General features: G+C 40.0%; 1 protein-coding gene and 2 long non-coding RNA genes across 3 annotated transcripts in view; 1 reads left to right on the top strand and 2 right to left on the bottom strand.

Moving 5' to 3' along the window:
- Positions 1-1,410: 1,410 nt before the first annotated feature.
- LOC138755674 (uncharacterized) lies at positions 1,411-11,312 on the bottom strand. Its single transcript, XR_011352464.1, has 2 exons — positions 11,009-11,312; positions 1,411-2,221 (listed from the first exon to the last, which is right to left on the bottom strand). It is a non-coding gene; the product is annotated as an uncharacterized lncRNA (long non-coding RNA).
- LOC138755673 (myosin light chain 1, cardiac muscle-like) lies at positions 10,718-34,761 on the top strand. The gene is made up of 7 exons (XM_069922083.1): positions 10,718-10,899; positions 16,614-16,641; positions 20,637-20,786; positions 23,198-23,371; positions 31,573-31,650; positions 32,491-32,553; positions 34,538-34,761. The coding sequence occupies exons 1-6, from the start codon at positions 10,792-10,794 to the stop codon at positions 32,517-32,519; spliced, it is 567 nt and encodes a 188-aa protein (XP_069778184.1). The 5' UTR covers positions 10,718-10,791; the 3' UTR covers positions 32,520-32,553; positions 34,538-34,761.
- A 22,326-nt stretch (positions 34,762-57,087) lies between these two features.
- The window catches only part of LOC138752778 (uncharacterized), a 51,710-nt gene continuing 46,700 nt past the window's right edge, over positions 57,088-62,097 (bottom strand). Inside the window, exon 3 of the long non-coding RNA XR_011350926.1 lies at positions 57,088-57,236. This is a non-coding gene — a long non-coding RNA (uncharacterized lncRNA). The remainder of the gene's footprint in view (positions 57,237-62,097) is intronic.

The following is a 62,097-nucleotide window of genomic DNA, read 5'->3' as shown; positions in this document are numbered from 1 at the left end:
GTCTGCTCCTATATATTATGATCTTATGGTTTAACTGAGCCAAAGGCCTTCTCCATCATCCTGTGTACCTCCATCACCACTATGTGCCTATATCTCCAAGTTTCTCAATTCTCTATCCTAAAACACTCCTCAGGACCCAACCATTCTCTATGTAAGCCCTGCCCTGGTTTATCCTGCTAAAGTATGACACTTTGCACATGTATGTTCAAGTTAAATTCTGTCTGACAATGCTTAGCCCACTTTCCAAGTTCATCTAGATCCTGTTGTCATCTTAGATAACCTTCTTCTTTACTACCATTTTCAGTGCTGATACCCTCCCTTGTTGGAGATGGCCTCTGTTTTTCTGTATGATTGTTATTTGAAACTTATCACAGAAAGATTTTTTTCAATGTTTTAGTCCATTCTTTGCTCCTGTGTTTTGAGACGGGACTGTCAAACACTTAGTCACTGTAAATCTACAGATTTCCCATAGGTCACATGTTTTTCACTACTTTTTTAATTTATTGGCTTCCAAAATCAAGTCAGCTCATGAAAAGAAGTGATAGGTTGACATACAGTGGCAATAGTGTTCTGCAGTACAAACAAATACTCTGTAGACAACAAATTATCTGGGCACTAGATGAGTAAAGGCACTAGATGGGTAAAGGCATATTCCAACTTGTAGAGAATAACTTGGGGAGTGAGATTCTGAATCCTGGGGGAAATAAAGCTCAAATAAGAAACCATTTGGTTTCAAGAAACTGCAGATTGCAGAACAAACTGGCAAGTTTCACAGCTCATCACTCAGGTGAGAATAAGCCAGATTCATTGCAGTGAACCCAGAGAGTAACTTCAGTAATCGTATATTCCCAATGGAATTTGCACTGAAAGGAGACATGGATTAGTTAACATTGGGACAATGCCTCTCACCCCTGTCAGTATCCCACTGATGTTTTTCTTTGATGGCTATCATGCAATCAGTCTTCACTCCATCAAAGATATCTACAAGAGGTGGTGTCTTAAGAAAGTAGTCTCTATCCTCGAGGACCCTCACCACCCAGGCCATTTCTCTCTTCACAGTGCTACCATCAAGAAGGAGGTACAGGAGACTGAAGACAAACACCCAATGGTATAAAAACAGCTTCTTCCCCTCCGCCATCAAATTTCTGAATGGACAAGGAACCAGACACTACTTCACTTTCTATTCTTTTGCACATTTATTTATTTTAAAAAATGCAATTTATTGCAATATTTGCACTTCTAATGTTGTCACAAAACAATGAATTTCATGAGATGTTCGTGACAATAAATTCTGATTCTGATTTCAACAGAGGATATTAAAGAGAGGATTGTATCACCTAGTTCAGTAGAAATAAAATAGTTAACAAAATTTTGTACAAGAGATCAAAAGAGTTACAAAATTGGGAAGAATTTGTTGGAATTTGAGTTCCAAACCTTTATTATCTTTCTATTCAATACATTAGACAATACAGAATCTATCTGCACAGAGAGTTCAGAATATTTTACTAAAAATAAAAAGTAATTTGCTGTGGGGGTAGGGTGACAACAACTGTTGTCGTTAATCTTGATGCCTTTGAGAGGACAAATGCCAGGTGCCTCCCAGGGGAGAGTCCAGAATTGGATTAAAGATGTGGAATAAGCTATTTAAACAGCTTTCATCAGGCATGTCGCAGGCACGAAGGGAAGGGAGATAGAGAGAGAGAGAGAGAAGCAGCATTTTGTGCCAACATTTTGATGATTCCAGCAGAACTGGATGACTTTGCTGCAACACCATTTTGAGCTGAAAGGGACTGAACACATTTTAGGTTTCTTGTTCAGTTCTTCTGTGAGGTGTTAACTATTGCAGGGATCGGCAGTTCAAACACTGAAGCATATCTTCATCCACAGGATTTACCAAGACATTCTCCCAATTTTATGAATATTTTTATAGCTTTGAACATTTTAATATTTGAGAAAACCCATTCTTCAGCTGAGACATTTTAGAGACTGAATGACTCTGGGATTCAATTCTCCTTGGCAATGTTATGATTTTATGTACCTTTTCAATCTTCACAATCTTCAATCTTTTCTTAATGTCCCTTCTCTATGTTATAGAGTCTTGCAGAATGGAAACAGGTGCTTCGGCCCAACTTGTCCATGCCGATCAAACTGTGAGTCTGGTCAAATGCTTGCTGGTTATCCAGACGTGGAGGACATTGGAGCTGACAATCCCCTGTTCTTCCTGTGATCAGGAATGTGAGAGATGGGAAAATTGATCTAAAATTATGAACATGGAAGAAACTAAAGTTCATCAGTAAAATGGCTGAAACCAGTTCAAACAGGATAAGTTTGGGGCTTAGGATGCAGGAAAGCAGAGTCAGCACGATTAACATAAGAATCTTCTATCCTTTGTGACAAGACCATAGGACTAAGATAAGGAATGGTAAGGTACAATAGAATGTAGGAAGTTGAGGTAGTCTGGATCAGATAAGGGTCTCCTAGCCCTGGACAGAAGTACCAAGTCATACATTTCTAATTAGCTAACCATACACAGATTTATACATATGAAATTAGCCAACCCTAGATAGAATGAGTCAACTCTGCATATTAAGAGACTGTAGCCCAGAGAATCAGGAAGGTGTGAATAAGGACAATGACATGATGGGGCACCCACAGGATACCCCCTGGTCCTCCAAGTGTACTGAAACTGCACGTAGGCAGGAAGAATTACCTATGCCAAACCCATCCAGGGGGCAGAAGAATGTAAGGGGGAGGGCATTCTGATACTGAAATTGACTGTATAAAAGTTTGGTGAGCCCCAGTATGTGTGTGTATTCCCAGGGTAAGGGGAAGCACCCAACTTTGCATTGTTGTAGTAATAAATGTTCTTTGTTCTCAATTTTTGTCTCGAGCAATTTCTTTAAAGGTACTTTAATTCCTAACAAATGGGGGCTCGTCCGGGATCACACTCCCTCCACTGACAGAGTACCCCGACGACGAGAGTAGGTGCACCCCGGCTGATTCAGCTGGACTCACGGGCGACGGGTGGCTGGTCAGTGGAAGAAGCGAGTGATATCCGAGAAGAGGCATTGAGAACAAACGGCGGAAGGACGTGCGCTAGAGCAGTACTGCCAGAACTCGGTAAGAGTATTTTACTTGTTCCTAAGTATGGGAATAGCGGGCAGTAGAGATGAGAGTCCTGATACAGGACGTGACCACCAGATAGCTACGTACAGCCCGCTTGGGATGATGTTATCTGAGTGGGGCACAGGAAAGACCCGCGGTAAAGACAAACTGACGACGGTCAGGTATTGTTGTAATGAATGGGTGGGATACCCGGTTAAAGGGAGCTCCGTGTACTGGCCAAAATTCGGATCCGAAGATGAATGGATGTGTGAAGCTTTGAACTTATGGCTCTATCAAAACCAGCCAGACAATGTTGAGAGCAGGGAATATGCAGCCTGCTGGCTCAAGGGATCCATTGAACAGCTGGTTTTGAATGAGAAAGAATCCAGGGATAAGAGAGAGGAGGAACCTCTTGTCCCTGAATCACAGGGTTGGGATGTGTTACATTCCCTCCCTCCACCCTATGTTCCTCCTATGCCAGCTCCTATCTTTCCTTCCCCTCCTATGACCTACCCTTCTGCACCTTCCCCACCTCCCCCACCACTAGAGAAGAGAGAAGAGAGCAGGAGTGGTATGATAACTTGCTCACAAAGCACTCGATTACCACCTCTGGTGGCAGGAGAGAGAGGTAACTTTAATTCAGAACAGCGTGAGACTCTTCAGGAAGAAAGGGCAGAACCCTTTGATTCATTTCCCAGGGAGCAGGAACCCAGACCTAATAAGCCAGAAACCAATTGGATGAGACCACTGCGGGAAGTTCCCATGGGAGAGGGTCTCGGTTTCGTAAATGTGCCCCTGACCAGTACTGAAGTGTGTAACTTTAAGAAAGAACTGACCTCCCTGATAGAAGATCCCCAGGGATGTGCTGAACAGTTAGACCAATTTTTGGGACCATATATATATACAATATGGGGGTCTCGACATAGAATCCCCAGCAGGGGAACAATTGGTACTAACAGGTTTTGTTACCAACTCAGCCCCAGACATTAAGAGAAAATTACAAAAGACAGAAAATTGGCATGAGCAGGGAATAACCCAGCTTCTACAGATCACACAAAAAGCATTTGTCCAGACATCTGAGGATAAGCAGAAAGCAAAGGCTAACATTTTGATGCAAGCAGTTAAAGGAATAGTAGATGAGTAACATGAAAAAAGGCAGGGACTGTGTGCCAGCTCCTGAATGTTGGGAGAAGTGCAGGGAGTGGGAGAGTAGAGACCAGAGATAATTTCATAAATCACGACTTCCCACTTCAGTCACTGACCAATATTGATTAAAATTCATGCTAAAAATTAAATGTCATAAATGATCGTTTTTCAATACTGTAGAATTAGCGAATTTAACTACCAGTTAATTCCAATTTATGAAATAAATTGTATTTAAATGTGATTTTGCACAGGGAGTACCTGAGAGTTGAGTGATGTTATAACATTTGCAGGGAGAAATGTTTGCGCAAATAGGGTGAGTTCTATACATCTTAACTTTAAGTGTATGTGAGATAAAGAAAGGATCTGATGTGTAAAGTGGCTGGATCAGCCAGTTGAAGGGGGAGTGTGCATGTCCCTTTAAGTGCACTGTGGCACTTGAAATTGAGGCTTCAGGCTCTTGTCTTGCAGTTAGAGGTATGGAGCCCTATCAACACATTTAATACATTTCTTCTACACATTCAGCAGTCAAGGTCCGTGAGTTTAAAGATCACCCACCTCTGGAGAATAAAGATACCTCTGGGGATTCCTATGGGGATTCCTATAAGTTTAATCATTCATTTCTCTGGTGCATTTTCCTCTGGAGTGAAATTAATGCCTCAGCACAATTTCTCTGTATTGCCGCTGTTATTTAATTCATGATAACTTTCCCCCATTCATCAGGTTTATATTTAAATCCGGTAGTGCGGAAGTTACATTGTAAATAATCACGGAGGTAAACCCTGCGCAACTGGATTCAGCTTAATGGAGAAATAAACCTGCGAACTGGTCTATGGTGCTGTGTGAGTACTGCAATAGGTGGAATATGATTTAAATTGGTGGCATAGTTCAGAACAATTGGGTGCATAAGAATAATAATATCATTAAGAACTCACAGATCTTGTACCGGATGCTATTCAGTACATCTTGACTTAAGGACTGGAGAAATTGGCATGTTAGAATGAGATTGGCATGGTACCAATATTTCTTGATTCAATAATGACTCCACAAGCTCCAGGATTCATGCAGCAGAACTTTTAAGTGGAATATAATAGAAACTAGCCTGTACTTAAATTATTGTGTGTGCAATCTTCATAAGAACATCTTTAACTTTTTTTTGGTGCCTGTTTTACAGACTGTTTTAAATAAGGCCAGCTCCTGTGAGCTGTGGCACAAGGCATTTTACTTAAGGCAGAACTAAAGGTTGAATATGTTTCAAGTTCTCTTGCAGGGGCTCTTGTGCTGCAATGTCTGTTATGTACTCACTCTAACAAATTGGAGGGTTGTGCCCCATACAGACAAGCAGCTCCAACTGCATTTTAATAAGGTCTAACATATTCAAAACCCATGCAAATATGGTTTGTGTTTCATTTTACAATTTTTACACTAACACAAAGGAAAGTCAGATTGTTACAAAGTGCCGTAATTTAACATTTTTTTTCGTTTCTTTAATGGTTTATTCAGTTATTGTTGTATTTTACTTGTCTTTTGATTATTCAGTTATTGTTGTATTTTATTGCAGTTTTCAATGAGCTTGACATTTATTGTGGTTTTATTCAGTTCTTATTGTATTTTATTGCAGTTTTCAATGAGCTTTACATTTATTGTGTTTTATTCAGTTCTTATTGTATTTTATTGCAGTTTTCAATGAGCTTTACATTTATTGTGTTTTATTCAGTTCTTATTGTATTTTATTGCAGTTTTCAATGAGCTTTACATTTATTGTGCTTTATTCAGTTCTTATTGTATTTTAATGCTGTTTTTAATGAGCTTTACATGTATTGTTCATTGTTGTTTACTAATTTCTTTGGAATATTGTTTGTTAATGTTTTAAGCCCCCCTGGAATAGGGGCAGCAGAGGTTACAATTCAGCTCCTTTAGAATGTAGACAGGGCATAGATTTAATGTATAATCATAATGGGATATAAGGGATCCCAATACGGACCAGGGGAATTAAACAGCTTTAGTGGAGTACATCTAATTTGTATCATAGCCTACACAGGTATTAAAGACAGGAGTTTTGAAGCGATAGCACAAAGGACATGGTGGGACAAAGACAGACAGAATGGTAGTCAGGATTGTACATGTAACAGAGAGAGAGAGAGTTAATACATATGCTAATGTACACAGACAGGCTGCAACTCACAAGTTCAATGATATATATGCTAATGTTAGCAGACAAGCTGCAACACACAGTTAAATCACAAGAAACAATCCCCCCCCCTGCTTGGTCACTTTTCATCACCCCATGAAAGGGAGCACCAGTTTCCAACAACGTGAGCTGCTTGACACTTTAATATCAGGCTCCAAACAGCCTTCGGAGATCGGTGGCCCTAGGGTTTGGGGCTGAAGAGGACATCAGATACTAGCCACAATTCAACGGAACCGCCTGACTACTCGTTCGCTGCTGAAGGCAGCGTTTCTCAGAGACTGCTACTTGTTCGCTGCTGAAGGCAGCGTCTCTCACAGACTTCGTCAGGACAATGCTTACAAAAGTCGGGTGGTTAAAAGACACTGCTTCAATGTTTCAACGTGAATCTGCCCATGCCCATGTTCAGACGTGGCAACTTCGGACTGATGTGGGATGGACTAGACTCTTTACTGAGAACTGGAGCCTGATACTCACAACCCTAATAAGCAGCTGGACTCGCTACTCTGACCTTCATGGTGCTCCCCTACCTAAAGACTTTACACAGACATTACAATTCGGTTATTGACCAGCTGGGTAAAACTACACCTTACAATTGAAAGATCAGTATTACTGATCTAAAATAAAAGTGAGGAAGGGGGGGGGGGGGGGGGGATCAGTCACACTGACACTAGTAACCAAAGATCAGTAACACTGATCATGGTGAAAGATCAGTATTACTGATCTAAAAGAAAAGTGAGGATTGTGAGAGATGGGAAAATTGATCTAAAATTATGAACATGGAAGAAACTAAAGTTCATCAGTAAAATGGCTGAAACCAGTTCAAACAGGATAAGTTTGGGGCTTAGGATGCAGGAAAGCAGAGTCAGCACGATTAACATAAGAATCTTCTATCCTTTGTGACAAGACCATAGGACTAAGATAAGGAATGGTAAGGTACAATAGAATGTAGGAAGTTGAGGTAGTCTGGATCAGATAAGGGTCTCCTAGCCCTGGACAGAAGTACCAAGTCATACATTTCTAATTAGCTAACCATACACAGATTTATACATATGAAATTAGCCAACCCTAGATAGAATGAGTCAACTCTGCATATTAAGAGACTGTAGCCCAGAGAATCAGGAAGGTGTGAATAAGGACAATGACATGATGGGGCACCCACAGGATACCCCCTGGTCCTCCAAGTGTACTGAAACTGCACGTAGGCAGGAAGAATTACCTATGCCAAACCCATCCAGGGGGCAGAAGAATGTAAGGGGGAGGGCATTCTGATACTGAAATTGACTGTATAAAAGTTTGGTGAGCCCCAGTATGTGTGTGTATTCCCAGGGTAAGGGGAAGCACCCAACTTTGCATTGTTGTAGTAATAAATGTTCTTTGTTCTCAATTTTTGTCTCGAGCAATTTCTTTAAAGGTACTTTAATTCCTAACAGGAAGAACCATTCAATAATAATAATAAAATATTTGCAATAATCATATCAAAGGATTGTTCCCCCCCCCCCCCCCCCCCCATTCAGAAACTTTGACTTTGTCTGTTCAGGTGTACTTTACTTCAATATATGTTAAACCAGCTATTACTTTGTTAATCATATCTTTCAAAGGGATAATCCCATGCCACATTAACATAGCAAGTAACCATGGGTTATTTGACCCAATAACTGGAGACAAGGAAAATTAATTTGATCTTGCAGTAACTGTTCATGTCCATTGTTGTCCCTATTTCTATTCATTTGACTTCAGCTGCAATCATTTCCACATTAAGGCAGACAGACTCTCCAATGAAGGAGATGAACGGTCGGTTAGAAGGGTAAAAGACTCATTTGACTCATGGTTAACATTAATGACAGGTTCTCAGAAAGCCAGACTGACCTTTGGGCAGTATTTAAGAAGACAGATCCCAAGAAAAGACACAGGAACATGGCAAAGAGCGAGCAGTAGGAGCCTATCTGGTTGTTCAGGCCTGCCCTGCCCTTGTCTGATCATGGTCGATCTCACTCCAGGCCTCAATCCCTCCTCCCTGCCAGATCCCCAAAGCCCTCAATTCTCCAATCTTTCAAAAATGCATCCTCCTCCACTTTAAATAACTACATTGATCTAGCCTCTACAACTTTCTGCAGTCAAGGATTTCAGAGATTTACCACTTTCTGCAAGAGGAAATTTCTGTACACCTTGGTTTTTAAAAAATTGAAATTTTGTCCGCTCATTTGAGATTCTCCCACTTGTGAAAACATGTCAACATCTGCCCTCTCATGCCCCCTTAGGATCTTATACATTTCACTAAGATTCATTCTTCTAAACTCCAAATAAGTGGAACCCTCTTGGGAATAAAAGATAGAATGTTAGATGGTAAATCTGCATGAAGATGTACTAATTGAAACTACATGACTCTGATCACATCCTATTTCTGTTTGGTCAATATTTAGAATAGATTCTCTATCGAGAACCTTAATGTTAATTAATTTAATTTAGATTGAAACTAGATGCTTCAGATTCATCCAGAATAATTCATCACTGTTATTTTCTGCACTGGATAAATTAATCCGTAAATTAATTGATTAAAAAGATTACTATGATTAATCAATTTCTCCATAATCATTGTATTATGCAAATAACCTAAATATAGGAGCTGAAGCAGATAGGCCCTAACGTTTTTTCTCACCCCTGTCAGGTTATTGTAAGAATAAAATTACCTTTGTTTCAAACATCTTATCCTTTAATCCACCATAAAAGTTTGTAAAAACTCAGTATCCAAACAAGATTGCAAGGTTCCTGCTACATTACTGATTAGAGGGAGGGCAGTGTGAAATGATTTCTACAAAAATTGACCTCATTTAAGGAAACAGCTGGTGCCACAGAAACCAAGACAGTGTTAACAGAACTAAATAGAAAGCAGATTTAAACAGGCGCAGCACACAGTCAGATCCAACAAATTGCATGAAATTGCAGTTTCTCTGAGATAATATAAAGAAGAAACATTAATCAGTGCATCAGCAGAACTTCCATGCTCTTCAAAATTGCCTTGGACTCTTCACTCAGAAGGAATGGAATGAACAAGTTTGAATTGAAAGCAATAAAAACATGGAGCCTCCATATTGATGCAATCACAAAGAAGGCTCACAGCGGCTCTACGTTGTGAGGTGACTGAGGAGATTCGTTATGTCACTGAAGACTCTTGTAAACTTCTACAGGTGTACAGTGGAGAGCATTCTGGCTGGCTGCATCACTGCCTAGTATGGAGGCATTGACTCTCAGGACAAGAATAAACTCCAGAGGGTTGTTAACCTGGCCTGCGACATCACAGAAACTAGACTTCACTCCATTGAGGACATCTATATGAGGCAGTGTCTTAAAAAAGCAGCCTCTGTCCTCAAAGACCCCCACCTCCCAGGCCACGCCCTCTTCACTCTGTACCATTGGGAAAAAGGTACAGGAACCTAAAGACAAGCACTCAATGTCACAAGGACAGCTTCTTCCCCGCTCCCATCAGATTCCTGAATAATCAATGAATCAAAGACACTGCCTTCCTTTTCGTGCACTATTATTTTAATTTTACTTTTTATTTATAGTAATGTTGTAAGATAGTTAGAATATGAATGTTTGCTCTACGATGCTGCCACAAAACACCGAATTTCGTGGCTTGTTGATTATTCTGATTCTGTATTTCTGACAGGGCAACATACTGGAATGTTGATCTGGATTGCATACTCAACTCTTGGAGTGCATCTTCAGTATAATCTATTAGATAGAGGATCTCTCCACACATTCTTTACAGGTTAGTCTAGAAGGTTAATGTTAGCATGTTAGTAATGTTGACCCTCTGAATAAAAGGTTGCAAAAGGACAACGTGTGGAAAATAAAATGGGAATGTAGGCAGAATAAAACTAGTGTAAATGGGCACTTAATATTTGGCAAGACATGGTAGGCTGACATTTTCACGCTGGATCTCTCTATGATACTAAAACCCAGAATAAATTAACAAAGAAAACACATTTTGAAAAGAATTGCTGCTAACTGAGTGCCACCAAATCTAAAAGGATCTAAAGTAGTTGCTGTTGACAGGAGAATCTGGACTATGACTTTATCACCTTTGTCATTTGTTGACTTAAAGCCTTTTCTACCTCAGACTGATTGGTAACAATAGTAAGTTCAGCTGCTCTTAAATAGCAACAGATGCTTTTTCCATTTATAGTGATGGCTGTATTGTCAGGCCTGGAATGCAACGAGAAATGATACGGCATGCTTGAGAGAACTGACTGGAGATAAAAGGCCTCTGTCCCAGACTTCGTGTCCCCATTCTCTCTTCAGCCTCTGTCCCTTCCCTTTGCTGTCCTGACATCTCTTTCTGACATCTAAACATGCCACCCAAGAAACCTGACCCCAAGAAGGAAGAGCCAAAGAAGGAGGTGAAGCCTCCTGAGCCGGAGGTTCCCAAGGAGCCTGAGTTCGACCCCAAGACAGTAGCTGTGAGTACATCTCCCCTATCAGATACAGATTTCAGTGTAAATCTAAAAAGTGAGTTCTGAAAATAAAGCAAAGTTTTCCATGGGAAAAGCTGTACAAAATGGAACTCACCATGTTTGAGCATCCAGGAATAAATATATTTGAAGTTTTACTTGGTCATTTTTCTTCTCGTTTAAGATGTTTCTTTTCAGAGGTTGCGTAGGCAGAATGGGGCAAGATTGAACAGAAGCTTGTCAATGAGGACAAAGATTTTGGTGTCAAAGTCAGGAGCAGGAGGAAAATGGAGCTGTGAATCAGACAGCTTGTATCTAACAGCATATTTTAGTATAGTAGTTATGGCGCAGGTCTCACAGCTTAGAAATCTTGGCAAGATGTGAAACTGAATTCAATAAGCCTGGATAAAAGACTCTTGGACTCTCCTCATTTAGCTAAACACATACTGTGAAATGGCACCAGAAAAATAACTCTAAAAGCGTATGGTGAAAGTTGAACCACATCACCAATTTAAGGAAAGTATTTGATCATTCCTGCTCAACCTGATCTACATGTCATTCCAGTCTGATGTTATTCACTGAATCTGACTGACCTCTCAGCTGCCTTCTTGCAAACATTGAACAAGAATGACCAGTTTAACAAGTTCAAGGCATAAATGTTACTTCATTGCCTTTGTGCTAATAACCAGGAATCAATTTATTAGACATAATTTATAATTGCAATCAGATACAAGAATAAAAAATATTGAATGTAGATGAGAAGCTATCAAGTAGTGGTTAAACTGCAAGAGGAATAAAGAAACTTCAGATTTGGAAAGAGGGAATGGCTGGTTAAAATGTGGGGCTTGAGGTGAAGCTAAGCTGAGCTTGGAACAGGACATTGAGAAGGTAGAAGGTTAATGCATGCTTTAACGGGGCAGTCTCTCAGGGTGGAGAGTATGTTGTTTCCACTCTGGGAGGTGTTGATGGAGTGGTATGGCAAATGGTATGCTCTTTCCACCATTTTTGCTGGACTTGGTGCTCTTGACAAGTGGTTTCAAGGTCTTGGTAGCTTCCTGCATGCTTCTTCTCAATTTTGATCAGTCACTGGCCACAGATTCCACAAGTCTGTGAGGATGGTCAAAACCCAAGGCTGGGGTATGGGCGATGAGAAGAGAGGGAAGATCGGTGTGTTAATTTGTTTCTATTATCTGCTCAGGGATTTTGATATTGACATTGTATATCTGAAGTGGATGTATAACATGTTCAGTCTTCTGCCTGAGAAGCAGGGAATCATAAAGATTGAGAGCCCTACTTTTATTTTATCCACAAGCCTCAGTTTCACTGCACAAGTGCCACCTAATGCAGAAGAATTAAATGATCAAATTTGCTTCATTCTTGCAAAAAGAACCTTTAACATAACCAAACCTCTAAATTCTTGTAGATGAGCATTTTCAAACAATCTTTGATAATGAGCCATGAAAATAGTAAGTGATCAAAGGTTCAGCCAAAAGTGTTTGGGCTAAAGCCATCTCAAGGGAAGGCGAAATATGGAGGGTTAGGGAGTGAATTGAAAGGTTTATGACCTTTCTCTAGTCTCCATAGATAGCCTGATTTATTAACTATTTCCAGCATTATATTTTTATTTCTGATTTCTAGCAAGTTACAATATTCGTGTTTGTCCAGTTTTGATCCTTTTCTTGTGGCATTTACATCCATTGTCACCTTGCATTGTTAACCTTTTTGTCATCTAATTTCTCTTGCTTCCTCTTTAATTTCCCTCTGTTATGTCTCTGAGTTACTTGGGAGGCTTCTTAAATAACTTAGAGATGCAAGATTCAAATAACAAAAGAGGCTTTACTTACTAATGCCTTCTACTATCTCAGGAAACTGTTCACACTCACACTCCTATACATATACATTAGCCCCACAGTGATGCACTACAGTTAATACAGTGAGAAGGGTGTATTCTTCAATGGTTACAAAATAATTATCCTGACTATATAACATCCCTCCTTTCCCTTTTCATACTTTTATATTTTAAAACAATCTGTTACTTATTGAAAAGTCATTGACCTGAATTTTTACTGTTTTTCTCTCTCAAATGATATCTAACCAGTCAAGTATTATCAGCATTTTATGTTTTATTCCAAATCTCTTCTGCATTCACAATATTTTGATATTGTACAGATACAAAATTGCTGGCAGAAAGGAAGGGCTTTGCCATCAGTCTTAAAGTTGAATTCAAGCTCTTGGCAATGAAGGATCAACCAATCAATTATTTCAATTAAAAGTCTCATCTATTTTACTTACACACACACACACACTACACAAACATAAATAAATTCATCATTTTGCTCACAGAAAGTGAAAGATCTGCATATTGATCATCTTTCTGATGCATTTCCTATTATGTTTTAAAGTAACCCATTAGAGGTTTTATTATGAGCTCCCATTTCATTTTAGTGTAACTGTCACTTTAAGGGTTAACAAATCAAGCTGCAAACATGCACAGCTTTGGAGAGACAGAGGGTGGGAACAACTCATACAGCAAGTACCAACTTCACTACTTTTGAAGAGAAGGAAATCTGTTGCTTTTCCAAGGACTCAGGTGGAGAGAGTCGTGTGAGTGAAAAGCATTAAAAGAACAGCACACCTTGTGAGGAGCAGCCATCTGAAGGAAAAGTGTGCTGGAGTGGCTCTGTGCAGTGATGGACAATTTGTTTAATTCTCCCTGTTAGGGGAATTATTGAACCACACCATGATGAAAGGAAAGGTCACTTTGACCTGTGCCTGGGATTTAGAAACTTTGCGGAAGTCACACATTTCAGTTCCGCTATGAAAGAAAAAGGGGAGTTGTGACAACCTCTTGTCCGAAAGGACATTAGCTCTGAAAGCAACTCAACAAGGATTTGAGTTTTCAGCAATCTGATCATTCAGTCTCTTCCACTTCCTTTGTGATTACTTTGCATCATTTTAAGCGTCTTTGTTTCAACACTGGATTTCTAAGACTGACCTTGAAATGACTTTCCAGAATTGTGCCTAAGATGTCATTGTTTTGGGTATCACACACACACACACACACACACACACACACACACACACACACACACACACACACAAGTATATTTGCGCATAGTGGGGGTTAAGTTACTTAGTAGTTAGTAATTAAAAAGTGTTTTTAAAATAACATTGTCTTGGCAAATTTCTATTGCCTGCTGATCTGAGATGTAACAGTTTGAATTGATGACTCCCGTCTTCAATGAAGTGATAAAGCTTTGTTGATAGTCAACTTGTTTGACAATTTCAAGTTCAAGTTCAATTTTATTGTCAGATGTACTAAGATGCAATGATATAGTTGGCTTTGCGAGCAATCCAGATGGAAATTAATGCACACAGTACAGAAGTGTAGAGTAACAGAGAGAGATCAGATAGTACAGAGAAAAGGGAATATAATTTTATTATTGTGAGATTCATAAGGAGTCTGATAACAGCAGGAAAGAAACGGTCCATGAACCAGTTGGTGGATGATGTCACACTTGTGTATCTTCTTCCTGAGGGAATGAGGGGTAAAGAGAGTGTGCCTGGAATGGGAGGTGGGGGGGGGGGGGGGGTTGTTGTGTGATGGATTGAGCTGCATTCACTCTATGCAGTTTCTTGCAGTCTTGGGCAGAGCAGTTTGCATACCAGACAGTAATTAATCCTGATAAGATACTTTCAATGGTGCTCCTATAGAAGTGTTAAGGCATGCAGGGAGTAGAGATGCTGGGGTACTTTCTTGGCCATTGTGTCAACATAGGGAGACCAGGACAAGTCATTGGAATGTTTGAACATAGCAACTAAATTTCTCATACTTCTATAATAAAACTTCCATTCTAGGCTAGGGGTCAGATCTGTGTACATCTTGATTTTGCTGTTTTTTGTTGACTCTGCTTTCATGAAACATAAAGGATTAAAGGCACCATAGAACACATTATTACAAGTTATGGAGAATGAATCATGGCTCACAGAAGACATTACCTTTTTCATATATTCTCAGTATATGGGAAGCCGTTAAGCCCTTTTAGAAAGTGCCAGATTTCAGAGCAATCCCATCAATTCTATTTCCACATTTTATCTCTACATCCTATTCTGTCCTCACTACCACCCTCATTCTCCTTCCACCCACCTATATTGGAATGACTTCCCACTAATCAGCACTTTTTAGGAAGTGGAGGGAAATCGGAGCACTCAGTAGGGACACATATAGTCAAAGTGAGAACTTGTAAACTCCACTAATGTAGTGATTGAGGTGAGGTCTGAACCATAGTTGCTCAATCTGCCGCCAAATAATTATACTTTCCTATGTTAACATTAACTGCAGTTATAAGACTTTTTTCACCTGCATAGGGTATTGTGATGTTTCATAAGTTATTTTTATGACTTTAATTTTTTCACTATTGGCAATATGTCTTTTAGCTACCTGAGTCCTAATCGCTCATTGCCTCCATTTTCCTAGCTCTCCTCCTTTTTTGATCTAATGCTAATAGGAGAACTACAATGTTCATGGGAGGAGTTTGAGCAATGTGGACAAACTGAGAGATTTTGGGGTCCGAGTCCATAGGACACTCAAAGCTGCTGCACAGGTTGATAGTTTTGATCACGTTCAAGAGCTACGAGGTAATGTCACAATTATATCAGACCTTGGTTAGACCCCACTTGGAATATTGTGTTCAGTTCTCGTCACCTCGTTACAGGAAATATGCAGCTGCTATAGAGAAGGTGCAGAGATTGAAAAGGTTGTTGCCTGGATTGGAGAGCATGCCTTATTAGGATAGTTTGAGCGAACTTGAGCAATGGAGGATAGGGGGTGTCCTGATAGAAGAGTTCAAGATGATGAGAACTATTGATGGTGTGGATGGCCAGAACCTTTTACCCAAGGCTGAAATGGCTTACACAAGGGGCCATAGATTCAAGGTGCTTAGGAGTAAGTACAGGGGGATATATAAGAGATTAGTCGGTGCATGGAATACACTGCCGGCAATGGTGTGGGGGCAGGATCTTTGAAGGGGCTATTAGATAGATACATGGAACTTAGAAAAATGGAGGGTTACTTTGATGTTAACAGGCCTTTTGGCCCATGAGCCCATGCTGCCCAATTACACCCAATTGATCTACAATCCCGGTACATTTTGAATGGTGGGAGGAAACTGGAGCACCCAGGGAAACTGGAGCATAGGGAGAAGGTACAAATTCTTTACAGAGAGCACGGAATTTGAACCCCAGTCTCGATCACTTGTGCTGTAAGAGTTGCGCTAACCTCTCTGCTAACTGTGGTGCTCCTATTTTTTTTAAAGTAGGAAATAACCATATCACCATCGACGGCACGGAAACAGACCATGTCGGCCTTTCGAGTCCGCACCGGTTGACCAAATGCAGTAGGAAATTCTAGGCAGGGCCTGAACTGTACTGTAGATTTCTATGTTCTATGTAATGATGACCTCCCCACCATCAGAAAGAAACCCATGTCTCTGAACAAACCTTTGGTTCTTTGCATGATACAGACATTTGATGATACCTGCATCATGCCCTTTAAGTTACCTTATTTTATTTAAAGTATTATAAAAATTCAGATGGATATTTTGAATTAGAGACATAAATACTTCTGCACTGTTGTATAATTGTTATCATATTTAATGTAATTAATTATTTTTATAAAAAAATCTTAAAACTTTAACCTAACATGAGTATTCATTATTTTCCAGGTTGAATTCACTCCTGATCAGATTGAAGGTGAGGTCCTGATATTCATTGACACAACATAAGTATTTTTATAGAGGGGAAAGATAATAAAAAATGCTTTTCATGGCATCATCAAATATTGAAAGAAAGATAAATGTCAAACCTGTGCTGCCCATCATATTCTTTCTGGATAGATTGACAATCCTGTTATATCTGGGTCTTCTGGTTATAGATTTGCAGAGTACCTAAGAACATAGAACAGCACTGGCTAGGATCAGGCCCTTCAGCCCACTATGTCAGCCTCGACCACATGGTTCATCAAAACTCACAGAAGTATGGAAGAAGCCAACTAAACTTGACTGCTTTACAGGGAAGGGGGCCCATAAACTGTGAGCAGAGTCCTAAGGGTGACATAGCCAAAATAAAAGGTTGAGAATGGCTGGTCTAAATACTTCTTAAGGGTGAGGGCTAGGATTAGTGTTCAGGTTAGGGGCAGGGTTAAACATTACAATTGTATCTGCTCTCATCAGCTCCCCTGGCAGAGTGTTCCAGGCACCCGGTGTAAAACAAAACTTGCCTTACATGTTTCTTTTAAACTTTTGCCTTCCCACCATAAAACTATGCTTCCTAGTATATGACCTTTCCATCCTGGGATTTAAAAAAAAGACTCTGACTCTCTGCAATGTCTCTGATCATTTTAGAAACCTCTTCCAGGTCTCCCAACACTCCAGTGGAACAATCCACTTTGGTCCAAATTCTCCTCCTTGTCAATACACTCCAATCCAGACAGCAATGTAGTAAATCTCTTTTGCACCATCTCCAAACCATCAGCATCCTTCCTATAGTGTGGCTGAACCTTCATAGTGATTGCTCCTTTCATATTCCTGATGGCCGTGGGCTGTTCAATTAGATACTGTATATACTTTTGGTAATAAAAGGAAATGAGAAATTAAGGCTGATTTTCTTTCACCAGAAATGAGTGGATAGCTGGTGAAACCATTTTTAAAGTTCATCCCCCAAAAGATCTGAAAAGAAAGTGTGTGAGCACTGCCGTGCGAAGAATTCAGACACAAAGTTCACAGACTGCTCAACAGGCTTTAATCAGCTTAAACTCGTACACACCAGGTCTCTGCACCTTCCTGGCTCCACGTGCCCGACTGACTCCCATTGGGCCGGCTCGACTCTTTATACGGCTGGTGATTGACTGCCGGCAGATGGGGCCAGCCTCCCAGGTTGCCTACCTGCAGGTACAGTGTTTACCCCCTGCAGTAGGCCGGTAGGAATGCAGCCCATGTAATGGTTGTATCACCACAATGTGGTATTTCTTGAACTAACCTAGTCTATTTTGCTAGGCTTGGTGGATCATTTCCAGTGACTAGGTGGAGTGAGCAAGATTCTAAAGACACAGATAATGCATCAGGTTTTTGTTGATTTAGATGGCTCCCTTTGAAACATCAGACCATCCCAGAGCACGTCACCAGTATTCAATCACTTTCAGAATTGTAATCATTGTTATAGAGATCCAAGGCACAAACAACAATAAGACAAATGGCGTGTTAAATTAAGGATAGATAACGGTGAGACAATGAATGAATTCCTTTGTCTTTGAATAAAGATATGCCTGCGAGGCTCTGGGTTTAAAATCTCATTTGAAAGATAGTAACTTCAACAGTGCAGCATCTAGATTATGCCATTCAGTTCTAAAACTGAACATATTCACAACACGACAAAAAGAAAAACATTAAAATTCTGAAAAGGAGAACCAAGAAACTGGCAAGGGAAGAAAAAGTAAAATACAAGATTAATTTAACAAGAAACATTAAAACAGAAAGTTAAAGCTCTGTAAATATATGAGAGAGGAAGATTACCAACCTTTACAGACTAAGTCAGGAGAAATTGTACTGGAGAAGAAGGGAATGGCAGAGAAATTAAACAAATTACTGGGACCTAATGATTTGTGTACCTATAGGTTGATATAGAGATAGTGGTAGCTTTAGCTGTCGAAGCTCAGTAACTGGGTAAATTCAAAGGAGACGAATCTTTGAATGTGAAGTGAGTCGAGAGATATTAATTTAGGTGCAGGAAACCGGCTCTGAGGTATATAATGAGAAATTAACTTTTTGAATTTCAGAGCAAATTCAAGTGCCTACATCTCCTTCTGCTTCTAATGTTTTTTTTTGGCTCAAAAACAAGTGCTAACACAGAACTATAAACAACTCTCTTGTTAGTTGATCACAGCTGTGGCAATAGTTGATTATATTGAGAATATAACGAAGAGATTACATGTAATCCCTGAATCCAGAAGCATCACTTTAAATGAGATAAAAGGAGCAAGATGCTTTGCATCAATTCATTAAATGTAACCTCCCTACATTCCTATAATCTTTGTGTGGTTGTCATCATTACTGTCGAGAAAACTCTGAAAGGAGTTTTAACCAGAGAGTCTACTTCTAAACATTATGGAATTGTTGCATTTGTATTCTCAGGTGACAGAGAAGGGGAGCAATCAGCCCAAACTGTGAAACCTTGCTCTGTCAAAAAAAAGTATCTTGCACCATTTTTCAGAACCACACATTGGTCGCTTGAGTGCATTGCTGAACACTTTAGACCAGGATCAACCAGCTTTAAGGCAGCAACTTAAGTGGGAGAAGAGGGAACAAAAAAAAGTCAATTGCAAGAGAAAAGATGTTGTTCACTTTTATTGCCATTGGCCATTGACAACTATTTTCTGCAACAAAATGGTGGAAGCAAGAAGAGGTGATGGAGGGTGGTGAAGAGATGGAGTGTAAAAAAATTCTAAACTCACTCAGGCACTACCCTAATGAGCAAAAGCATCGTCATTGGAAAGTCCCCTGCCCAGAATGTCTCACTGCTTAGTTTGGAAAGGTTACCTGAGATAGCAGGAGTACATTTTAATTGCCAGCAGCATCTAAACCATACCCCCATAAATGTTTAATTTTAAGAGAAGCAAACAGCTGGCTACCAATAATGCTTGTAGAACATTGACTGCAATTTTCAGATACAATTGCACATGTTCTTTCCCCAATGGTAATCATGTGGAAGTGAGATTGTAGCAGGGAAGCCACATGTATAACTGTGCCTTTTATCTTTGCTGCAAATTCTTCCACAAGTGCAGACTGGGGCTTTTTCCTCTGGAGCGTAGAAGATTGAGAGGGGACTTGATAGAGGTGTTTAAAATTTTAAAAGGGACAGACAGAGTAAATGTGGATAGGCTTTTTCAATTAAGGGGGAGATTCAAATTAGAGGATATGGTTTAAGATCGAAGGGGGAAAATTATAAGGGGAACATGAGGGGAAATTTCTTTACGCAGAGGGTGGTGGAGATGTGGAATGAGCTTCTGGCAGATGTGGTCGAGGCGGGATCATTGGTTACATTTAAGGAAAGACTGGATCGTTACATGGATAGGAGGGGACTAGAGGGGTATGGACCGGGTGCTGGTCAGTGGGACTAGGAGGGTGGGGATTTGCTACGGCATGGACTAGTAGGGCCGAACTGGCCTGTTCTGTGCTGTAAGTGGTTATATGGTTATATGGTTAAGTATTAATGCTCCACTTATACAAAATGCAGAGCCAAGCACAGTTAATGTCTGATTCATTTGCTGTGAGACTCACTCCCCTTGTATTTAGTACTTTCCCACTTTGACATATCTCTGAAAGTAAATGCAAACAAGTCAACTCTTTATTGAAATGGATCACTAGTCTACATCAGTCAAGAATCACTGACCTTGAAGAACATCAATTTTATATTTTACTCCTATGGTCGCTATGAGACCCGTTGAGTTCCTCCAGCATTTCTGTGTTTTAACTACCATCATAGCATCTGCAGACTTTCATGTTTCAAACCCTATATCAGTCAAAGAGAGGCATATAGATTAGCAATGAGTACAATTTAGACAGTGATATGCCCTGTGGTCACTGTAAAGAGCAAAAAGAACTTGAAATCTGCAGCATCTAACATCAGTCTGATTATGGTGGCAAAAAACTTTCAAAAGCCCTTGCGCTCCTCAACCAGTTTTCTTCTTTCAGATTTCAAGGAAGCATTCACCCTATTTGACAGGACTCCCAACTCAGAGATGAAGATTACTTATGCCCAATGTGGTGATGTCATGCGTGCCCTGGGTCAGAATCCAACCAATTCAGAGGTCATGAAGGTCTTAGGACGACCCAAACAAGAAGGTAAGTGTTTGAAAGGACGATACGGACAAATGTAAAGAGTAAATCCATGAGGAGGCCGTTAGGTACACCCTGTAGTTTTTAAAAAAAAAGTATTCTTTACTTGGGTGTGAAAGGTACAAGATCAGTGTTCATCAGCTAAGAAAAGGCAAAAGCAGTGGAGGGCCTTTTTTATTCAATTATGGTGGTCTGTATCATGAATGCATTCAAAAATCTGTATACAGATATGTTTCAGCACCCTTCTCAAAGTTATGAAATTCTTTACTGCATTAAATCCCATAACTAAATGCTTTCAAATCTATTTAAACTATGATTGAGGAAGTATGAGGACATCACAATAGTTACATGTCAAAATAAGTAGATTTATAAACATCCCTTTCATGCATTGAATGTCAGTGTTATAAGCATGAAGTAGGTTTCGCAGTTAATGTTATTATACAGTATATGCATTTTATATAGTCTTCTAGATTAGCTAAATATCAGCGATCTAGTTTGAGCAATTATAGATATTGTGGATTCTCAGATGAATGTATGACATTTATAAATATTATCCTACCTCAGTTAAATGTCCATGATATAACTGAGTATTTATAGCCAAGCTGGTTCCTCAGTGTAATGTTAATGGTATACTGTGAACCTTTATAGAAAGATATTTTGCTTCCTAGGTTAAATGTCATGATGCATAGAAATTATTCTTTCCTTTTTAGTCAAGGGAGAGAATACTTAGGCGGCACGGTTGGCACAGTGATTAGCGCAATGCCTTTACAGCGCCTGCAATTGGGACCTGGGTTCAAATCCCATGCTATCTGCAAAGAGTTTGTACATTCTCCTCTGGTCTGCAAAGGTTTTCCCCGGGGGCTCCGGTTTCCTCCCACTGTTCGAAATGTACTGGGGGTGTAGGTTAATTGGGGAACAATTTAAAATTTTTTTTAATCAAATATAAATCAAAGCAAAATTTTAATGTAAATCTAAAAACAAAGAAAAATTTATTATTCACAGTTTCAGTACTGTGTAGAGTTCTGATCACAGGGATCACTTCTATTACACTGGAGTCAGTGTAGAGATTTGCAGTGAGTCTGGAATGCAAAATTGTGGCTATGAAAAATAGATTGGATTAACTGGGATTGTTAGAGGGAGAGATATTTAAAATTGTGATGGCCTTGCTTGAGTAAATAGGAACAATATTTTTTGCAGAGTGTTCAAAAGCCAAAAGCATAGATTTAAAGTTAATCATAGAAAAGTGAGAGGGGAGCAACAGGAATATTTTTTTCACCCAGAGATGGTGGGTGTCTGGACCTCATTGATAGAAAGGGCAGTAAAGCCAGAAACCCTTGTACAGAAGCCTGAAATAGGTTCAAAAAAAGTTTCTTTCCAGTCACTTTCAGAGTCTTGAAACGCCCTTTGGGCCCAATTGCAAGCTACTTTTTTGCACTAGGATTACTGTGAATTTTATCTATCTACCTTATGTATTTATTATATCTTTATATTTAATTTAATTAGTTTACTATTATAGTTTTTCTTTACAACTTTACAAATACCTGTTTGGGTGCAACAAGTAAGATTTTCGGGCACATGTACATTGTACAATTTTTAGGTGTAAACTCATTATCATGTTTACTTGAAGAGTCATGACTTGTATAGACCATGTGTTGGGAAGCAGGATTCAGCTGATCTAAAAAGACAAAACAAAGAACTAGTCTGGAGAAGAGAACAATTTGATTCAAGTGGAGACCTGTGAACCTTTGGAATTCTCAACCCAAGAGACATGCGAGGAATCAGTCAGTGAGAATATTCAAGCGAAGATTAATTGATGGATTTTTTCATTTTAAGGGAATTAAGGGGTATGAGTTAGTAAAGGCAAGTGGTGATGAAGAATTTTATTGAATGACAAAGCAAGGAGGGAGAGCTAAATGATACACTCCATCTTCTATTTAAGTTATTTACATTGGATATGAAAAACAAAAAACTTCAGATACTTCAAATTTCAAATACTCACCAGGTCAGATCCATTGGAGGAAAAAAATACAATTAACATTTCAGGTCAATGATCTTTTAATCAAAATTGGGAAAACTTAGAAAACAGATTTTAAACTGCAGACAAAGGAAGGGGTGGAAAAACAAAGAGGATAAATCTGATGGGGTGGATACCAAAAAAAAATGGATGAGACAGGCCAGTATTGGTTTAAGAGAGAGCAGTGAAGACTTGTTCATGACAGCTAATCCATTTGAAGGACATACGAATAAAGGAAGAATGGAGAAGAAACAAAACAAAAACATGCTGCAAAAGGACATTGATCCATTTCTCTCTCTAGAGATGCTGCCTGATCAGCTGTATATTCATGATATTTTCATGCAAATGTTGCATCAGGTTATAGGGTTTGTCATATGTTAAATTTTAACATTTATTTTTTCAGAAATGAACAACAAGATGTTGGACTTTGACACCTTTCTGCCTATGCATCAACATATCTGTAAGGTTAAGGACCAAGGAACATTTGAAGATTTTGTTGAAGGTCTAAGAGTATTTGATAAGGAAGGGAATGGCACAGTAATGGGAGCTGAACTTCGCCATGTCTTAGCCACATTAGGTATGTATTTTATGACTAACTACTAAATGATATGGATTGAATAATTTCAAAGCCATTGGATCACTAAGATTAGGAGGCAGAAAGTTAACATGGCTTGTTACCTCCCTGAAGCCTAACTGGCCTAAAGCCTGTTGTCCATTTTAAAATTTCACTTTGTTTTCTTTCGCTTCCTTAAAAAAATGAATAAACTTGTCCTCTTCATTTTTTAGAAAGAGAGATATAGCGCAATTGCAAGCCCTTTCAGCCCAAAAGCCTGGGCTTATTCTCCCTCATCTGCCCATCAACTCCTGCTTGGCACTTCTTGCTCTTTAATTAGATTGAGGGATAATTTTATCAGCAAATGTTTAGAAAATGGAAGGAAGCAAAAAAAAATGCAGAATCTGTGTGAAGAGAGAAGCTAACAGGAAGAACAATCATGCAAAGTAGAGGCAGTCCACTAAGTGAACCAGCTCTACTGTAACTGAGTGGTAGCACCAACTGCTGCGCTATAGTGATGTCCCTGAGCTGTGGTTCTGGTTGAACAGCTGTTGCTAGTTGATGAAGGAGTTATTGGCTAATTGAGGTTGTTGTGCCAAATTCCTATGCCAGTGAGAATCGGTGAAAGATTTTCTTAGGTTTCCTGAAATACTCCATTCTAACGGCAACATCTACGCATTCACACCCTGCACCAACATAACACACATTGAAACACAGGGTAATCGGCCTCCATCAGACTTGTCCTTTCATTTTCCAAGTCCTAGAGTCAGGGCTTGTCCTTAAAGGTTCTTGTACTCAGATTTGTTAAGGAATTAAATCTTGTTTCAGGTCCCATTCTCCACCTATTCTATCTGGCCTCTTCAATGAAATGGCATACCATCAAGAGGGCAGTCCAAGTCTGATGCATTTCATGCATCCCTGTTCTGCTGTGGATGAATTATTGGCTGCTGCAGGATCAGTAGCATTTTCCACACCACTGTTGATTAGTACTGAGCCAATCAGTGAGAGGAGCATGAAATTGATGGCTCCTGATGATTTGTACAAAGACTGCATTCCCCACTTGGGTCCCCATGATAGAGTCTCAACACTTGGGTATTTTGCTGCTTTCTCTTAGGCCTTTGATTATCTCTTATTACCAAGCTAACTTCTAGTCCTTCTGCCTGCAATTAAAACTTTGGATGCCGTCGGAGTGAACATGCTGTTTCTTGTCTCACTACAATCAGATGACCACTTTCCTCTTGAGTCTTGGTAAAAAGAGCTGTTCTTCTATTTTGGGAAGACTGCTTATCTTCTCCTTATCACAGGTTGGTGTTCTTGATTGGTTGATGCATCTGGTTCATGAAGTTGATTGTGCCAATTTCAATTCACACTGATATACTATCCCCAATTCCTTTGTATTCTAACCTTCTGCATGAGATTTCATCAGACACTTTCCATTGGTGCATTCTCCTCAGATTTATGCATATTCAATGAACAATAAACTGGTCAAGCATAATTTATTTTTCCCAACCTATCACTATTGATTGTTGGCCCATCAATACCAACTTTTCCAATTTCTAGTAACCCCCTCCCCTTGTTCTCGCTTCCCTTCATCTTTCTCCTCATCCCTCTGACTCTTTTCCCTGCCCTTCATCTGCATCCTCCTGCCAGCTTCTCTTCCCTTCCTCCTATTAGAGAGCATCTTTCTCAGCCCTCTCTCTGCTCCCTTCCCCAGCATTCACCTATTACTTACCAGCCTGTGCTCTTTCCCCCTTACACTTCCCCCACCTTTTTATCCAGATGTCTGCCTGATGTTTGAATTTTCTTGATGTAGGTCTCAGACTCAAAACGTTGACTGCTCATTGTTTTCCCAGAGTTCCTCCAGCATGTTTATGTATTGATCCAATTGGTCTATTGCCCCAGTTACTATTGAAGTCGTTATCTAGTTTCCTTTGGAAACCTATCATTGAATGTGTTCTGAGGCAGTGCTTTCCAGACCACAACTAGTGCTATGTAATAAAAATCTTATTTCACTAATAGTTTATTTGCCCATCATCTAAATACTGCCCATTCCAAACAATTTCTTCTTATTTAAGCTATTACAGTGGTTCATGATATTAAGCACTCATGTCAAGTCACCTCTTCATCTCTGCTCTAAGTAGAACACCATCTCCAATTATTCTAACAAATTTAAGGCCTTTGTCCCTGACATCATTTTTGTACACATCCTCTGTTAAATCTTTAGCATTCATCCTAAAATATGTTGTGCAAAAATGAATACAATACTGCAATGAAGGCTTATCAGGTGTTTTAGAGGTTTAGATTTATAGAGCCAGCATGTCTATTTTGTTTTTGTACTTCATGTCTGTTAATAAAGGCAGTTGATTACCTTCTTTATTTGTCCAAGCATGATCAAAGTTTTCTATTGATCTCTCCATGTTCCTACATCTCTTTTAAAATTGCACCATGTTGTACTCCTCTACCTTATTATCCCTGCACTAAATTTCATCAATCACATTTTGGCCCATTTTATCATTCTCAAAATAATTCTATATACAGAATTTTCAAACTCTTTTTGCACACCACATGTACATTAATGTGCAGAAGGAAGAGCAGTGGTCCGAACTGCAGGGAAACACCATTGCATACTTTCTTCATGTTGGAAAATCAATTGTTCACAACTACTCTCTTCCCTTTGTCTTTTTCTATCCATTGTACCACTGCTCTTTTAATCCATGGGCTTGGCAACATCTCCAAAGATCTGTCCTGGAGCCTCCACATTGATTCAATCACAAAGAAGGCTCACCAGCAACTATACTTTGTGAGGTGTCGGAGGAGATTTGGTATGTCACCCAAGACCCTCATAAAATTCTATAAGTATACCATGGAGAGCATTCTGGCTGGTTGAATCACTGCCTGGTATGGAGGCACCAACTCTCAGGACAAGAATAATCTCCAGAGGGTTGTTAACTCGGCCTGTGACATCACGAGCACCAAAATTCACTCCATCGAGGACATCTACATGAGGCAGTGTCTTAAAAAAAGCAACCTCTATCCTCAAAGACCCCAACTCTGCTACAATCGGGAAGAAGGTACTGGAACCAAAAGATGAGCACTCAGTGACACAAGGACAGCTTCTTCCCTGCTGCCATCAGATTCCTGAATAATCAATGAACCAAAGACCTTGCCTTACTTTTCGTGCAATACTTTTTAAAATATTTATTGTTGTAAGATGGTTTATAATATGAATGTTTGCATGATGCCGCAAAACATCAAATTTCGTGACTTGTTCATGATAATAAATTCTGATTCTGGCTGGTTGCAGTAATGGTTTACAAGAGTCTTCAGTGACACTCCGAATCTCCTCAAACACCTCACAAAGTATAGCCACTGGCGAGCTGCCTTCGTGATTGCATCAACATGGAGACTCCAGGACAGATCCTCGGAGATGTTGACACCCAAGAATTTAAAATTCTTGTTTAAAAGCCTATTATGTGAAAATTTTTCAAACTAGTAAATGCACAATCAGAATCGTAATTCATTGCTTCAACAAAACACTTAATGAAGCTGGTAGAGATAATTTGCCTTTATCCAAATTTATACCAAATTTGCTCTTAATTTTTCTGAGTTTCTACAGTAATCATAAAAGTTATTGCAATCATCAGCTCATTTCACTAGTGCCAGAACTGAATCCATTTTACCTCTTCCTACAGGTCTTTTTATTTTGCTCCTTTATAATCATTGTTGAATGAACTGGAATGGCTATCAGTGGTTAAACTCCACTTGACAATTATTTAAGAAAAGGTTATGTAGCTTTTTTGTGAATAGATGAGCTGAGACAAGCTAAACATCCCTTTTCATTGTTTACAGTAAAATAGGAGTAGACACCCGTCCATATGTTATCTCCTGAGGATAATCATGTAATTACGGGGCTAAGTCACTTGGAAGGCATCCAACAGAAGGTCTGGTAAAAATCAGATCTTTTTGGACCGTCTCATTCTTTTGAATAAACCAGAGGTCAGTTGGCTGAGAGCTTTTTATCCCTACTTTTGGAGGTTGGTCACATAGAAAAGTCATTATACATCTTTCTAGAGTTTATAAAAGGAGTTGGGACAAGATAAAAATCATTCAGAAGTTGGCATTTTTACTTAAAGTATTCCCCACCTCTGTTTTCCATCTTGCTTAACTGCTAAATTTCAAGATGGATTTGAAATCAATAATAGTTTCTGGAAACAAGTATGCTAACTACTTGCCTGTGTGAGTTAAAACCAGCCATATTGCTATGTTCTATGCAATATCCTGAATGCCATTATAAGAGGATAAAGGTAGAAAATATATTTAGAATTGATGCAGAATGAGCTCTTCATGGAAAGGTTGACAAATGTTTGGAATATCATGGCAAGGAATGTAATGAGATGAACAGTATAGAGTTCACAAAGAAAAAATGTTGGCATGGTTGGAATGGATTTCAGTGGACTCTATTGCTTTTCTTATCCTTGGCCTTTCGTCTAAAAGAGATCCTGTTGAAAATAAGATCACAGTAAAGAGTTAGCATTGTGATAGGGTCATGCTTTGCCAAAATGAGAGATTAACCCAAGATGGACTGTTCCAGGCTTAGAAGGATAGATCTATTTTTGGTTGATCTGAGAATTTAGCTCATTCAGAAAATTTCCCAGCACTCGACAAAGAGCATTACTGTAACAACTTGCCCTTGAATCAATTAAAAGAATTGTCCCTCTACTTGAACTTGCCTGGGGCATTTACCAATTTAATGATGGTTGAGGGTGGGTGAAAAAGGGGAGTCTGTTTCTGAATTAAGTGAGAGTATCTAAAAAGAACAAATATGAAGACAAGATATCGTCCAGCATCATCGACAATAACATGATGATATATTAATGACTGGTTTGACCTTTGCAAATATATTGTGAACCATGATGAGCCTAGTTGCTAGAAATGGTGGTTGCAATTATAACCACTTTTCACCTCTATTTTGCATAATTATTGGATCATTTATGAAAATATCCATACTTTTAGGAATGATGAAATGGCATTAGGCTCAACAAGCAAATGGGAATGGGGTTGAGAGGAAAAATATATCAGCCATGATTTGAATGGTAGAGCAAATGATCTTACAAGCCTGCATCTTTTTCTTCATTCATTCTCACCATACTGCTTCTTGCCATGAGCCCACATTCATCTTATTACAGGAACACATTCAGAAGCCTTTCAAGGCAATGAATTACTGTACCTCAACATTATTTTCAACAATTCTTACCACTTTTTAATTGGAAGAAATGCACGAATTTTATGTAGCAACCTGGTTAACATTCCTCCAATGTTTACTAAACTGGTCATTCATCTCATATTTGCTGGTGGCTTCTTCCACTATTAAACGTTGCCACTGTAACTGCTCTCCAAAAGTAGTTCATAGTATATTTTTTCATTAATTCTCAAGATGTGGGTATTTCCTGGGAAGCTGCATTTATTGCCCATCCTTTCACCCTTTAGAATATGTTGGGAGGGTCCTTGCTGCTATTGTTATGATGAACATGGAACCTTCAGGACTTTAACCAAGTGGAAACATCCAAGTTCAAGTCAGGATGGATTGACCTTAGGTCAACATGGAGGTGATGGTATCACCCTATACTAGAAGGCCTGATTATAGAATGCCAGCTATACGAGCCTGCTCCACCATTCAATTAGCTCAACTTATCACTAATTTCCCATAATCTCCAATTCCCTAAAATTCAAAAATCTATCTGTATCTTAAATCAATTTAATGAGGCAGCCTCCACTGTTTCATTGGGCGGAGAATTCCACAGACTCACAACTCTCCTTGAAGAAGCACTTCTTCCTTATTTGTCTTAAATCCACTCTCCAAAATCTTGAGCCTATGTCTCACTTGCCATGGAAACAACCTCCCTACTTCTACATTAACCACTCCAGTTCACTGAAAAACAAGTTTTAGGAAACACTATCTCCTAATGTTTAACTGATAGATTCCAACATTTAAAACCTTTTTTATTTGCAAGAGTCATTGCAGCTAAAATGGGAAGTAATAATATAGCAAACATTTAAATACATCCCATTATCTCTTGAAGCAGTCATTGATTTTAACTTTAGTTTCACAGGCCTTAGAAATATTTAAATTACTTTAGGATGAGGCAATGTCCCATGTCACATAAAAATAATTTATTTCTTAGATATCGAAGGGGAATTTTAGCTTGATGTGCTTTCTACATTTAGGCCAAAGTTAAATGATATCTTTGGACACTGCTATGCAGGTATAAAGGGGCTTCAGGGAGATATTTGTTACCTGCTCAAGAAAGTAGTTTTCATAAAATGGAAGCCATTAGAAATGCGGTTGGCTGAGTAACCCAGTTTTATCTATATATTTGCCCCTTAAGTTTCAGCACAGAGGACATCACAGCAGAATCTTCTCATTAACAGATGTTCACATATACACGTATTCTAGTAAGGCTCATGAGTCACCAACATAAGAACATTTCTCTCCCTAGTGAAACGCTGCAGTGAGTTACAGTAACCTATCTCCTGCTAAAAAAGCTAGCTCAGCACAAACAATTTCAACTGCGAACTCTTGAAATGTTCAGAAGATTAATAATGCATGTTAACATTGCGGGAGCAAAGATATTTACGTGCCTGGTCTCCAGCCTCACACTCAGCAATATAAATCTGCTGATGGATCATGTGTCAGCTCATTCAGCCAGTGCAAACAATATACATTAAACTCAATGAAACTGTTCTGCTACCATCTGCCTAAAACAAATAAGTGAGTTGTCAAGGCGACGCAAGAGACTGCAGACGCTAGAGCAAAGAAACCTACTGGAGTAATTCAGCAGGCCCGGCAGCATTGTTTTGGGTCAAGGGCCTGCATCAAGTGAGTTGTCAAGCTCTGCTTTTAAATTCTGCCTTCTTTCATGTTTCTCAGTCAACAGATAAGGTTCAGTCACAGCTGGAATGCAGGCAGATGAGCCAATCAATTTGTGCATCACAGTCCAAGCCCTTCAGCCCATGATGTTGTGCCAGCCTATATTTCTCTACTCCACACTGTTAGAAATCCTGCCATTAACCAAATACACTGTCTTCAAGTTCAACTTTCCAAAGTACATCACTTCACATTTATCCATATTAAACTCCATCTGCCACTTCTCTGTCCAACTCTGCATCCTGTTTATATCGTGTTGTAACCTACAACAATATTCTGCACTATCCACAACACAGCCAACATTTATGTCATCTGACCCACTCCTCCTCTTCTTCGTCCTTCAGGGCAAGGGTCTATATCTCTCCATGTTGATCAACATGTCACCCAATAAGAAAGCATTCATGTTGATACTATCCTTTTAGAAATTAATTTTAGCATCAGTTTTCTTTTCAGAAGAAAAAGAATCCCATTTTGTTCACAGATTTTGGTTATCATTGAAGAAGCTGTAGGAAGTGGGACAGGAGGAATGCAACCAAATATATAGGCCAGATATTTAGTGTACCTCCACCTAAACTCTCTGAAACAGGAAGGGGGCTGGATGAACTGGGTTCTACCAATTTTGAGTTATTTGGTAAACTAAGAAAGGAGGCTGCCATTTGAGGTGACAATCCCAGAAAGAATAACATCATGAACTTGGAGTCAGCAGCACCTCCATCAAGACTGAACTGAAGGTCAGTTTGTGCCCTTTGTCGCAAGAAGGCTTAGCTGAGATGTGACTCGTAGAGGTTGAAGGGAAAGGGAGGACTCAAGTTTCCTTAGAAGGACTAAGATGGGAAGCATAGGATGGGGATGAGGGAGGATCACACATGCTACCGATGACATATTTGCTCATTGATTCCATAAATAATGCTGAAATGTATCAATGGAGTCAACTGAGATGTAATTGATGACTGGGACTTGGTGAATTTGAATAAATCTTTTGGATGTGGACAAACCTAGCATTAATTTCCCACCTCTAGTTACCCAAAGTAATTTGCTAACTCACCTAAAAGAGCAGATGAAATTTAATTACGAGAGTTACGTGCAGCCAAATGTGTCTATCCAATACCTGCTGCACAAATGTGAACTATGTCCGCATTACATTTGCCATCATCTCTCCCCCAGCAAAAAGCAAGATGAAAATGCATATGAGGGGAGAAAGTAAAGGAAGAGTAAAAGCCATCATGATGGACATTGAGACTGAAAAGCTTTTATTTCCAAATGCTCCTTGCTAGTGTCACTATTCAAATTTTATCAACAGGTGAAAAGATGACAGAGGATGAGGTGGAGCAACTGTTGGCTGGACAAGAAGATGCAAATGGATGCATCAACTATGAAGGCAAGTTACTAATATCAACATCAGGTGTAGTGCTCTATATGTTAAGCAGTGGTTCTCAACTTTTTTCTTTCCACTCACATCCCACTTTAAGTAATCCTTATGCCACTGGTGCTCTATGATTAGTAAGGGATTGCTTAAGGTGGTATGTGGATGGGAAGGGAAGGTTGAGAATCGCTGCTCTAGACCCAATTGTTACTGAAATATTTTGCTTGAGAAAAATTGTCATTGGCCCATTTCCTTTGGAGTTATGAAACCATGCACACGACAAGTCAATAAGGTACCATTAAAACAGTGCTTTTCAATTTTTTTTCTTTCGCCCCCACATACCATCTTACGCAATCCCTTACTAATCACAGAGCACCCATGGCATTGGGAATACTTAAAGTGGTATGTGAGTGGAAAGAAAAAGGATAGAAAGAATAGGCTTTGTTATGTTATACAGGTCTTAAAAGACCCTGATACACTATTTTTGGAACACTGCATGGAATCTTTGTTGTGGGTGGGGTCTTTTACAACCATGCTATTCATAATACAACAGAATATTCCTTTGGTTTCAGTTCAACATTATCCACAAGTCACTTTGTTCTTGGATCCCATTAACAATTTGGTCCCACGAGAATCAGCTTTACTGGATATCAGCACTCCTTTGGAGCCTAGCATTTGCTAATTGAATCCCCTAGTCTTACAGCTCTGAACTCTGCAGCTTAATCTCAACACTGAGATCCTCTCAAAATGCTGAAAAACAAGGATGACTTAGATACTAAAGGTGATGAATGTTGTTATCTCCCACATTTAATATTGTCAAACAATTAACCTTTCTATTTTTTTTTCCCCTCATAGCCTTTGTAAAACATATTATGGCTGGATGAAAACTGAGAGCTGCTGATGAACATGTTTCCTTCGGTGAGGAGATTGCTTTGCTCTTGAAATGCTTGTTTATCAAGTTAGGTGATTCAATTGGCATTCTGTTACTAAGGCCTGATATTTTTGTTGGACTCCTCCATGAGCTGATGGGAACTGGTTGCTTTTAATAACTCCAATGCAGATCCATTTTGGCTTCCTCCGAACATCTACTCATTCACAAAAGCTATCACGTTCCTGCTGATCTAAAGAAATGGTCAAGAGATCAGAAAAGAATAAAGGCATTTGAACTGGAAAAACCTTTGCTTTAAGCTGAAGATTTACCATAACTAGTCACCATTCTAGTTAAACAGCTTCAGCAAGGTTACAAACTTGATATTTAACCACTAATGTGGGAAATTACCTTTAATATTTTTTTCTGAAAAATGAAGTCAGATTCGATCCAGATGCCCCATTAATCAAGTTTCAATCATCAATAAGTGATATAAGGTGCCTTAGACAGTTTGAGTTCAACAAGAACCATGTAGTTCCAGATCTCATTGCAGTCTTGATACAAAAATGGGCTAGAGAGCCAAATTCCAGAGGTGAAATAGTGTGACTGCACTTGACATCAAGGCTACATTGGACTATATTGCACAAGGAACCCCAACAAAACTGAAGTAAATAGGAATCAGTGGAAAAGCACTCCACCAGTTGGAGTTAAACCACAAACATCCGAGATGTCCTCCTTCTTCATAAAAAAAAAACGTGGCTTCTCCTCTACCACCATCAACTTGGCCTTCACCAGCATATTACCTGTACATCTGCCATGGCCCTCTCCATCCCCACACACAAGGACAGGATTCCCTTTATCCTCGCCTACCACCCCAGCATCCTCTGCATCTATCATCCTCCACCTTTTCCACCATCTACTAGGTGTCAGGTGGTGGGATCACATTTTCCCTTCTCTTCCACTCTCTACCTTCTGCAGGGACCGCTCCATCTGTGAATCCTCATCCACTCCTCCCTTCCCACCAATCTCCGCCTTGGCACCTACCCCTGTAACCGCAGGAGGTGTTGCACTTGCGCCCTTACTTCTTCCCTCACCACCTTTTGGGGCCCCAAACAGTCCTTTCAAAGTGAAGCAACACTTCACTTGTGAATCTGCAGGATCACCTACTGCATTTGGTGCTCCTGTTATGGTCTCCTCTACTTCAGACAAACTGAATGTAAACTAGGAGATCACTTCTTTGTGCACATTGACTCTGTTCACCACAATTACAGTGACCACCCTCTTCAATTCCCCACCTCATTCCCTTGCTGACATGGCCTGTCCATGATTTCATGCCTGCCACTCTAAGACTACTCGCAAATCGGAGGAATGATACCTCATTTTCTGCCTGGACACCCTCCATCCCGATGGTATTAATATTGATTTCTCCAGTTTTGGTTTGCTTCCCTCCATCCCCTTTTATACCCATGTCTTCTTTCCTCTAGCTCTGTCTCTCATTCTTCCCTCGGCCTCCTTTCCCCCAGCTCTGTATTCACAGAGCCAGCCCCCCTCACCCAATCAATTCTCACCTTTCCTCTCTCCTGTCCTCTTATCATATCCAATTAACACCTTTTGTTTGTTGGTTTGTACGCCTCCCATCCTTTCTTTCCTTCTCCCCAGCATCTAAGTCAGGTGCCTGCCTGCTTTTTAACTCATACTTCGAAGAAGGGCTCAAGCCAGAATAGATCTTTACCTCTTATGGACACTCCGAGATCTGCTGAGTTCCTCCAGCATTTCTGTGTTTTTATTACAATTACAGCATCTGCAGACTTTTTGTGTTTCATCACAGACAAAAGGAAAATGATTATGGTTGATGGAAGCCAATCATCCCTGGTGCAGAACATTTACCAATGTAGTGCACATGTTGTGTTCTGAGTACAATTTATTGAACTCACCACAAAGTACACAGATGCTGCCACATTAATGTTTCTCAATTATTCACTTTGTTTATCTTGCAGTTTTAACTCAAACCTTTGTGTTTGTTTTATTTTCAAGACTTTTCCAGCCTTGTCTCCCTTTTGACTGACAGGACGTTCATCCTTACATCCGGATTGGTCTCAACTGCCCTCAAATTCCATTGAACATTTTTTTTGGAAATATCTTGTGAATTGAAACCTTTCAATAAAACTGTCAGTAATTAGCATTGAGGATTTTTCTGTATACCCAAGAATAATTGTAGTCTGTGCAATAAAATTTCCCTTTCAAGAGGTTTAAGTTAATATTGTTATATTCATTTTCTTCTAATATTTCTCCTGAGATCACAATTACAAAGACAGAGGATGATTTCAACATTCATAATTCTTTCTTATGACATCCAAAATATGTTTAAATAGTTTTTGAACTCACTGCATGTTATATTCCCCCCTCCCCCACCCCACCTCCCTCCCACATAGATTGATTAACATTTCACTCACTCATTTCACTGACTAAAGATCTTTATATTCAGTTACTCACTGGTTTAATTTTGAAGTGGATTTTACCCTCATTTTTTAAAATATAAATGTACTCCCACAATTTGAATTCATTTTGAGTGGAAGTCCATTTTTCCTGTTCGAGCTGAGCTGATTATATCACTGCCTGAAGCAGGAACAGGAAGGGACCATAAAGGACATAGCCTCCACTATTAATAATAAAACACATTGAAGACATTGTGTATTACAAATATAAATTGCTTCATGGGCTTCTTCAAGTGCCCTTGGGCTCTGCAACTTTTGGAATCTTTGTCAGGTATAGGTACCCAAACTGCCATGGATTCCTGCCTTATATCATTAACTTAATTAAGAAGCATTAAAATATCAGGCTATAAAATATCTTGGAACATCGTGTAACTGTGGAAAAATATTTTGTAAACACATTTCCTTCTTTCAAGATTCAATTTATTGACATAGTAATAAAACAGTGTCCTATCACAGGAAATTCCCTTTTGCCTGCTGCAAGGCAGATAGATTTGCCACCTCTTGCATTTCTTACAGTTAGAGAAAGAGAAGCATTCATCCTAATGTGACCAAAACAAAAGGAAAAATCTCACCATATTCCTACAAATCTCCGATAAACAGTAACCATTTCACATAGATAGGAAAGACTTTTACTACTTTTATTGATGAAAAAGACTGAGAAAATATGTGGTCATCTCGGTGACAGGGTAAAATCTTAATTTATTAAATGGATTTTTTTGGTTAAGCTAAGCTAAAAAATCTTGACACTATTTTAAAATTATATCACATTAATGGGAGAAACAATTGATAAATCCCATTCTAATTGCACATTTTATAATTTGTAAAATGCTATAGAGTAAAATTAATGCCACAGGCTGTTTAATTCAATATAGTTGCATTCTTGGCTTGAATCAGAAGCTTGCATGTTCACATGAATATAAGAAATAGAAACCAGAGTAAACCACGTCTGCCAACTTTAAATCAAATCATTTAAACCTAAGCCTTTTTTTTGGTTAATCAATACTCTCTCCAAGCTAATACAGTACAGCTCTGATTATCCTATGTAGGATAAAAAAAAAATTTTTCAGATAACTGGTCATTTTTTAAAAACAGCCCAGTAGCAACAGCAAATCACTTGTAACTGAGTTTAAACAACAACGAACAAGAGAAGACTTTTTAACCATTAAAAATGTATAATTCTCACCAAAAAAATGCCGACGGCCACCGATCACTGATACCTCCCCACCAAGCCCCCGCCCGAACCCAGAGCTCCGCTGTTGCTGGGAGCCCGACATCCCTGCTCCTTCCAGGACCCTGACATTCCCGCTCCTGCCAGGAGGCCTGCTTTCCTCAATGGTGCTGGGACAAGGGATTCTTTGAACCACTTGTGACTGGGAGACTGCGGCATGCAGTTTGAGAGGGAGAATGGAGAGAAAAGTCAATAGGGGGAAGGTCAAGAAATGGAAAGAGTGCGGGGAGGGAGTTACTTGAAAAGAGGACAATTTTCATTCTAATTTCATATTGGATGATTTTATTTTAAACCTGTGAGGTCAGTTCAGCTCCGAAAAAATTTCAGATAAATGAGGATTTCAGAGAATCTGATTTCAGATAATTGGAGCTGTACTGTATATTTCTCTCAGTGCAATGAACCTTGATTTTTGTGGAGTAAATTTTTATGTGCCACTTAAAAGCCCTTTGGAAATCTAAATACATAGAATGTCTAGATGACTATGACTAGATGTTAGATGGTGCAGCAGGATGAAGGATCTTGGAGTTAAAATACACTAATCATTAAACATTATTATGGAAAGAAAATACTTCAGAGATGTGAGACTGTAAAATAAAAGCAGAAAATGCTAGAAACATTCAACAAGTCAGGAAGCATCTGTGGAAAGATAAAAAATAATTAAATCATACAGAGAAATGGAGATGGGAAACTGAAAGTAATGATGAGAACAAAGGCAGAATAGGTAAAGCATCAAACAAGGACAAGACTTGAGAGAGTAGTTCAGATTTAATTGTCATTTTATACCTGATATAATGAGAAGGGATCATTCAGTGAGTAGTCCAGCAAGTCGGCTCTCATAGGTATGTAGCAGAAAAAATCAGAAGAGTGTGCAGTGTTAGAGTGGGGGAAAAAAAAAATCAATTAGTACAATGGGAACACTATTGTGAGGTTCATCAGGAGCCTGGCGGCTGTGGGAAAAAAAACTGTCTTTGAACCTGTTGATGCACGATTCTTGAACCAAAAGATTCTTACCAAAAGAGAGTGTGGCTGGGATGGGATGATTCCTTCAGTAGATTGGCTGCCTTTCTAAGGCAGCAGGATATGTTGATTGAGGAGAGAGAGGTCTTTGTGAGGTTCTGAGATGCACTCACCATCTTTTGGATCTACTTCTGACCTTGGACAATGCAGCTTCTCCAATTTTAGATTTGTGGTGATGCATCCACCTGAGATGCTTTTGATGATGCACCAAAAGAAATTATTAAGGGACACAGAGGACATGCCAAGCTTTCTTAACCTTCTAAGGAAGTAAGAAGCATTAGTGCCCTTTCTCAACTGCCTTATCAACATAGATGGTCCATATCAGGTCATAAAAAATGTTTAATCCCAAAAACTTGAAGCTATCTACTGTCTCCAATTTAGCACCATTGATATGGACGCAGAAATGGGTTCAATATCACTCCTGAAATCCATGACCAGCTCTCTTGTCTTCCTGATGTGGTGAAAGAGATTGGTATCTTAGCACCATAGTCATGAGTATGGAGGGAGTATAATAGCAGCTGAGGACCTATCCTTGTGGAGTGCTGTTGTTGAGCATTTTTTAAAAACATTTTTACGTATTTGTAATGCTCAACAAAAATATATTCCGGTCAGGAAAAAGGGCAGCAAGGGAGAGAAAAATCAACCGTGGTTAACAAAGGAAATAAAGGAGAGTATAAAATTGAAGGCGCAGGTGTACAAAGCTGCAAAGAGCAGTGGGAAACTGGAAGATTGGGATAACTTTAAGAGACAACAAGGGGTTACAAAGTGGGAAATAAGAAATGGGAAAAAGGATTATGAAAGTAAATTGGCACAAAATATAAAAACAGAAAGCAAAAAATGTTATAAATATATAAAACGGAAGAGGGTGGCCAGAGTTAGCATAGGACCCTTGGAGGATGAGAAAGGAAAACTGGTAGTTTTTTGAGCTGGCTGGGGAAACTAAAATGAGAGGACACAGTCTCAAGATTTGGGGGAGTATATTTAGGACAGAGATGAGGAAAATTAGTTTTTCCCCCAGAGAGTAGTGAATGTTTGGAATTCTCTATCCAGGGAAGTGGTTGAGGCTGCTTCATTAAACGTATTTAAAATTCGGTTAGATAAATTTTTACATGATAGAGGAATTAGGGGATATGGGGAGAAGGCAGGTAGGTGGAGTTAGGTCATAAATTAGATCAGCCATGATCGTATTGAATGGCGGAGCAAGCTCGATGGGCCATTTTTGGCCTACTCCTGTTCCTACTTCCTATGTTCCTATGTACATATATTTATGCAGTTGTATAATTTGCTTCATGATTTATGGAGGGGGATGGTGAGCGCAGGAAGAATCCGATGGCATTCCTGTTTATGACTTTGGGTAAGGAAGTGGTTGAACAAAATGATAGCTGAAGACTGACTGTGGCAAAATAAAAGCCAAGAATCTGTGATGTAGTCAATATGTGCAAGACCTGTTTATATAACAGTTGATTTCCTTTGTATAGGTTTGAGCAGCTCATTATAGATCATTATAGACCTCATTCTTTTGGACTTTGTCTGTGAATGAACAATCACTGGTTATAAATTTTCTCTGAATTTCCATTCCCTTATAACCAAGCCCACCATTTTAACTTGGTGATCATGTTTGGCGTAGGCACATGGGCTAAAGGACCCCTGTTCCTATGGTGTCCTGTTATATGTTCATTGGTTTCTAGTTTCAACAGAAATTTGGCTGATGAGTCAATTAAGTCATTTTGAAATGAATCATCATTTTAATATAGGAAGTAGGTGGTTAATTTTCACAGCAAGCCCACACATGACAATGAGATAATCACCTTTTCATCTACTTTAATTATTCTGATTTTTCATTGAGGCTCATTTAGTAGTATTCAGTCTTGATTCAAAGTTTGGGGTTCATTCCATTCCTGAGACATAGGCCAAAAAATGTGTAGACTTATAGCATGTTATACTCAGGGAGATTTCATATGAGATTTTAAATACTCTCAAAGGGCCATAAAAATGGCATGACACTTTTTAAAAAAAATATTATTTTTCACACTATGAACCATATTGAGCAAAATACACACAAATATTTCCCTCTTGAATATACAGTGTCATTTTCTCCCCTTTCCCCCCTCCCTTCCCTCCTTCCTTCTCATACCCCTCCCCACCCACTAAACGTTCAACATATATGATACGTTAAACCCATTAAACAATGTCATCACACAATGAAAATAAACAAGAAAATTGTGTCATCTACTTTTACACACTGGGTCAGTTCATTTTGTCTTCTTCTCATTCTGTCATTTTAGGGGGTGGAGGTCCGCGGTAGGACTTCTCTGTTGTATTCCATGTACGGTTCCCAAATTTGTTCGAATACTGTTATTTCTTAAATTATATGTTATTTTTTCCAATGGAATACATTTATTCATTTCTATGTACCATTGCTGTAAGAAGGAAATGGGAACAACAGTACATGCAATTTGGGCATATGAGAAAGTGAAAAAGTTTTGGGAAGATCTAAATCAGGTATTAAATAAAATCACACAAAGCAACATACCAAAAAATTCAGAGATCTTTTTTTCTAAGTAATATAAGAAGTAAAGAACTAGGCCTCAATTTGGATGAAGCACAAAAAAGATTTATTATGATAGCCTTAGCTGCAGCAAAAAAATGTATAATGTCAACCTGGAAATCAGAAGAGAGCCTGAGAATACAGCATGAGACTATTTTGAAGCAGGCAATTTTCTTCCAAAAAGTTTCCTCCCTTGTTAAGGCTGTTCAGATAATGGAAATTCATTCTTATAGTAAATTACTACCTAACAATTTGAGATGTGGGAAAAATGTCTTGTGTAATTGATGCAGCTTTGGATTCCAGAAAATTATGATGCGGACTATTTTCTAGGAACAGAACACCTCCCATAATGCATGGGTTACCTGAGCTTACTCCCATTTATAAATGCAAAATATTTTCAGCATTTGTTGTTATTTCAGATTGTCAAAAACATATTAGCTGGTCATTATCACATAAGAATATGGAGAAACCCGCTGATTACAAATTAGATGCAGATCAGCAGATGTTCACTCACCAGCGATGGCAGAGATTGCAGATCATTACATCTAACAAAGCGAGGCCGAACACCATAAATGCCCATGATGCTTTGAAAAGGAGAACTCAACAATACCAATGAGAAGAAGCTGATGACCATGTGATCTGTCTGAGCCCAATGTCAGAACATCCTCAAGAGGATGAACCCTTGTAAAGCGTCCGGCCGTGATGCCAATTTCCATCTGGGCACTCTCCAACTGTACGGCACATTAATATTGACCTCCAGTTTCTGTTAACCTACTCATCATTCTTTCTCTCTTCCTGATCCTTCCATCTTTCCTCCAGCTCTCCAATCCCTTCCCACTCCATTCACAATGCCACCCCCCCTCCCTTTTTAAAAAAACTGGTGTCTTCCCTCCTTTTTCCACTTATTACCTTATCTGTGGGTCTATGCTCCTCCCTCCACCACTTTGTTTAGGCCACTGTCTACATTTTGCTCATACCCTGATGACCTTGAAGCCCAAAACATTGGTTCTTTATATTTACTACATAAAGCACACTGTTTAACCTGCTGAATTTCTCCAGCATTATGTTTGTACATCATTCACAGTGTATGCAGACACCGTACCACACTGTGATGCGTTTAACTCTTTATCAATGGGTCAGCAATGGAAAGGGTTAAGAACATCAAATTCCTGGGTGTCAACAGCTCTGAAGATCTGTCCTGTGACTTCCATATCGATGCAATCTCAAAGAAGGCTCTCCAGCAGCTATACTTTGTGAGGAGTTTGAGGAGATTTGGTATGTCACCAAAGACTCTTGAAAACTACTACAGTTGTACTGTGGAGAGCATTCTGACTGGTTGCATCACTGTTTGGTATGGAGGTGCCAATGCCTAGGACAGGAAAAAAAATGCTGATTTGTTAACTCAGTCTGCACCTTCATGGGCAACATTTTCTCTCTATTGAGGACATCTACAAGAGGGGTTATTTAAGAAAGCAATGTCTCTCATCACCCAGACCATGCCCTCTTCAAACTGCTACCACAGGAATTAGGTACTGGAGCCTGAAGATAAACACACACCAGTACATAAACAGTTTCTTCCCCTCTGCCATCTGATTGGACAATGAACCACAGACACTGCCTCACATTCTCTTCTTTTGCATCAATTTATTTGTTTTTAAAAAAATGTAATTTATGGCCATGTTTGCACCTGTTATGCTACCTCAGAACAATGAATTTCATGACATGTTCACGATAAATTCTGATTCTGCACCCTACACTAAAAGAACAGCTAGATTTTAATTCATTGGTCTGAATAGTTTAACTACTCAGTGAATGTCATGTCTACTTATTATTGTCATACCTATAATTGGTTCACAACAATTCCCTGTGATCTTTGTTTTCTGGATATTTCCTCTCAATACTATTCATTTGCATCTTTATTTTCAAAAATGTCATTGCATTGTCCTTCTTTGCCTTTGAACACTCCTACAAGTTTCCTGGAATTCTCAGTTCCTTCAACTTTAATACTTTTCTTCCCATATTCCATTTGCTTCCATCTTTTGTATCTATGCTTTGAATCATCTCTGTGCTAAACTTTCAAATTCCATTAATAGATCTAAAAAAAATTTTTTTTTAGGGTTAAATTGTTGCCATGATCTCCTTCTCTGCATTTCTTCTAATCTCATGTGTAGCATTTGGTGCTCATGATGTGGTCTCCTCTAAAATAGAAAATCCAAACTTAGATTAGGTGATCATTTTGCAGAATACCTTTCTTCAGTCTGCAAGGGTTTCTAGTTGCCTGCCACATTAATTCTTTGTGTCACTTTTTCACTGACACCTTTGAGTTTTCTCTCCTATGCACTCAATCTTAGCTTGAAAAACAACACTTTTTTCATCTGCCTGGGTATGAAGAAGTCCTTAGGACTTGATTTAACAATTTAATGGAGGTAAACACATTTTGTATTTGCATACATGACAATAATGGAACCTTGAACCTCAGGACTTCCTCAGGAGTTTGCGGAGGTTTGTATGACACCAGGAACTCTGGCAAATTTCTACATGTGTGTGGTGGAAAGTGTGCTGACCAACTGCATTATGGTCTGGTATGCAGACACTAATGCCCCTGAGCATTAAGCCCTCCAAAAGATAGTGTTCAGGACATCACACTATCGAGAACATCTACAGGGAACACTACTATCAGAGAGCAGAAGCAATCATCAAGGATCTACACCATCTCATTGCTACCATCAACAAAGAGGTATAGGTGTCACAAGACTCACAGTACCAGGTTCAGGAACAGCTGCTACCTCTCCAACATTAGTCTCCTCAATGGCAAACTCAATCAGAGACTCATTTAAGGACTAATTTATGCACTTTATTGATTTTCTTTTTGTTCTCTCTGTATTGCACAGTTTGTTTACTTTCATTATCTGTTTACAGTTCTTTTACACTATGTACAGTTTATTCTTTGCAGAACAATTAGTGGTAATTCTGCCATGCCAACAGGAAAAAGGAATCTCAGGGTTATATGTGGACATGTATGTATTCTGACAAAAAAATCTGAAATCTGAAAATCTAAATTTGATCAGCAAATTTGCAGATGACACTAAGATTGGAGGTGCAGTGGACACTGAAGTAGGCTTTCAAAGCTTGCAGTGAGATCTAGTCCATCTGGGAGAATGCTCTGTAAAATGGCAGATGCCATTTAATGCAGACAAGTGTGTGCAGGTTGGAAGGTCTTCAATGATTCTGCATGTCCTCTTCAGACAACGATCTTGTTAGATCATGTTGATGGGGGGTGGGGGGGGGGGAACTCCAGTCATCCTCTTTGCCTCTCTTGCCAATCCTGTGGATTGACCTCCAATTCATTTCTCTACAGTAACCATACCACAGTGATGCAACAGCCAGAATGCTCTTGATGGAGCTCGTGTAGAAGGTTGAGATAATGGTGGCTGGTAACCTTGCCTGCTTCAGACTTTTAGGAAGTGCACTGTTGCACCTTCCTGACAAGTGAGGAGATGTTGAGTGTCCATGATAAGTCTCTAGTTAAGTCAACTCCAGGGAACTTGGTGCTCTCCACTCTCTCTCTCTTTCTGCTAGAGGAGGGTGGTCATTCCTGGCCCTCCTGAAGTCCATGACCATATCCTTCATCTTGTCCACATCGAGACTCAGATTATTACTCTTGCACCATATCACAAGATTTTCCACCTCTCCTCTATAGTGTGGCTCATCATTGTTGCTGATGAAGCCAATGACTGTTGGGTCATCTGCAAACTTGATGACACTGTTGGAGCTGGATCTGGCAATGCAGTCGTGGGTCAGTAGCGTGAATAGGAGTGGGCTGAACACAGCCCTGTGGTGCGCCAGTGCTCAGCTTGACAGTGCTTGATATTCTGCTACCGACAGACAGACTGTGGTTTTTCTGTTAGGAAGCCCAAGATCCAGTTACAGAGAGGGTGTTAAGTCCCAGCAAGGACAACGTCTCCATCAGCCTCTGGGGAATGATCATATTAAGTGCAGAGCTGAAATCGAAGAACGATTAATTTTTATGGACCACCTGGCATATGAGACATGGTTCTCCAGGTGGTCCAGAAAAATTGAAATGGATCCAGCATGCCTGGGAGGTGTGCTTTGACACATTCCATCACTAGAAGCTCAAAGCATTTCATAATGGTGGAGGTCAAGGTCACAGAGCAGTGGTCACTGAGGCCTGTTATAGTCACCCTCAGGTACTGGGATGATGATGGCAGTCTTGAACCCCCGGTAATGATGGACCACTGCAGTGATGTGTTGAATATGTCCTTGAAGACCTTCATCCATTGGTCTGCACAGTCTTTCAGTACCCAACCAGGTATGTTATCTTGTCCCACCCCCTTGTGTGAGTTCACGTTGGATAGGGTTCTCAGTTGCTGCTATGCAATGCGTCATGTCCTTAATTCACAAGGTTGACATGATCCATAATAGTCTTGATCCTTCACCACATGTCACCAGTGTTGTGTAGATCTTCTGTGCATACACACGCTTTGCCTTCCAGATTGCAGGGAGAGTTCAGCCCTGGTTGATCTTAGTGCCATCCTACATCCTGTGTTGAAGGCAGCATCATGAACTCTGACATGTGCCTGGAACTCTGCATCCAACCATGGTTTCTAGTTAGCCCTGGTTGTGAAGCATTTGATCTTGGGGACATCCTCAATGCACTTGCTAATGTAGTCAGTCACTGAGCTCATGTACTCCTCTATGTTTACATGACCATTGTAAGTGACCGCCTCTCTGAAACAGCTCTACTCCATGGTCTCAAAGCAGTCTTGTAGCACTGCTGTGGCCCCTCCCTCCAGCAACATCCTGATCTCCATGAATTGACCTGATTTGTTTTGGTAGCAGTCTGTACACCTGGGTTAGCAGGACACATATGTGATCCGTGTAGGCCAGAGGTGAGGAACAGCCTTGTACACACCAGGGACATTGGTGTACACCCGATTCAGGATGTTCTCTCCTCTGATGGAGAAGTTCACATGGTTTTGAAACTGTGGTAAGACAGTTTTCAGTTTGGCATGACTGAAGTCACCAGAAACAATTATGGCACCGTCAAAGTGATAAGTCTGGGCTTTACCCTTATTAGTTGAAGGCAGAATGTAGACTGCAGGAATCAGTATGGCCGAGAATTCCCTGGGCAGGTAGAAGGGTCTGCATTTCACCAGGAGGTACTCTATATCTGCTGAGCAGAAGATCTTCACAACAGAGACATTGGTCTTCAACATCAAATTCGATCAGGGACTCATTTAAAGACTCTGACACTTAGTGAATTTTTAAAATGTTCTCTGTTCTGCACAATTTGCATATTCATTATCTATTTACAGTTCTTTATTTGTTTACATACACATTTATGTACTAGACAGCAGCAATAAAAATTATTCCAGACGGTGTTATATTTAAAATAATTTTAATTTTTAATTAACAATGATATAACACTTCATCTAATTTATTTAAACTGATCTAAAATTAACTAAACTTATCACTCATCTTCCATCTATGCACGAAGATACTGGTGTTGATGGAATACCCCCAAGCTACCACAGCTCAAGGCCCAATTCTTGAAAGGCAGTTCAAAGTTCAGTTTCTGAAATTCAGTGATAACACATAGGCTTGAAATTGATGCAACACGTAGGCTTTAGATGGTTGAGTCACACAGGCCTTGGATGAAATTAACAGTTCATGAAGTGGGTGAAAAAGACCAGGGGACTGTTTCTTTCACCTTTTGAGGTCCTTCAAATGAAATGTTCTTTTTGGACAAGTGCCAACTAAACTCCCCTCTTCTTTGGCATAGGGGGCTTGAAGCAAGTGGTGCTCATGAAGCTTTCAAATCCCTTTTTGTGGGTCAGTCAAACTCAAGTGACTCACTCTGGTCACTATCCAAACATAGCATTTCTTCTGCAAGTAAAATCCTTTTCATGGGTCAGTCGAACAAAAGTGACTTTCTCTCTTTTGGGTCACAAAGTGGTCTTCTCATTTCTCTATAACTAACAAGAAGAAATCATAGGTTGCCAAAATAGTCATCCCTCTATATCTGCAGGAGGAAATCTATAACCACACAATGAGGCCAAGTGGCTTTCTCGTTCCCACAAAAAGCTCTTTAGTCTTGTGCTTCCTGCTTTAAAAAATGGCCTCCTGAGTAAAATGGGTACTGTCTTTTCCCCAAGATGGTCACATGGTCTCTGCACCTGGTTTCTTCAGGGCTTCTTCCCTTCACTCTACAGATGTATCAACTTTAGAAACATGCCGTCTTCAAAGCCTGTCACTTACACAAGATCTGCAGGTTTTTGTTAAATCTGTTCTCTTAAAATGACAGATATATTCAAAATGTCCTTAGCCACAGGTGAGGTGCCAGAGGATTGGAGGGTAGCTCATGTTCTTTTTTTTTTTAAAAAAAGGCTCCAAAAATAAAACAGGTAATTATAGGCCAGTGAACCTCAAGTCAGTAGGAGGTAAATTATTGGAAGGCATCCTGAGAAATAGCATATATAGATATTTGGACAGCCATAAGCTGATTAAGGACAGTTGGCAGCACTTGGTGCAAGGTGGTTGTGTTTAATGAATCTTGTAGTTTTTCAAGGAGGTTACAAAGAAAGTAGATGAAGGAAAAGCTGTGGATATTGACCACATGGGAGGTTAGTTCAGAAGGGTAAGACACTGGGTATCCATTTGGTTGGTAAATTGGATTCAAAATTGGCTGTGTGCAAGAAAACAAAGTAGGAGTGAATGATTGCTTCTCAGAGTGGAGACCTGTGACGGGGATCTGTGTTGGGACCATTGTGGTTTGTTGTCTATAATCAATAATCTGGATGAATGTGGTAAAATGGATCAGCAAGTTTCCTAATGATTAAAAAGGTAAGAGGTGTTGTGGACAACGAGGAAGATTTTCAAAGCTTATAGAGGGATCTAAGCCAACTAGGAGAATGGGTCAAAAAAATAATGGTAGATGGAATTTAATGCAGACAAGTGTAAGGTGTTGCATTTTGGAAAGAGAAACCAAGGTATGACATACACAGTAAATGGTTGGGCACTGAGGAGTGCAGAGAAGCAGAGAGATCTGGGAATACAGATACACAAGTCCCTGAAGGTGGTGTTCCAGGTGGTCAAGGTTCTAAAGAAAGCTTTTGGCATCTTAGCCTTTATAAATCAAAGTATGAGTATAGGAGTTGGGATGTTATAGTGAATTTATTTAAGACATTGCTGAGGCCAAATTTGGAATATTTTGTGCAGTTCTGGTCACCTAACTTCAGGAAGGATATCAATAAGAAGGAAAGAGTGCAGTGAAGATTTACTAGGATGTTGCCAGGTCTTCAGGACTCAAGTTACAGGGAAAGATTAAACAGGTTAGGATTTTATTCCTTGGACTGAAGAAGAATGAGGGGAGATTTGATAGAGGTTTTTCAAGATTATGAGAGGTATAGACAGAGTGGATGCAAGCCAGCTTTTCCCATTTAGATTGGGGGAGATAAATACAAGATATCATAGTTTTAAGCTGAAAGGGGAAAGATTTGGGGGAACATTAGGGGAAAGGTCTTCACTCAGAGAGTGGTGGGAGTGTGGAATGACCTGCCATCTGATATGGTGAATGTGGGCTCGATCTTAAGTTTTAAGAATAAGAAAAAGTACATGGATGGGAGAGGTCTGGAGGGTTATGGAATGGGAGCAAGCCAATGGGACTAGTGGAATAATGGATAGCACAGACTTGAAGGGCCAAATGGCCTGCTTTCTTTGTTGCAACATTCTGTAGTTTATGGTTCTATATTGTATGTGCAGTTTTTTTTTGCAATACCAATAAGTGGTGATTCTGCCTCATCCACAGGGAAAATATCTCAGGGCTGTATGTGATGTCATGTATGTATTCATTCTGACAATAAATCTGAATCAGAGACCAGTTAAAATGTTGTGTTTAGTTCTAAACATGTCATTGCAGGAAGGATATGAAAGCTCTGGAGAGGGTGCAGAGGATATTTACCTGGACTGAAAAATATATCTTGTATGGCAAGGTTAGTGGATCTTAGGCTTTTCTCTTTGCAGCAAAGAAGGATGAGAGGTGACTTAATAGATGTTTACAAGATTAGGAGAGCCAGGCAAGGTAGACCACTGTCACATTTGTGGCCCAAAATGTGAAGTTAATGAAACATTAAACACAAGTTTTATCAGGTAAACTTCTGAGTGTCTTTATTCTCCCGTTTCCTTTGTTCTCCTGCTTGTGTTCCTATCTCTCTCTCATACCACGTGACTTCCGGTACATCTCATACATATTCATTATCATGACATCCCTCCTTTAATCAGAAATAAACTTTACCTTCACTTACCAATATCCCTCGGAAACCTACAAACATCGTAACTAATGGTAATGCTATAACTCAACTACATAAAATTTACTTCCTACAGCACTCATACATGCACTTTATGATTTAAGATTAAAATACTGTCCCAAAGTTCTTATTAAAACTATGGCACAAAGTCTTTGTATCGTTTGGGCACTTTCCGGTTTCGTTTCGGCCTGCCTGCGATATTGTCGTCGCTTCTCGGTTGTTCACTTTCAGCGTCGGAAATACTGCTCGCCACGGCTTCGGGTGTTTCTGGCGCTCTAGTCACTTCATCAGGAGTGCTGGTAACTGCCTCTAGAACATCATCAGGTCTCTCAGTTTCAGCATCTCGTATTGGCCTTTCAACCTCTTCGCTCGATGATCTCTGGACTGGTACCTTTTTACACCTGAGACATTTCTCTTATACAGGACTCCAGTCGGAGACTTGACTGTCACCATACTGCCACTTCTGGATACGACAGTATAGGGTTGATGGTAATAAGGTGTGTCTAGCTTACCACTAGTTTCATGCCTCACTAGAACATTATCTCCTGGCATGATGTCTGAGTACTTGGCTCCACGTTTCGAATCTGTGTACAGCTTTGCTGCACCTTTCTTTTCAGCATCGTGGTCCCTCATCTCCTGGTCGTCTCGGATTTCCTTTATTTCTGGCATTTTGGTGCGGATTTTTCTCCCAAAAAATGCTTCTGCAGGACTTTTTCCAGTGGTTGCATGAGGCGTTGCTCGATAGACAGCCACATAAGATAGCAATGCTTCTCGCCAATTTTGTCCTTCTGCGTGTGCAATCCTCAATCGTTTTTCAATGGACTGATTTTGTCTCTCTACTTCTGCGTTGGCTTGCTGCCATTTCGGAGTTACTTTATGATGGTGGATACCTGTGGTCCTCATGTATTCCGCAAATGTCTCTGAAATGAATTGTGGACCATTGTCAGAGTATAATGTAAAAGGTAATCCATATCTTGCAAATATCTCTGCTAATGCTTGTATTGTTTTTTCAGTGGTTGTGGACTTCAACACCATGTACTCATAGTATCTGCTGTAGTAATCTATCACTACCATAATTGATTCACCCGTCGGTAAAGGTCCAAGAAAATCAACAGCTACGTCGATCCATGGTCCTGTCGGAAGTTGCATACTCCGGATCGGTTCTGGCGGATTACTCCTACTTGTGATTTGACATCCGTGACAAGTTTTAACAAATTTCTCTGCGTCTTTATCACAACTTGGCCACCATACCTTGGTTCTGAGGTTTTGCTTGGTACCAACAATACCTAGGTGTCCTTCATGCGCTAAGGATACGATCTTCGGTCTCAATCTTTGCGGAATCACCAATCTGCAACCTCTCAATACACACTGTCCGATGCAACAAAGTTCGTCTCTAATGGGAATGTAAGCCTTGTGAGTACACTTGTCCCATTGTCCACTCTGTATGCATTCTCTTACTTCCATGAGTTCTGGATCACGTTCGGATTCTCTCTGGACTTCCTTCATAGTCACAGCTTTCGGTGTCGCCTGAATAGCTACGAAGCATACAAAGCTCTCTGTTTCTGTTCCCAATTCTGACTTGGATTGTGGACCACCAACCTTCACCAATCTGGACAGCGGATCAGCAATGTTTGCTTTCCCTGCAATGTGGATTACTTTATATTTGTAGGGTTGTAGTCTGAGTACCCATCTCTCTATTCTGGCACATGGTTTGGATCTAGGTGTATAGATCACCTCTAATGGCTTATGATCTGTGATGAGTTCAAATTCAATGCCGTATAAATATGCATGAAACCTCTCACAGGCCCATACAAGTCCGAGTGCTTCTTTCTCTGTCTGAGAGTATCTTCTTTCCACATCTGATAACGATCTGCTGGCATAGGCAATGATTCTTGGTCCTCCATCATGTATCTGGACCAACACGGCTCCTAAACCAACCTGGCTGGCATCCACTATGACTTTGGTTGATGCCGCCAGATCGTAATATCCAAGAGTTTTTGCATCTGTCAGGCTTTGCTTCAGCGCTGTGAACGCTTTCTTCTGCTCAGATCCAAAATGAAATGGTACACCTTTCCTGGTTAGTTTCCTTAGTGGTTCTGCCACTGTAGCGAAATTAGAAATGAACTTTGCACAAAAATTGACCAATCCCAGGAAACTCCTCACCTCTGTTGCGTTCTGAGGTGCACGTGCCTCTGCAATAGCTTTCACCTTGGCCTTTGCAGGGTTTAGTCCTTCCCGTGTAAGTCTGTGTCCCATGAAGTCCATTTCTGACACACCGAACTGGCACTTGTTTCCATTCACGGTAAGGCCTGCCTCCTGTAGTCTAGATAGTACACGCCTCAACCGTTTGTCATGCTCTTCCTTCGTTGGTGCATGGACTATGATGTCGTCAGAAATGTTGGCAACTCCAGGAAAGACTTGAATCACTCGATGGATTTCATACTGGTAGATTTCCGAAGCTGCATTAATTCCAAATGATAGTCTCTTGTAACGATACAATCCACAGTGAGTCACAAATGTTGTTACATCTCGGGAACCTGGATCCAGCTCTAATTGATGATAGCCCCATTTCAGATCAATTTTTGAGAATACCTTGCTGGTAGTTAGTTCTTGAAGTATTTCTTCCACTGTTGGTATAGGGTGTCGTTCTCTAATTATAGCTTCATTGGCCATTCTCATGTCAACACATAGTCTTATGTCACCCTTTGGTTTGGGCACAATCACTACGGGACTGACCCATTGTGTCAAATGTTCCACCGGTTCAATAATGTCTTGTTCGATCAATTCTTTAATTTTGGCTTCGACTTTCCCACGAAGTCCAAACGGAGTTCGGTGCATTGGTTGTGCCTTGGGTTTGACCGTTTCATCTACCGCTAGCTTCAATTGTCGACCTTTCAGCTTTCCTATTCCTTGGAAGACTGCGGGGAATTCTTGCTTCATATCCTCGTATGACAGAATTGAATTGACACAAGCTCCAATATGAAGTATTGCCAGGTATTGCGCTGTGCTTCTACTCAGCAATGGTTCTCCCCTCTCTTCTATGACCATAAACTCTGCTTCGGTGTACTTATCTCCAGCTTCAACAGTTGCAGTAAAACATCCAATGGTCTGCAATGGCTTAGTTGCTGTGTATGGATACAGTTTCTTGGAACACTTCTTTGAGGTACAGATAATCTTTTTCCTTTTCAACTTCTCCCATAAATGTCGATCAATCACATTACTGTCACTGCCTGAGTCTACAATGACCTGCACTGTCACTCCACCAATGATCACTGGGACCTTCTCATGATGTACTTCATTCAACGCAAGTTGGTAACAACTCTGTTCCTCCTGGGTATCATCATCGTCACCGTCTATCTGGCGAATGGTATCTTTCTTTCCAGGATACTTTCCTTTCCCCCAGGCTTTGCCTTTGGAAGTTGTACTCTTCCTCTTCTGGTCTGCATTGGACTTGCTTTTGCACTTCTTTGCAAAATGGTCCTTACCTCCACACTTTCTGCAAACTTTGCCTTTGGCCGGGCAATATGGGTCTTTTCCAAAGTGACCTCGGTTTCCACATCGATAACACTCCACGTCTTGTGTCGACGTATATCTTGGCTGATTATGGCGATGTGAGAGCCTCTTAATTTGCTGGCTTGAGTTGTCTTTCAGGGTCATGGTATGAAATTGCCCTTCAACAGCCTCTAATGCAGCAGCAATGGTTAAAGCATCGGTGAGTTCCAACTCACTCCCTCTTTCCAGTAGACGTCTTCTGAGTTTATCTGATCTGCAGTGCTGTACGACTTGATCCAATAATTGGTTGTCCAAATCTGCTGGCATGTAATTGCATTCAACAGCTAGCTGGCGTAGTCTCGTCACGAACTGAGCAATTGTCTGGCCATCTTCTTGTCTCGTTCTCCGAAACAAATGGCGTTGAAATGTAGCATTCAGTGTCACTACATAGTGTGCTTTTAATGCATCTACCGCTTTCCGGTACTCATCCTTTCTTCCAGTATTCAAAAGTGTCCTAAATGTTTCCCGATCTGCGGATCCAGCAGTGAAAAGAAGTAACGCCCTTCTCTGTGCTTTTTGTTCAACTGTACCGGTATCTAGAAATAGGCCACGACTGTCAGCGTAGGATTCAAATTCTTCCAGCCATGCCTTCCACTTCACACTTACAGTGCTTGCATCACCCGTTGGGTCAAAATGAGCAATTCCACTATGTGTTAGAAAGTCACCATCTGCCCCAGCCATGAGGAAATATTCCAGCCCAAAAGTACTGAGACAAAGAGAAAATTCTTATCACCTTGAAGTTGTCTGTAATCCTCTGTAATCTTGTTTAGTCTTCAATTTTCTTCAAGTTTCTTTCATCCTCGTCGCCAATGTCACATTTGTGGCCCGAAATGTGAAGTTAATAAAACATTAAACACAAGTTTTATCAGGTAAACTTCTGAGTGTCTTTATTCTCCCGTTTCCTTTGTTCTCCTGCTTGTGTTCCTATCTCTCTCTCATACCACGTGACTTCCGGTATATCTCATACATATTCATTATCATGACAACCACCACCAGCTTTTCTCCAGAGTGGGAGTATCAAACATCAGGCACGTGATGAACCCTCTATCTTGACCCACCATTGATAGATTACCATCATTTGGACAGGCAATTACATTCTCAAATGAAATATTGTTCTCTTGTGTAATTCTTAACTTCTTCAAAAATTGTAAGTTCCTTCACATCTATTTTAATTCTTCTGGCAAACTACATTTCTATCAGCTTGTTTCCATTTCAGAATTTGGCACAAGCCACGAGAAGAGCGTCATTCTCTTGCAGAATGGATTCATCTAATCGTAAAGATAATTTTTTTCAAATCACTAAATTGTTTTTTTTAAATCTCCCTTACCATCTTATTAATTCTTCTAGACAGTGGAATTACTCAAAGGAATTGCCTGAACAGTTTCTTTGGCATTTATGACATCATGTCAGATATTATGGACACTAAAGGAAAAATAAGTGAATTAGCAATGCGCTAAGCATCTCCACTTTGAGCAGTCAATTCACTTATCTTGTATGATGCAAGAAGACACTTCCAATTTCTTTGATGTTTCAGTAATCATCTGTTTGATTGGTCTCTTGAAATTATCTCAAAGGCTATGAAGTAATTCAAGAGTTTATCTTTCTTCTCTTTATGTACAGTCTCCAAATGTTGTTTCAGTTTGCTTAAACATGTGGGCAGAGAAGGGTTTTGCAGTGATGTAATAAAACCATAACCAGTTACAGCCAGAAACCGACTAGTTTGGCCCCTCTAGTCCACACCGAACATCTAGTCCCACTAACCCGCATTCGGCCCACAACCCTCCACACCTCTCCCGTCTATACACCTGTCCAACATTTCCTTGAATATTAACATCGATCTCGCTTCTACCACCACTGCCAAAAGTTCATTCCAGAGCCCCACCACACTCTGTGTGAAGAAATTCCCCCTTACGTTTCATTTAAACTTTTCCTCTTTTACTCTCAATCCATCCCCTCGTTTGAATCTCCCCCATTCTCAGTGGAAAAAGCCTATCCATATTGACTATTTGCCCCCTCCTAATTTTGAATACATCTATCAAATCACCCTTCAATCTTCTACACTCCAAAGAATAAAGTCCCATCCTGCTCAATCTTTTCCTGTAACTCAAACCCTGAAATCCTGGCAACATTCTCACAAATCTCTGCACTCACTATATTGTTTATATCTTTCCTGTAATTCGACAACTAAAACTGCACACAATATTCCAAATTTGGCCTCATCAATGTCTTATACAATTGCCGTGTCCTGCGCCAGCGCCGTGTCCTGCGCCAGCGCCGTGTCCTGCGCCAGCGCCGTGTCCTGCGCCAGCGCCGTGTCCTGCGCCAGCGCCGTGTCCTGCGCCAGCGCCGTGTCCTGCGCCAGCGCCGTGTCCTGCGCCAGCGCCGTGTCCTGCGCCAGCGCCGTGTCCTGCGCCACTCCAGCACCTTGTTGGGGTGGTACACCACCTTATCCACATGACTCAACTTTCAGAGAATTATGTATCATGACTCCCAGATCCCTTTATTCCACTTCACTCCTCAATTGTCTACCATTTAACGTAGATGTCCCATTTTGGTCAGTCCTAACAAAAATGTAGTACCTCATATTTATCAGTATTAAACTCCATCTGCCATCTTTCAGCCCACTCTTTTAACTGTCCTATATAATCCTGTAAGCTTTGATAATCTTCCTGATTGTCCACAACACCACCAACCTTATATCATCTGCAAATTTACTAATCTAATTTGCTACCCTATCATCATTAATATAGGGCAAACAGCAGTGGACCCAATACCAATCCTTGAGGCACTCCACTCATCACCGGCCTCCAATTCGACAAACAATTTTCCACCACTACTTTCTGGCATCTCCCATCCCATCATTGTTGAATCCATTTCACTACTTTATTAATACCTGATGCTTCCACCTTCTTTACTAACCTTTAATGGGGAACCTTATCAAAAGACTTACTAAAGTCCAAACAGACAACATTATCAGCCTTATTAGTAACCTTCTCTTAAAAACTAAGATTTGCAAGACATGATCTACCACGTACAAAACCATGTGAACTACTCTGAATCAATCACTGTCCCTCCAAATAGTTGTATATACCATCTCTAAGAACACTTTCCATTAATTTACCCATCACTGACATCAGACTTACAGGCCTATAATTACCACATCTACTTTCAGATCCCTTTTTGAACAGTGGAACAACACGAGCCACCCTCCAGGACTTCCCCCGTGGCCAATGGCATTTAAAATATTTTTGTCGGGGGGGGGCGTGGCAAGATGGCTTAGAGTCTAGACGTTCAATCTCGACCTCTCTGGCCAGACTTTTAAATGCCTGTTTTTTAACCCTCTGTTTACAAGTTTAAACTTTTTAAATTTTAGTTTAAAGTATTAAGGAATTATTATGGCCACTAATGGTAAAAAGAATAAATTTCAAGTTCAAAAGAAGATACATTTTCGAAGTGCTGAAGATCTGGGGCTTAGATGACATGAAACAGCCCCAGGCTCAATTTCTTCATTGCCTAAATACCAAAGGTCGCCTGTGGAGGGTGTGATAGTACAGATCTATCACCAATGTATATAGTGTATATAGTTACAGTATCTAGATTGTGCTTACAGCGATTGGCTGAGAGCTAAGCCACATCTACTGTCTGGGCCTTAAAGGGGTGTGTCCCTAGCCAGATTGGATCATTCCAGACTGTTCGGCCACCTGTTAAGAGCTCCTGTCTTTTGCTAATAAAAGCCTTGGTTTGGATCAACAAGTCTTTGATTCTTTCAACAAGCTCTACAGAGGGTGAAAAAAAACCTATTACTCACCAAGTGAAGGATGGCACTGGAATTACCCGTTCACCAGAAGAAGGTGCGTGTTCCCAAGAAGTGGACCTCGATTTGGAAAGCCTTTCGATTAAATATTTTTGTCACTGCCCCCAATATTTGTTCACTTACCTCCCTCAGGGTCCTAGGGAATATTTTGTCAGGACCTGGAGATTTACACACTGTGATATTTTTCAATATAGCCACACTACCTCCTCATTAATTCTTATATTATCCATGAGCTCCCTACCATATTTCTTCACTTCATCTGGCTCAATATTCTCTTCCGTGAATACAGAAAAGTTTAAAATTTCACCCATCTCCCCTGGCTTCTCACAGCCTACCCGACACCCTCAACCTCCCCCCTCCCCAATCTTGTTACCAACTACCTTTACTTTCCTCCCTCCATTTATATTTTCATTCTGTTCCCTCCATTCCTTTCAATCTAGGAGTTCTTCCTCCTACTCTCATTCTGATTCCCACACCCCCTGCCAAATTAGTTTAAACCCTCCTCAACAGCTCTAGCAAACCTGCCCACCAGGATATTGGTCCCCCTCCAGTTTCAACTGCAGCCCATCCCTTTTGTACAGGTCTGACTTGCCCCAGAAGAGATCATAAAGATCCAGAAATCTAAACCCCTGCATCTGCTCCTGAGCTTCATCCTCCACAACTTCTTATTTCTACCTTCACTAGCACATGCCACAGGAAGTAATCTCAAGATTGCCACCCTTGATGTCCTGCTTTTCAACTTCTTCCCTAATTCTATATAATCCCTTTTCAGGACCTCATCTTCATTTCTAATTATGTCATTGGTCTCCCAAATGGACCACAGTTTCTGGCTGCTCTCCAGAATGCTGTGGACTTGATCAGAGGCATCCCTGACCCTGGCACCTGGGAGGTAACATACCATCTAAGATCCCCAATTTCATCCAGCAAACCTCTTATCTGCTCCCCTAACCAGCAAGTCCCCAATTACAATAGTCCTACTCTTTCCCCCCACCCCCCTCCCTTCTGAGCCAAGGGTCCATCCACTGTGCCAGAGATCTGGCCTCCTTGACTTGTCCCTTGTAGATCATCCCCCCTAACAGTAACCAAATCAATATACTTGTTGTTGAGGGGAACAGCCACAGGGGTACTCTGCACTGCCTGTCTCCCCCTCTTTCCTCACAGTCACCCATTTCCCTCACTCTTAACTGTTGGGGGTGACTACCTCCCTTATGATCCACAGTTCATCCAGCTGCAACCCCAGTTCCCTAACTCAGTCTTTCATGAGTTGCAACTGGATGCATCTTTTGGAGGTGTAGCCATCAGGAACATCTAAGCTGTCCCTGACTTCCCACATCTTGCAATTAGAGTAGTTGAAACTGCCTTCATCACCTGATCTTCAATTTAAATTAAAGTAATTTAGATAAACTTGACAAGATACTTACCAAACCAGAGGTCTTTCTAAGTCCCACCTTTTGCTGCACCACTCACTGGCTCCTTTTTATTGGTTCCTGCTAATTTTCTTAATTACCCAATTAATCCCTCCCACAATAATCAATTAATAGCAGTCACCAGATTCACCTGGCTGGAGGTTCCTTACCAAGTGAACAGCAAGGTAAGCTGTCCTTTTCTTTTTAAATTCTCCCGCTGACTGACCAACATCATGTCCCTGTGCACTAGGCCTCCACCCAACCTTCAAAATCAACCTGGAAAATAAGCATTCCACCAAATACTGCTGATGCTTTTTTTCCAAAGAACTCTTGTGTGAAATTATTTCTGAAAGAAAAAAAATACAGTATTGCCAAATCAAGCCACTTGAAACAAGAGTTAGCTCAAAAGTCATCTTAAATTTTAAGGAAAATAATGAACAATACAACCTTCTAGTAGAAGGAGACGTATGTTCACTACTTGGCTTTCATGCAAATTATAGATAAATTTCCCTTGATACCACAAGTACAACATATTACATTTATTTTATCTGTGTTTGATCTTGTGAAGAACCACAATGATAATATCCCCTCTTTAGATAGTTCTTCTCTATTCCTGAATATGTCATAAAATGAGGCTCCATTCTCTGAATATTCTGTCTTTGCTGAGATACAGAAGAAGCCTATAAAAGTGCAACATCATAGATCATGAAGATTACATCCAGTGTGTGAAATCACATCAGATGTGTAACTGAGAGAGCAATGTTCAGATGTTGTTCCCAAAGCCAGGAAACCAAAAGTGGAAAAGAAAGAGGAAACACTCCTAGCACAGGTATGCCAAAATCTGCATCCACAAAGGACTGATGAAACAATGAGAATAAGATCACCATCAAACCAACACCAAAAATGGGAAAAGGAGGTGGTTGCTTGACACAGATCCAATTCAGATTGTATGAAGTCATTATGGAGGGAAGGCAGAACAACAGGTGCAGGACCAGATTAGGAAGGGTAATGAGTCAACATAAATATCTGGAACATTGTGTCAAATAAAAACACAATGTGATTAGACAGTTATTTTGGATTTTGTTTTCTCATTCTATCTTCATAATCAAAGAAGGAATTTAACATAGGTAACATATTATTAATGTATTCCTTTCGTTTGTTGAATGTGACCAATGGCTCTTTGTTTATTTTTCAATATTTTATTTTTGATTTTCAAAGACTCATATAGATTCAGGCAACTATACCTTTTTTCAACATGTGTGTGTGTACATTATATAATAGTATATAATATACCCACACACACATACACAACATGTGTAAATTTTTTCTCTTGTAGCTTTATTAAATATGTATACATGGATGTGGTTTTAAAAATTCTTAAATAATATATTTAAAAAACGCATGCACCAATATAACTAAGAATAGCGTTATATAAATATTAAAACACAAATACCATTGAGGTCATCGACCCTTGCGAGAAACTAAATAAAAAAAAAACTGAAAAAAACCCAGGAACATGAATAAAAGTGGGGTGGGGGTGGGGGTTAGGGACAAAAAAAAACAAGAGCATGTCGTCGGTGCCACGTCCCATTTCTTAGATCCTAATCGTTTCCTTGCTGGGATGGGTTGTTTCATTTCCTTTATTCCGAAGGGGTGAAATTATATCTGTATTCCTATGTGTTTCAGATCAGGTTGCCACACTCTAACGAATGTGCCATATTTCCACCTTAAATTGTATGTGATTTTCTCCAGGGGATTTCCATATTCCATTGTGTAATATTTAGTTGGGAGTCGGACTTCCACATAACCGCTACAGACAAGGTGACTTTCCACGTAACCATTACCAACAAGGTGACTTTCCCAAACTGAATTTGGCATTTGGACAGTCTAAAATTCATGTCCCTAATGTCTCCCAGAAGGTACATTTCTGGATCTTATGGAAAATCCATCTTTGTCATTTTTTTTCAGAATGTTGTCTCTGTGAATGCTTGTTGCCATGAATGCTTCAGTGTAAAAATTAGCAGAAATAGACTGATTGTATAGAGGTAAGCCACATCAGGATGAACCTGTCTTTTGTTTAATTAATTAATTTCCCTTGATGTTAATTGAACTCATTGACTATTACATGTGCTTTATTCAACTTCTGACATTCAGTGCACAACCATAAGATATAGGAGCAGAAGTAGGCCATTTGGCCCATCAAGAACGCTCCGCCATTCTCCCACTCAGCCCCACTTCTCTCCATAACCTTTGACACCCTGACTATTCAGATAGAGTACCTATCAATCTCCTCTTTAAATATCTTCAACAACTTGGCCTCCACAGCTGCTCATGGTAGCAAATTCCAGAGGTTCATCACTCTCCACCTAAAGAAATTAATTTGGATCTCTATTTTAAATGGACGCCCTTCAATCTTGAAGATGGATCCTCTTATCCTAGACTCCCCTACTTTGCCACATTAACTCTGTCCAGGCTTTTCAACCGTAAAAATGTTAAAATGAGGTCACCCCTCATTCTTCTGAACTCCAAGCAGTACAATCCATGAGTCAACAAATGTTCCTCATATGCTAATCCCTTCATTCCAGGAATCATTCTTGTGAATCTTCTCTGAACCTTCTGTAATGCCAGCACACCCTCTCTTAAATAAGAAGCCTAAAACTGCACCCCGTACTCCAAAGTGAGGCCTTACTAGTGCCTTACAAAGCCTCAACATCACATCCCTATGCAAGTATCCTAATCCTCTAGATGAGAATGCCAATTAAACCTTCTCCACTACCTACTCAACCTGGGGGTTAACATTTTAAGGTATCCTGCACAAGGACACTCAAGCCACTTTGCACCTCTGGATTTTGAATTTTATTCCCATCCAAATAATAGACTGCCCTTTTATCCCTCTATCAAAGTGCATGACCATAAATTTTCTGCATTGTTTTATTTGCCACCTCTTAGCCCATTCTCCTGATCTATCTAAGATTCTCTACAGCCTCAGTTTTTCCTCATCACTATGTACCCCTCCACCTATCTTTGTATCATCTGCAAATTTAGCCACAAAGCCATTTATTCTGTAATGCAAATCATTAACAATCAACATAAAATGACATGGCCACAACACCAACCTCTGCAGACCACTGGTAACTGGTAGCCAACCAGAAATATGATCCCATTATTCCCACTCTCTGTTTGCTGCTGATCAGCTAATACTCTATCAATGCTAGCATTATTCCTGTAATTCCACGGGCTCACATCTTGTTAAGTAGCTTCATACTGCTGCACCTTGTCAATGGCCTTTTTAAAATCCAAATATACAACATCCACTGCATCTCCTTTGTTAAACCTGTAAGTGGTTTCTTCAAAATATTATAGCAGGTTTGTCTGGAAAGATTTTCCCTGAAGGAAACCATATTGACTTCAGACTATCTTGCCATAAAACTCCAGATACTCCACAACCTCTTCCTTGACAATCTACTCCAAAATCTTCCCAACCACCTCTGTTCCTTTTCAAATAGCGGAGTAATTCTTCAGTCCTCCAGATCCATGACAGAATCTTGATTCTTGGAAGATTATTACTAATGCTTTCACATCTCTATAGTTATTGACTAGTGGCAATCACATCAACAGTTTTGATGAAGTATTTTGAAAGGCTGGTGTTGAAGCATATAGCTCCTGTCTGAGTGGCAACATGGATTGATTCCAATTCGCCTATTGTAGAACAACAAAACCCTGGAACACCTGGACAGCAAAAATGTACACAGGATGCTCTTTATCTTTATCTATATACAGTTCAGCATTTAACACCATCATCCTCTCAAAATTGATCAGCAAACTCCAAGACCTGGGACTCAACACCCCATTGTGTAATTGGATTTCATCACCTGACCACAATCAATGAGGAGTGATCGGGCTACATTCTTAGCCCCCTGCTCTATTCACTATACACCCATGACTGTAACTCAAAATAACAACAACCCCATCTACAAATTCACTGACAATACCACGATAGTGTGTTAGATAAAAAGAACCAATGAATCACCACACAGGAGGGAGACTGAAAACTTGGCTGAATGGTACATGGTACAAACAACAACCTTGCACTAAATGTCACTAAAACCAAGGAATTGATTGTTGACTTCAGGAAAGAAAAACCAAAGTTGTACAATCCAGTGATCATTGAGAGATCAGAGTTGGAGAGGGTGAACAAATTTAAGTTTTTAGGAGTCACAATCTCGGAGGATTTTTCCTGGATCCAACACACTAATGGTATAGTGAAGAAAGCATGTCAGTGCCTCTACTTCCTCAGGAAAATTTCTATAGATGTGTGGTGGAAAGTGTGCTGACTGGCTGTATTATAGTCTGGTATGGGAATACCAATACCCCTGCAAAAGCTAGTGGACACAGCCCAGGATATCACAGGAAAATCCCTTCCCACCATCAAGAACATCTACAGGGAACAATGTTGTCAGAGAGCAGTAGCAATCATCAACAATCCATATCACCCAGCACATGCTCTGGTTTCACTGCTATCATCAGAAAAGAGGTAGAGGTGCCACGAGACACACACCACCAGGTTCAAAACAGCTGCTACCCCTCCATCATCAGACTTCTTAACAACAAACTCAATCAAACAATTTAAAGATTCTTACTTATGCACTTAATTGATTGCTTTATTTTTTTCTGTAATGCAAATTATATTTTTTATTTGTTTACATGTGTATGTTGAGTAGAGTTTTTTTTTGCACTACCAATAAGTGGTAATTCTGTCGTGCCCACAGGAAAAAGAATCTCAGAGTTGTATGTGATGTACAAGTATGTACTCTGACAAAAAATCTGAAATCTATTTCTCTCAGAACCTGAGGGTGCATTCCTCCTGGTCTGAGAGATTTGCCTACCCTTAGATCATTCAGCTTCCCAATCACCTTCTCTCTGTTAATTGTGACTGAACTCCTCTCTTCCCTGACAACCTTGAAAGTCAGATATACTGCTCTTGTCTTCCACAGTGAAGACTGAAGCAAAATATTTATTCAGTTCCTCTGTACTCTCCTAGTTTCCCATTACAATTCCTCCAGTGTCATTTTCTTTTTGATAATATTTGCTACCTTCCAAGTTCACCTTTTCCTTGCTAATGACTTTCTTAGTGGCCTTCTTTAAGCTTTTAAAAGTCCTCTATCCCACTAATTTGTGCTTCCTTGTATGCCCTTTTGTGGGAAGGG

This window comes from Narcine bancroftii, chromosome 2, assembly GCF_036971445.1.
Source record: "Narcine bancroftii isolate sNarBan1 chromosome 2, sNarBan1.hap1, whole genome shotgun sequence".
NCBI lineage: Eukaryota > Metazoa > Chordata > Chondrichthyes > Torpediniformes > Narcinidae > Narcine > Narcine bancroftii.
This window is presented reverse-complemented; position numbering and strand designations above follow the sequence as displayed.

What these genes read in the sequence shown, in the direction of transcription:
- LOC138755673 (XM_069922083.1), top strand. Translation starts at nt 10,792, where the DNA reads ATGCCACCCAAGAAACCTGACCCCAAGAAGGAAGAGCCAAAGAAGGAG. An exon ending in CCATGTCTTAGCCACATTAG is followed by an intron (nt 23,372 to 31,572) that starts GTATGTATTTTA and finishes TTTTATCAACAG; the next exon opens with GTGAAAAGATGACAGAGGAT. An exon ending in TGGATGCATCAACTATGAAG is followed by an intron (nt 31,651 to 32,490) that starts GCAAGTTACTAA and finishes TTCCCCTCATAG; the next exon opens with CCTTTGTAAAACATATTATG.